This window comes from Schistocerca gregaria, chromosome 4, assembly GCF_023897955.1.
Source record: "Schistocerca gregaria isolate iqSchGreg1 chromosome 4, iqSchGreg1.2, whole genome shotgun sequence".
NCBI lineage: Eukaryota > Metazoa > Arthropoda > Insecta > Orthoptera > Acrididae > Schistocerca > Schistocerca gregaria.
Genome location: NC_064923.1, coordinates 211,107,229 through 211,179,317, shown reverse-complemented (window position 1 = coordinate 211,179,317; position 72,089 = coordinate 211,107,229).

Sequence of the window (72,089 nt, the reverse complement as noted above, 5' to 3'; positions counted from 1 at the left end):
GATTTCAAAGTTATCGTAAGGAGGGCTATGCGTGAAGCGTTCAGTGAATTCGAAAGTTCCGACTTGATAGAAAATCCTAGGAAGTTCTGGTCTTACGTTAAATCAGTAAGTGGCTCGAAACAGCATACAGACTTTCCGGGATGATGATGGCATTGAAACAGAGGATGGCATGCGTAAATTTGAAATACTAAACACCTTTTTCCAAAGCTGTTTCACAGGGGAAGACCGCACTGCAGTTCCTTCTCTAAATCGTCGCACAAACGAAAAAATGGCTGACATCGAAATAAGTGTCGAAGGAATAGAAATGCAACTGGAATCAATCAACAAAGGAAAGTCCACTGGACCTAACGGGATACCAATTCGATTCTACACAGAGTACGCGAAAGAACTTGCCCCCTTCTAACAGCCGTGTACCGCAAGTCTCTAGAGGAACGAAAGGTTCCAAATTTTAGAACATGTTTTTTGTTCGCATATCATGTCGTTTTGGGAAACCCAGAATCTACTCTGTAGGAATCAACAATGATTCCGGAAACAGCGATCGTGTGAGATCCAACTCGCTTTATTTGTTCATGAGACCCAGAAAATATTAGATACAGGCTCCCAGGTAGATACTATTTTCCTTGACTTCCGGAAGGCGTTCGATACAGTTCCGCACTGTCGCCTGGTAAACAAAGTAAGGGCCTACGGAATATCAGACCAGCTGTGTCGCTGGATTGAAGAGTTTTTAGCACACGGAACACAGCATGTTGTTATCAATGGACAGACGTCTACAGACGTTAGAGTAACCTCTGGCGTGCCACAGGGGAGTGTTATGGGACCATTGCTTTTCGCAATATATATATAAATGACCTAGTAGATAGTGTCGGAAGTTCCATGCTGCTTTTCGCGGATTTACTGTAGTATACAGAGAAGTTGCAGCATTAGAAAATTGTAGCGAAATGCAGGAAGAACTGCAGCGGATAGGCACTTGGCGCATGGAGTGGCAACTGACCCTTAACATAGACAAATGTAATATATTGCAAATACATAGAAAGAAGGATCTTTTATTGTATGATTATATGATAGCGGAACGAACACTCGTAGCAGTTACTTCTGTAAAATATCTGGGAGTATGCGTGCAGAACGATTTCAAGTGGAATGATCATATAAAATTAATTGTTGATAAGGCTGGTACCAGGTTGAGATTCATTGGGAGAGTCCTTAGAAAATGTAGTCCATCAACAATGAGGTGGCTTACGAAACACTTGTTCGACCTATTCTTGAGTATTGCTCATCAGTGTGGGATCCGTACCAGATCGGGTTGTCGGAGGAGATAGAGAAGGTCCAAAGAAGAGAGGCGCGTTTTGTCACAGGGTTATTTGGTAGCCGTGATAGCGATACGGACGTGTTTAGCAAACTCAAGTGGCAGCCTCTGCAAGAGAGGTGCTGTGCATCGCGGTGTAGCTTGCTCGCCAGGTTTCGAGAGGGTGCGTTTCTGGATGAGAGATCACGAATGTAAAATTAGAGAGATTTTAGCGCGCACGGAGGCTGTCAGACAGTCGTTCTTCCCGCGAACCGTACGTGACTGAACAGAAAAGGGAGGTAATGACAGTGGCACGTAAAGTGCGCTCCGACACACACCGTTGGATGGCTTGCGGAGTATAAATGTAGATGTAGATGTAGAAGTAATAGCAGTCGAGCAAATATACTACGAGAGGGGATATATCGATATGCGCTGCTAACGTCGCTCACGGTCATGCAAGGCAGTAACTCAGTGACAGTGGTAATTTAAACTAACGTAGTGATGTGAAAGTACGTTAAAAACAGAGTGTAAGATACACGATGGCGGGAACACGAGCCACACACGGCTCAACAATAAACAGGAAGTGACCAGGCTTGAAAAACTGCCATGGTCTAACGGAATCTGACAGAATCCGTAAGAGATACTGCGTCCCAATTGGAACGAATATCACTCCTCTCGTTTAGATCAGCCTACAAGGGTCGTACCATCATAAATGCACCTACCAACAATTACAACACAAAAATTCCAGAAAATGGCAAACAGTTTAGGAGGGCTCTAGAAAATGAGACATAAAAAAAACGAAAGCAGCACATAAAATTTCTCGCAGAAACTTCAACGCGATTAGTATAGAAGAGAATTACAAGGCTACAGGAGCAGATTTCCCTGCTCTCAACGCATCAATAAGAATGGGGAAAACCTCATCGCCTTCTGCAGACAATTTGATTTAAAACTGATGTCAACCTTTCCCAAGGAGAAAGAAAACCTGATCTCTTCGTAATACACGTTTCGGTTCATATCAGCTTAAGTTAGTAAAAAGCTAATTAAGTAATAAACAGAGGAGGCTATGTACTTTCTAAATACATAAATAAACAGAAGGCGATAAAGCACTCCATTAAATCTGTGTATATTTGTTCGTAAGATTTTACTTAATGATTGTTCATAATGAGCAACGATTTGATTGTGAATTGCGTTATTGAGAGCCCGTGCAGTGTCAGCTTCTAGTCAGTTTGCGGATGTACAAGAAGGGCTTCTGGAAAAAATTCTGCGGGCTTCCCATTCACCATAGAGAGTGTGGAGAAATTCGCGGCTGTCACGGTGGCAAAGCTCCAGGTGGTAGCATTTAGGTGCGGTGTTTAAGAAAGACAGGAAGGCACACCTCAAGGGCAGTGATTTGTCGTGGAGAAATCGAGAGGTTTTCGGCCCAACTTAGCTCTCCCTCCACCACTTTCTATACGTAAGTGTCGTATTAGCGCTTGCGCTGCTTTTGCTCTGTGCAGCTCACGATTTCCGATTATTCTACATCGTGAGTTAGCTCTTTGTAGCAAATTTCTTCTTGTAGTAGGATCATGAGTGGATCTTCTCCATTATATCTGCAGCTGCGTGGTGCTCAGAGTTTCAAAAGTCATTTGCTTCTTGAGTTGCAGTGTACCACATAGCATTCAGGGGCCTTCAGCATTTATGCACGGCTTTCTAAATAGACACAAATTTTGTCTCTCTACTGATTAATGTAAATCTGTAATTCCATGCTCAGTTGTTGTTTTAATCATTTACGTGGTAAAGTACTACTGTATTTTACCTTCATCTGTGAGTCACTTCTCAATGATCCATACACTAATGGTAACTTTAACGAATATTTCCTTTTGGCCTACAACTACGTGACGAGCCGACCCTTCTTCTTATAATGAGTGTCATCAGTCGGTTCTGTATGACTACATTTTACACTTGCTGTGCCGGTGTTCAGGTGTGAACCGTGTGCCGTTAAATGAACATTTTTGATTAACCACGGAAGTTAATTGTTTCATTCACTTTTATGAATTTTTAGTTGATTGTTGTTAATTAAATCTCACCTGCACCTGAATTGAGCAGCGTGATTTTCTATAATTGCCAGCGTCACTCTGTGCTGGTGTAAATTTATGAGACGTGGAAGAGCTTGTAGATTTTATCGTGTTTTGAGTTCGAGAGAGTGGCAGTCAGCTTGCGCTGACTACTGGCCGAACCCCATCACACGAAACATAACAAACTATTCACATAAGCTGCAGATTATAAATGATTTATTAAACGCGAGGTTTAAAACTTCGGCTTCCGCTTTTGCTGTCTTCCATTGCTTTACAAATCTGGTCGACGAGTTATTCGATAGAAAACTTCTACGTGCTTAGTCATTTTACGTAGGGGCAGAATTTTCTCAACTTCTCCGAAAGATATTTCGCTAAAGTATAACGGTAGAAGTAATTTTCTGCTTCGCGAATCGACCTTTATACATATAAAATGGCACAGATTTCTATAAGTTTTGCCTGTCGGAAATTCTACGTTCTTTTTTTGAACCGAGAGGATAACAATCTCGGTTTTTTCGGCATTTCTTAATGCGTTATTAAACCACGTTGGACTTTTCCGTTCTTAGGTATCTTACTATGCTCACACTTCTAAAGAGCGTGATTTACAATCAGTTTAAAATTTGCTTAGAAATGAAGAACTTTCATTGCCTAAATAAGATTGTAACAGCTATGTATCTGCTGTTTCCAGCATTAGGAAACTCCTAGTTTTCTTCACGAATTTTTTACTGTACACCGTGAAGACATGATCATTAATCCCTGTCTTTATACTAAAACCTGTTTGAAGCTACAAGTTGTAAAATATTACAAGCCGTATGGGACGCTGAGCTAGCTGCTCCTGACAGGTTTCGGAAAAAGGTTCCGATCTAATTCGGAAGGCTCGTCCGTTTGACCTGCGATGAATCCACAAACGTTCCAGTGTATCCTCTTCACGTTGAAGTCAAGTCCAGTTAATATTTCATTTTACAGTGGCATTTGGTGACCGTTATAAGCATCCAATGATTAAGTTGAATTCACCAAGACCTGTTAATAGTGCCTAGATAATTTCACAGTTTGACTTCAATCTCGAATTCAAATGGTTCAGATGGCTCTAAGCACTATGGGACTTACCATCTAAGGTCATCAGTCCTCTAGACTTAGAACTACATAAACCTAACTAACCTAAGGACATCACCCACATCCACGCCCGAGGCTGGATTCGAACCTGCGACCGTAGCAGCAGCGTGGTGCCGGACTGAAGCGCCTAGAACAGCTCGGTCACAGCGGCCGGCTCTCAGTCTCTAACTCGTCGCCTGAAATGAATGTTGTCCCTCCTGTGGCGTGTAATGTCTTATTTCGATGTACGTTTCGAATTTCGTCAAATATTTCGGAACTTTCTACTTCGGGTTTCACCCAGCTGTCAATTTAGAAACTAATTTCCTAGCGACAACTTTCCTGGAGCGCAGTAAATTCAAGACATTTCCAATCTTCTTCTTCACCTCAGTGAGTAGGCTTGCTGTAGCCAGCTCCGTCTTCACAACAGCTACCTATTCCTGGTGCCCCCTTCCTTCCCCCACGTGTTGCTATGGATGCATTTATGCTGCAGAAGTTTTGTTGGAGAGCCATTACACATTCTCCATACAGTCCCGATCTCTCCTCTAAGCGATTCCCATATTTTTGGAGCCATGGAGAAAGACAATTGTAGCCACCCCTTTGCTTCGGACGAAGAGGTGCACGCATGGGTACCATCATGTTTCCGTATGGAACTGCAAAAATATTTCCACTAACGCAAGGGGCTCCTTGTCTCATAGTGGGATACATGTATTAACAGTTATGGCGATTACTTTTGATATAATATACAGTTTACTTACATTTTTCCCTCTCTCTCTTATTTACTTGACTGCCCATTTTTTTGCTCCTGTTTGTAAAAATATATACTCTCTTCAGCATGTGCAACACATCCACTGGTGAAACTTTTACAATCAGATTCCATAGATGGATCAGTTTCTATCATTTTTCTGTACTTATCTGGAAGTCCGATCAGCTTGATAACAACTGTAAAGCTTTCCAGAGATTTTATTTCCCTATAGTCTTCGTAATATGGAAGAAATCTGTCTAGGAGCACAATTGTGTATACCGTCAATGAAATATTTACTGTCGGTTTAGATGACATCGACAGTAAGTTGTTGCGGTCGCCCTCAAATGTAAGAATATTTTTCGCTATCACTTTTCGCGCTAGCACTCCTAGGCAACAGCAAGCCCTATTTTGAACTGGAATATGAATGTACCTAGTATGCGGCCAGGGTGGCCGAGCGGTTCTAGGTGCTGCAGTCTAGAACCACGCGACCGCTACGGTCGCAGGTTCGAATCGTGCCTCGGGCATGGATGTGTGTGATGTCCTTAGATTAGTTAGGTTTAGGTAGTTCTAAGTTCTAGAGGAGTGTTAACCTCAGACGTTAAGTCCCATAGGGCTCAGAGTCATTTGAACAATTTTCCGTACCTAGTGGTTAGAGCTGGTTAGTTCCTACTACGACTGAATAACCGGTTCGCCTTGGCGATTCTTTTTACTTTATGGAATGTCTTGTACAGCAACCGTAGGTAATATTTCGATAGAAAAAGAGTTGCAGGGTAACCATTACTTCATTGACGTTTTCGGTGTTCTGGGTCATCATCAGAAACACTGCGAGAGAAAAGAAGTACTGTTCGTCAGGATATGGCCCTGTGCTGCAGAGCTATACAGGATATTAAAATATTTTCTAGAGAATGGTGGTGACCGTTTTGCGTACTTGCAGGACAAAGAACGGTACAACTCAGCAACTAGAGGCTGTGGTGCAGGGAAAACCACAAAAAAATCTTATACAAAAATGGTTCAACTGGTTCTGAGCACTGTGGGATTAACTTCTTAGGTCATCAGTCCCCTAGAACATAGATGTACTTAAACCTAACTAACCTAAGGACTTCACACACACCCATGCCGAGGCAGGAATCGAACCTGCGGCCGTAGCGGTGGCGCGGTTTCAGACTGTACCGCCTAGAACCGCTCGGCCACACGGCCGTCAATCTTATGCACGCTGCGAACCTTACCTTGGACTCTGTGGAATCAGCTGAAAACCAGTGGTGGCATAAGAGGACATTTACATGCTTGCAGGAGATATGGCATAATGTGTGCACTGAGCCACAGCTTCATCCAAAGAGACGTTAAGATGCCTCATGCAAAACACATACTGCATGTGCTGTTAGTTGACGAGATAACCTACCCACAGGGGACGCACCTGCACACGTCACTAACATTACTTTATATATGATTTAAAAATAGGATTATATACACTTTCTTAAAAAAGGTTACATTTAAAAAGGAAGCCTAAATCTAGATTTAAGTAATGAGACTTATGTTGTATTTGGGAGTAGCAGTGTCGCAGTTCTTTGCTGGTGAAGCAGCTACCACATATACCAGTGAAGAATATGTGTGTTAAGTACCACGCAGCATTAACTAAATAACAGAGTATACCCACAGATATCAGTAGAGTGGTTAAAGCAATATTATAGGTATCATGAAATTAAATTTAAGAACCTACTTCATCTTGTACAATATTCTTGTAAGGTACAACTGATGTGGAGAATTATTACCTGGTAGCAAAATATTGTTAAAAACATGGATAATTTTGGATATGAATGGTTTTTATGTTAGGTATACAGTCCTTAGTACAATCACTTGAGACCTGATGCTACTCAAATGAACATCTACATCTACATCCATACTCCGCAAGCCACCTGACGGTGTGTGGCGGAGGGTACCCTGATTACCTCTATCGGTTCTCCCTTCTATTCCAGTCTCGTATTGTTCGTGGAAAGAAGGATTGTCGGTATGCTTCTGTGTGGGCTCTAATCTCTGATTTTATCCTCATGGTCTCTTCGCGAGATATACGTAGGAGGGAGCAATATACTGCTTGACTCTTCGGTGAAGGTATGTTCTCGAAACTTTAACAAAAGCCCGTACCGAGCTACTGAGCGTCTCTCCTGCAGAGTTTTCCACTGGAGTTTATCTATCATCTCCGTAACGCTTTCGCGATTACTAAATGATCCTGTAATGAAGCGCGCTGCTCTCCGTTGGATCTTCTCTATATCTTCTATCAACCCTATCTGGCACGGATCCCACACTGCTGAGCAGTATTCAAGCAGTGGGCGAACAAGAGTACTGTAACCTACTTCCTTTGTTTTCGGATTGCATTTACTTAGGATTCTTCCAATGAATCTCAGTCTGGCATCTGCTTTACCGACGATCAACTTTATTTGATCATTCCATTTCAAATCAGTCCTAACGCGTACTCCCAGATAATTTATGGAATTTTACTCCTTCCAGTTGCTGACCTGCTATTTTGTAGCGAAATGATAAGGGATCTCTCTTTCTATGTAGTCGCAGCACATTACACATGTCTACATTGAGATTCAATTGCCATTCCCTGCACCAGGCGTCAATTCGTTGCAGATACTCCTGCATTTCAGTACAATTTTCCATTGTTACAACCTCTCGATACACCACAGCATCATCTGCAAAAAGCCTCAGTGAACTTCCGATGACATCCACCAGGTCATTTATGTATATTGTGAATAGCAACGGCCCTATGACACACACCTGCGGCACACCTCAAATCACTCTTACTTCGGAAGACTTCTGTCCATTCAGAATCACAAAATTGGTCTGATACTCCATTTGCTCTTACTTTGTTCATTAAACGACTGTGGGGAACTGTATCGAACACCTTGCGGAAGTCAAGAAACACCGCATCTACCTGTGAACCCGTGTCTATGGCCCTTTGAGTCTCGTGGACGAATAGCGCTACCTGGGTTTCACACGATCGTCTTTTTCGAAACCGATGCTGATTCCTACAGAGTAGATTTCTAGTCTCCAGAAAAGTCATTATACTCGAATATAATACGTGTTCCAAAATTCTACAACTGATCGACGTTAGAGATATAGGTCTATAGTTCTGCACATCTGTTCGACGTCCCTCCTTGAAAACGGGGATGACCTGTGCCGTTTTCCAATTCTTTGGAACGCAACGCTCTTCTAGAGACCTACGGTACACCGCTGCAAGAGGGGGGGCAAGTTCCTTCGCGTACTCTGTGTAAAATCGAACTGGTATCCCATCAGGTCCAGCGGCCTTTCACCTTTTGAGCGGTTTTAATTGTTTCTCTATCCCTCTGTCGTCTATGCCAAAACCTGATGTGGATTATGGTAAACAACCGATTTTTAAGGTCTAGGTCTCCATGTGTGTGCGAGTGCTTCGCCATTTCCTCAAGGAGATTAAGCTCTTTGCCTTTAGAAGCTTGCTCCGAGAATGGAAGCAATTGTAACGTGTGTGGCTCGTGCCCGCTTCCTTTTAATGTTCAGCAATCTCTGAATCCTGCTTGGCTTCACACCTGTTAGTAAGCATATGTCCTTGCATCCAAGTTATAAACATTCTGCCTATGTGTGCAACGTGAACACCCTGGTTGTTCTCTGAGCCAACAACGGCACATGATAGACGCAGCGCGTGCAGGAGCGGCAGCTCAGAGCAGCGTAGTGAGAATTAGCCTGCGGCGACGGGCAGCCCGCCGTCCGGCTATCGATCACAGGGGCCGGCAGTGTGGAACAGCCCCGCTGGGTTCCCACGTCACGGCCACGGCCGCCGGAGGTAACACATGTTTATGAAGCCTCCGGGACTGCGAGGCGCGCCGAAATTCGATCAAGCAAGGTGTGAATAGCTTCAGGCTCTGGAACGCACAAAGGGACAACAACACGCAGAAACAGTAGCATACGGCACACAACGAGTAGAGCAGTTTATTTCTTATTTTCTGTGCTGTAAGGCATATAAGAAGTAATACTCATAAGTCCACTCAAGGCGTTGCAGAAAAAATACCGAGGTATAAAATGACGACGCGTGAACAATCTTCTCCAACGGAGTTAGTTCGGAACGTGATAACTCTTGAACCATGAAGCAGCAAAAATAGTACACTACATACCATTAAAATTGCTACACCAAGAAGAAATGCAGATGATAAACTGGTATTCATTGAACAAATATAGAAGATTTGTCATGTCATTACATTTTAATGCAGTTTGTGTGCATAGATCCTGAGAAATCAGCACCCAGAACAGTCACGTTTGACGGTAATAACGGCCATGATACGCCTGGGCATTGAGTCAAATAGAGCTTGGATGGCGTGTACAGGGACAGGTGCCGATGCAGCTTCAACACGATACCACAGTTCAGAAGAGTAGTGATTGGCGTATTGTGCCGAGCCGGTTGCTCAGCCACCATTGACCACACGTTTTCAATTGGCGAGAGATCTGGAGAATGTGCTGGCCCGGACAACCGTTGAACATTTTCTGTATCCAGAAAGGCCCGTACAGGACCTGCAACATGCGGTCGCGCATTATCCTGCTGAAATGGAGGCTTTCGCAGGGATCGAATGAAGGATAGAGCCACGGGTCGTAACACATCTTAAATATAACGTCTACTGTTCAAAGTGCCGTCAACGCGAACAACAGATGACCGAGACGTGTAACCAATGGCACCCCATACCATCACGCCGGGTGATAGGCCAGCATGGCGATGGCGAATACACGCTTCCAATGTGCGTTCACCGCGATGTCGCCAAACACGGATGCGACCATCATGATGCTGTAAACAGAACCTGGATTTATCCGAGAAACTGACGTTTTGCCATTCGTGCACCCAGGTTTGTCATTGCGTACACGATCGCATCCGCTCCTATCTGTGATGCAGCGTCAAGGGTAACCGCAGCCATTGTCTCCCAGCTGATAGTCCATACTGCTGCAAACGTTGTCGAACTGTTGACTCAGGGGTCGAGACGTGGCTGCACGATCCGCTTCAGTCATGCGGATAAGATGCCTGCCATCTCGACTGCTAGTGATACGAGGCCTTTGGTATCCAGCACGGCGTTCCGTATTACTCTCCTGAACCCACCGATTCCATATTCTGCTAACAGTCATTGGATCTAGACCAACGCGAGCAGCAGTGTCGCGATACGATAAACTGCAATAGCGATAAGCTACAATCCGACCCTATCAAATTCGGAAACGTGATGGTACGCATTTCTCCTCCTTACACGAGGCACCACAACAACGTTTCACCAGGCAACCCGGTCAACTGCTGTTTGTGTATGAGAAATCTGTTGGAAACTTTCCTCATGTCAGCATGTTGAGCGAATGCTCTGAAGAGCTAATCACTTGCATATCACAGCATATTCTCCCTGTGCCCCGTCTGTAGCACGTCATCTTGGTGGTGTAGCAATTTTAATGGCGAGTAGTGTATCTGAAGGCTGAAGGCCTGAAAAGGTCACAGAAATTTGGAAGTTCTGAAATCCAGTGTTCATACACTGAGAGTGCCACAATCAAATTTCAGAAGAAATACGCAAATTTTTAGATCTGTCGTATTGACAATTAAAAACGAAGGCAAGTGTTACAAAGTGCAACTGCTGGTCATGGCGTCGATTGTCACACCCCCTAGGTGTAGATCCGGAAAGGGTGTGGGTCGGAAGATGGCAGACCTAGGAGTTGTATGTCGACAAGGTCGACGTCTTCGTACCGACGGCCCCAGAGTGAGATACCCATTACGGCCACGCTTTCGCAATCGGCTCCGGGTCCAGGAAATTCACTTGGAGCACAGTGTCAAGCACAGACCAAGAGCCACCCTAAGTGCTGCCCAAGTGCCTGGAAACCGAACGTGCTACTTTTAGTGATGTGGCTTGCAGAGGAAAAAAAGGTGGTGGGAGCCAGTGACCTCTGGCAGCACTTGGGTTGCTGCATGGTGGCTGGGCGCAGCTATCCCTTATCTGTCCTGTGAAGAGCTGTCTCCAGATAGGTCCGTGTCCGCGCTGCCCTTCTGTGTCGTTGGTTGCTGGCTGAGCAGGCGTACGACTTCTACACAGCACATACTCCACGATGCTGCCAAAATGATACTCCAGTATGTCCATACCAGAAAGATATCTTGATTAACCTTTCATCCTTATATAAACATGCCAGAAATATTTTTGGTACACCTTAAAGTCATTTCCACCGATGCCGGTCGGTTGCGTGTTACTGGAATTTTGCTGGTGGACACCACAACACAGCAAACTGAGTAGTGAGTAGATGTGATTCTCCATATTATTGCTATCTGTTAGGTTTCGATGAAGTGCACATCATTGGCGTGAGGGCCATGTCTCTATCACACCAACAGGCTGCAAAGATAGTTGACTGTAGTGTCATGACTGCAGAATGAATGGTGACAGCCTTAGGACAAAGCTGCAGGAAGAAGAGCAGCTGTGGGTCCTTCCAGAAGGGCTGCACCATGATGAGATCATAGGTTTGTTCTAATAGCTCTGAGGACTAGACAGATGAGAAAAACTGAATGCCAAGCTCAGATTAAAAGTACATCATCGATCACTGGTAACTAATTGGGGATATATGTGTCAAGGCCTCGTGTTGTCATGTGTCGTATACAGCTTACACATATCACTGACCACAGACTTTTGTGTTAAAGAAGTACAGCCAACTGAAACATTTAGTGACGTTCCGGGTTATTCAGCGATGAGTCCCGCTTCTGTTTGTTTTGGTTAGATCGATGGTAAGGTATCAGTAGATGGCCTATTGAAATTGAAGAGGGGGCTGATATTCCTGGAACCCACGCTTCTCCAACACCTACAGTCACGACGTTGGGTTACTTCTGTATAATAACAGGACTCATTGGTAATTGTTATTGGGTCTAGAGTACCAAACGGCTTGTTTACGAACACGTCAGTTGGCACCACAAACGCTAAGGGATCATTGTCTGCTCCATTGGTTTGTCCCAGTGACGTATGCTAAAAAGAATACTATACCTTCACATTAGCCGCCAACTACATATCTTCATGCGCTTTGGGCAGAGCAATATATTCCTCAAGATGGTACTCGGATAATGTTTTCTTCTCCACTATAACGAATTTGAGACTGCATTAGTGCCAATGTGGACCAGGCCTTAAACTGTTGTAACTAATAGATATCAGTTCCAAATGGAAGTAAATACTAGATACTTATTACTGCTTCTGAGATGTACAGAATTTGATTTTTATCGGGCTGGTGTTTCAAAATGTAACACACGTTTTTCCTTCATTGTATCTGTCTTTAAGTCCTAAGCCCTCAAGCAACTTACAGTCTCATGTGATGTATATATTACAATAACATAATTTCGCCCCTTCCTGTTTCATTTGCAGATTGAATATGCAAAAAAGGACTGTCAACATATTTCCATAGCAGCCCGCATTTCTTTAATGTTACTGTAAATATTATTCCATGAGATCATTGCGACTGGAAGTAATAGGTTCCAAGAACAGTCAGGTATGTATATTTGCAGATATTAAACTGTACGCCAAAATCTTAACCTTTGATGAGTAATGTAGAGATAATACACTATGTGATCGAAAGTATCCAGAGACCTGGGTGAAAACGGCTTACAAGTTCGTGGCGCGCTCAATTGGTAGCGCTGGAATTCAATATGGTGTTGGCCCACCCTTAGCCTACATGACAGCTTCCACTCTCGCAGGCATACGTTCCATCAGATGATGGAAGGTTTCTTGGGGAATGGCAGCCCATTCTTCACGTAATGTTGCGCTGAGAAGAGTATCGATGTCGGTCGGTGAGGCCTGGCACGGCACGAATTCAGCGTTCGGAAACACCCCGAAGGTGTTCTGTAGGATTCAGATCAGGACTCTGTGCAGGCAAGTACATTGCAGGGATGTTATTGTCGTGTAACAACTCCACCACAGGCCGTGCATTAAGAACAGGTGCTCGATCGTGTTGACAGATGCGATCGCCATCCCCGAATTGCTCATCTACAGTGGGAAGCAAGAAGGTGCTTAAAACATCAATGTTTGCCTGTATTGTGATAATGCCACGCAAAACAAGGTGTGCAAGCCCTCTCCGTAATACCACCGCCTCCGTATTTTATTGTCGGCACTACGTACGGGGCATTCACCATACCCAAACCTGTCATCTGATCGCCACATCGTGTACCCTGATTCGTCACCCCACCCAACGTTTTTCCACTGTTCAGTCGTCCACTGCTTACGCTCCTTACACCAAGCGAGGCGCCGTGATGTGTTGCTAATGAGCAGCCGTTCGATCATGAAATCAAAGTTTTCTCATCTCCGCCTAACTGTCATAGTACTTGAAGTGGATCCTCATCACAATGTACCTAATGTGAAAAACGTACCGGTATGTTTTTGGGGCTGTCCGGATACTTTTGATCACATATTGTAGCTTGAGTAAAAACCGAAATTTTAATTCATAGTTGAAATACTATGAAGGTACAACTGCTGCAGCTGATGACTGCCTTAAATACCTGTCACAGTTCCTACATATACAAATTTAACGGTTGATGTCTTGAAATATTTATATTATAAGCGTGCACACAAGATGAAAATAAACATATCTGATAATTAAATACTTATAGATACAAAAATTAAAACGTAGTTGTATGTAGATTCCTGAATACTCAGTGTCAAATTTCTTTGATATTGTAATTTAATTTGCTACTTCATCAAAGTGCTAAAGCACTGTTCAAAATACCGAATAGTTATTTTGGAGTGATTATTAAATACAGTCATTCCACTTATGGATGTTATCTAATATTTTAACCATCGTAACGGTAATTAATACATTTGCCATCCAGTTTTTGGTAATGAGCACCTTACTCGTGAAAAAGTTAAATGGTTTGCAAAACTGTTCCGAAACCAGTTAAAAACCTCTGCTGTTAAATATGTACTAATTAAAGTTTTTCATGTTATCAATTTATTAACACCGTTATTGGTTCACTGAACATTCAAGTAGTGGAGAGCACAAACTGTAAAGAACCAACACCTTCTTCAGGAAAAATCGTAAACATAGTTGGACTTGACGCTCGCAAATTTAAACAGGAACTACAGAAGCAACTACAACAAGCAAATATCAATACAAAACAAAGCACTCAAGAAATGTATAAAGCACTACAAAAATGCATTTAACAAGCTCACAAAGACACAAGCAAAGAAGAACAAAGAAAGAAAACCCGAAGCGAATTAAGTCGGGGTACCATATAGCTAAGCGACAACAGATCTATAATGTTAAAAACTAGAGATATTTCAGACGGGAATAAAGAAGAACACTTAAAACTGGACAAAACAACGAAAAGGGAAATACAGAAAGCTATCCGCGAACACAGATCAACAACAACGAGACAAATACTAGACAAAATCAGTTAGAAAAGCGAAGATAAGCGGCCAAGGTGGGGAAACAATGGAGACTAGAAACGACGAATCAGGCGGGAGAGCATTTAAACACAAGAGAGGATAAAATCAAATCAGAAACGGAATTTAGCAAAGCAAAATACAGAAGTTCTCTGCCAAACGAAACCACATGCCACAACACTGTCGATCCAGACCCAGACACCACGGAAACACTACCAGCTATAATACACAGCGATGTTAGAACAATCATCACTGAACTGAAAAGTGAAAAGTCACCTGTGCAATACAACATATACAGTGAGCTCTTAAAAGAAGCCCAAGATCTCCTAACACCACCTATTACAGAAGTGTTCAACAAAATGATACAAACTGAAGACATTCCCGACCACTGGAAAACAAGTACGATTGTACTTTTGCACAAGCAAGGTACGGAAGATGACATGAACAATTATAGTCCCATAAGCCTGATTTCTAACCTACACAAACCGTTCACGAAAATACTAAAAACGCGACTCAGAACAAGAAGGATTCCGTCAAGGATTTAGCACAGTGGACCATACTCGACCGTTAATCAGATAATAGAGAAATCGGAATATTGCCACCTTAAAATATACCTTGCCTTTGTTGATTGCAGTGAAACATTTGATACCATCGAGCACCCAAATGTACTTCAAGTACTAAGAAATCAAAAAGTAGAAGTAAAATACATCGAAATACTAACGGAAATTCAAAACCACAGCTTCGCTACAGTTAAAACTGAATAGCCAGCCCAACCTTTCCTCGTGGAAAGCGGAGATAGACAAGGAGATCCCATCTCCCTTACCTGCATACTGGAGGACATATTTTGGAAACTAAAATACAAATTTGAGGTTCGCTGACGACATAGTCCTCTTCGTCGAAACTGCTAGGAAATTGCATTTAATGCTCCAGGAGCTTAACGCACAAAGCAAGATGGCAGAACTCACAAGGAACAGATCTGTAAAGCAAGTAATGGTAAATTGATTAGGTACCCCAATATACACTCCTGGAAATTGAAATAAGAACACCGTGAATTCATTGTCCCAGGAAGGGGAAACGTTATTGACACATTCCTGGGGTCAGATACATCACATGATCACACTGACAGAACCACAGGAACATAGACACAGGCAACAAAGCATGCACAATGTCGGCACTAGTACAGTGTATATCCACCTTTCGCAGCAATGCAGGCTGCTATTCACCCATGGAGACGATCGTAGAGATGCTGGATGTAGTCCTGTGGAACGGCTTGCCATGCTATTTCCACCTGGCGCCTCAGTTGGACCAGCGTTCGTGCTGGACGTGCAGACCGCGAGAGACGACGCTTCATCCAGTCCCAAACATGCTCAGTGGGGGACATATCCGGAGATCTTGCTGGCCAGGGTAGTTGACTTACACCTTCTAGAGCACGTTGGGTGCCACGGGATAGATGCGGACGTGCATTGTCCTGTTGGAACAGCAAGTTCCCTTGCTGGTCTAGGAATGGTAGAACGATGGGTTCGATGACGGTTTGGATGTACCGTGCACTATTCAGTGTCCCCTCGCCGATCACCAGAGGTGTACGGCCAGTTTAGGAGATCGCTCCCCACACCATGATGCCGGGTGTTGGCCCTGTGTGCCTCGGTCGTATGCAGTCCTGATTGTGGCGCTCACCTGCACGGCGCCAAACACGCATACGACCATCATTGGCACCAAGGCAGAAGCGACTCTCATCGCTGAAGACGACACGTCTCCATTCGTCCCTCCATTCACGCCTGTCGCGACACCACTGGAGGCGGGCTGCACGATGTTGGGGCGTGAGCGGAAGACGGCCTAACGGTGTGCGGGACCGTAGCCCAGCTTCATGGAGACGGTTGCGAATGGTCCTCGCCGATACCCCAGGAGCAATAGTGTCCCTAATTTGCTGGGAAGTGGCGGTGCGGTTCCCTACGGCACTGCGTAGGATCCTACGGTCTTGGCGTGCATCCGTGCGTCGCTGCGGTCCGGTCCCAGGTCGACGGGCACGTGCACCTTCCGCCGACAACTGGCGACAATATCGATGTACTGTGGAGACCTCACGCCCCACGTGTTGAGCAATTCGGCGGTACGTCCACCCGGCCTCCCGCATGCCCACTATACGCCCTCGCTCAAAGTCCGTCAACTGCACATACGGTTCACGTCCACGCTGTCGCGGCATGCTACGAGTGTTAAAGACTGCGATGGAGCTCCGTATGCCACGGCAAACTGGCTGACACTGACGGCGGCGGTGCACAAATGCTGCGCAGCTAGCGCCATTCGACGGCCAACACCGCGGTTCCTGGTGTGTCCGCTGTGCCGTGCGTGTGATCATTGCTTGTACAGCGCTCTCGCAGTGTCCGGAACAAGTATGGTGGGTCAATGTGTTCTTTTTTCCATTTCCAGGAGTGTATCTTGAAGGAACGGAACTAATGTATGCATCAAAATATATTTATACCAGGGCCAAATAACTTCCTTTACTATCAAAATGGAAAAAGAAATAAAATGAAGAGTTTCCTTAGCTTGGAAAGCTTTCTGAGCCTTAGAGTTCATATTGCTAGACATAGCTCTGACTAGGAAGCTCAAAATGGACGCACTCGAAAGCCATGTTTTTCCAGTGTTGTTATATGGATGTCAGACATGGGCTCTCAAAGGCAAAGAGAGAAGCACTGTACAGGTACGCCAAAGGAAAATGCATAGTAAGACCCTTGGCATCTCTCTGGAAGACAGAGTATCAAACACCTCGATACACAAGAGGTCAGCAACAATAGACATAGCATAACAGGCTACGAAGACCAGTCGAAATGTGCGACCACGTGGCAAGGCTGCAAGATGACAGACGAACGGCACGAGCTACAACATGGGACCCCTACGTCGGCAAGAGATTTCCACGAAGACAAAGACGAAAATGGTCGGACTTATTCAGAAAACAAGCAAGAAGAGAGTAGACCAGCATAACCAGAAAGAGAAAGGAGTTGAAAGAACTAGAACTACAACTAAGTGAGGAAGTGTAATTCAATATGTGTTGTGTATTACTTGCGGTACCCCTCTTACGCGGACTCGTTCACCGAGTGAGTCTTCAGACAGCTACCCCTACTTGTAGAAGGTCTTAGCCCTCAATGGGACAAAACAGGCTATTTTCATTCATTCATACGTTAGGTATCGCATACTCCACGGTTAATGACTTTCTTCTGTTTCAAGAATGAAGTTGGTGAAACCACCGTTCATCTAATTGTTCGTATGTTATATAAACTAGTTCTAAAAATATATAGCACTCCAGTAAATGTAGAATTAACAATTCGTTCCAAATAAATTCAAGTATAGATCACCAGTTAAATGTGTAGAAAGTGAAATATTTAAAATATTGTGCAAAGCACAACTTTTTGTGTAACAAGAACAAAAATTGTTGAAATGGCGATTCTAGGTGCTTCAGTCTGGAACCGCGCTGCTGCTACGGTCGCAGATTGGAATCCAGTCCCGGGCATGCTTGTGTGATGTCCTTAGGTTAGTTAGGTTTAAGTAGTTCTAAGTTCTAGGTGACTGATGACCTCAGATGTTAAGTCCCATAGTGCTTAGAGCCACTTGAACCATTTTGAAAATGGTGGTCACTGATTACGTTGGTTTCTAGTGTGCAGTCCTTCATGTGATTCTCAAATCAGTCGCTACATTGAAGACCGACAAATAAACATCGAGGGTTCCTAGGCACAGAATTGTTTAGGTACAAGACTCTCCCTAACTTAATGTCTTTGTCTTGAAACAATGGAAGACAGCCAGCCTGAACGCTTTTCATTAAATTTCTTTTAGAGAGTACCACAAACGGCCCTGGATTCAATCTCTTGGGACTGATACGTCTTTTTATAATTTTCTTTTTCGATTCATCTGTTGGTTAATTAGAAAACGCAGTAAATATAAATACTGACATAAATAGCTGTAGAAATAGACTAACACAATTAATCGCATACAAATTTCAGAGTAATTTCTGAGAAGGTGTTTCTTAGGTCAGTTAGCTTTTTTCCAATATTTTTCAGTTATTATAATTATGTCTTCTTCCTCAGGTTTTTTAAGTAAATCAAAAACATTTACCTGCATTGTGATATGTCATTTTCTTTTTTTATTCCGCAATAAGTAATACGAACGTCCCACATTACTTGCACGATTATTGCATTTGCCTGTTTGTGCTACGCAGTTTCTCTCTGTTTCCAGGAAGCAGCGGCTTACGTACTATCATCTCTCTCTCCTACATTTTCTTTTTCTTTATTCTGCAATAAGTAATATGAACGCCACAAATAACTTGCCACGATTATTGCAATTGCCTCTTTGAGCGACGCAGTTTTCCTCTGTTTCCAGGAAGCAGCGGCTTACATGCTACCATCTATCTCCTCTATTTGTAAAGAAATGAGGTTACCGCTGCCTTTGAGCTCTCGGCCTATTCACTGTTCTCCGAACACAATGTTACTATTTGCCTCTGGTGTAAGCTATTAAGTACCGCCTCCGCACTTTGGCTACCCTTAATTTAGACAGATGCATGTCCGATGAGGTCATTTTGTACTGCCACCTACGCAGTACTATTGTCCAGCTACTGAACCGTTCAGACCCTTAAAATATTTAGCCTTTCTTTGGTTGATAACATTATATTATTATTACAATACTCTTATACTCTCATCTAATTATTTTTAGTGTGGTGATGATCTGCGAGTAAAAACGTTGTGTTGGTTGCCTGACAAAACAAAACGGAAAGTATTTCCATAGACTAAATTACAACATTTGTAGACATTCTTCACTATTTGGGTAGTAAATGGCTTCAGCTGACACTGTGGATGAATTCAACGAAAAATCTGTGAATAATATTCCCTGGCTATTTTGTCGGGATTAGAAGCTTCATGTACGTTACTAAAAAGGAAATTTTTCACAATATATTTTAATCGTCAGTATCGCAAATAGGTAAGTTTAGTGAGAACTAGTTTCGACAGATTATCCAGACATCTTCAGATATAACATGCGTAGTATCTGTTGGTGACATAAGAAAGACTACACTGAACAGACATTACACGTGCGCGATCTGACGATGTGTGGATAATCTGGTTAAACTAGTTGCCGCTTCATTTATGTAACTGCGATCTTTTCTACAAGGAGATTTGTTAAAAATATTTTATGTTGCATAAAAACTTTGTGATAGCTCTTCTCCTCCCTAACTACATCAGGAATTATAACGTACGTTAATGTACTAACAACCAAAATTACTGCGATGAAAATCACTAACACTATTACACTCACGCTAAGGATGCCACTTCAAATATTCTCTTTTGTTTAAAGTAAATGTTATTCACATATATCATGTTTAGTTTCACGTGGATATTCGATTAAAATAGCACGATTTTCCGACTGTCAGGGCTACTAATTTACCAGGAGTGGAAAACCTGGCCGACAAACTATTTTCACCGTATAGAACAACATACGAAAGGCGATATCTGGACTTGTTTTTTATTCCTAGCATAGGGACTCAGCCAGCAGATTATGCAACTGTAATAGAGAAATCCTTGAATCAGACTTTTTATTTAACATTGTTCTTAAATGAAATTTGCTGGCAGGTTAAAACTATGTGCCGATCCCAGGCATGAACAAGGAGCCTTGCCTTTAATGGGCAAATGTTCCATCATCTAAGCTGTCTACATACAACTCATGACCAGCCTTCCCGACACGGCATACTGCTATAGTCGGCCATAAAGTTCTAAAACAGACCACAATCCGCTACAGAGTGAAACATTCATTCTGTGAACAATCGATAGGCTTTAGCTAAGCTGTTTCTCAGCAACATCTTCTCCACCGGTTTGCTGCTTTCGCAAGTCATGCGAGGCAGCTTCTGTCAAGTTTGCAAAGTAGAAGAGAGACATTTGGCATAACTAAACCCTTAGAGGACGTCTCATTTGGTAAGAGCATTTTCGGGAACAGGGAAGGTTTCGAATTCGAGTCCCGGTATTTCACTCGCCCTTGCCCCGTCGGGGAATTTCAGAATTAATATTTTCTTAGAGCAGCCAATGTGTGGTGTCTATATTCTTGCCATAAGGCTAGGCATAATCGCCGTATGGATGTGGAAGGAAGGACTGTATGTGGGAAAGTGATAGGCAGATACGTCTTTCTACATTCTTCATTCTTACAGTCATTACTTTCCGGCCGGTGTGGCCGAGCGGGTCTAGGTGCTACAGTCTGGAACCACGCGACCGCTGTGGTCGCAGGTTCGAATCTTGCCTCGGGCATGGATGTGTGTGATGCCCTTAGGTTAGTTAGGTTTAAGTAGGGGACTGATGGCCTCAGATCTTAAGTTCCATAGTGCTCAGAGCCATTTGAACCATTTAGCCATTACTTTCCCTCTTACAAGGAAAGTATTTGCGTTCGCATGTGTATAAAATTTTGCTTTCAGGACCGTTAAGTACCACTAAATGCGCTGGTGGATGCCATTTTTCTGTAAGGCATTGCAAATGTGCTTTAAATGTCCCTGTAGATGCCCTTGTAGCAGTCAAACGCAATGAAAATATCTTAACTATAAATGAATTGATAAATTCAGAAACAACTTATGTCCAATACCACAAATTTTTCACAAGCAACAACATGATAATCAGAAGTACCAATAACTGCAAGTTGTTAAGAAAAATCCTACATTTACTAATACGGGGTAAGTTATTCTAGACCCGAAAAGTTGCATATACCTAGTATAGGAACCGAAATATTGAAGTTTATAAGTATTGAACATGTGGGATTTCTGCTCGAAAGTGTAGACTTCAGAGGGTACAATAAATAAATTCCTTTAAATGGTGTTTTAGTGTGAATTATTAATGTAGCAATAAAAAAAATGGTATACAATATATGCAATAACGGAATCCATGAACTTAAGACAAAACGTTCTTCCCTTTCTAGTTTGTCTAATTTTTGTTCTTCAGCCTCGCTTCCTTTATAATGCCACAGTTACGTTTGCTGCGAATGCCTTTCCTTCTCTTTCTTGGTGATTCTAAGTTAACTCATATCAGAAATACTTTAACAAAGTGAAAGTAATAGTTAAGCAATGTAATAATGCGATTCACTACAGTTGCTCTACTGTCATAAAACGTTTATTTAGGTATGTTACTGACTGTCAGCCATTTAGCAGTCAGCTACAACAGCCTTACAAACAAAGTAAACGTGTAAGTCAAAGGACAGGAGGCGTTTCTGAACCAAACAGTAAAATTTACCATCTCATAACACGGAAACCATTACGTAGAGATGAGGTATTTTCTGTCACAATCAGAGTCGCTACCTTCAAAGATACCAGCATTACCTCATTTTGCAAAAAATGTTGACATGAATCGTTTCTGATTTTATCGATTCAAATACAAATGAGAACTTCGAAGAAAACGCTGAAAGTAATGTGAGTGATTACAAAAGATACAGTAAAGAAAGAAAGCTGATCAGAGGTCGTAAGTAAACGTTCTGTAATAACACTGCTGAACAACTCGTCAATGAAATTTTGTAAGTTGTCCACGATAATAGTAGCCAGTTTTCAACTACGCGTACCGAAACACTGGTCTATATACTTCTGCAGATAACTAACTGTAAACGACAGAATGCATTTTCATTATACAGAACGTGCATCAAGTTTCGGTTGCATATTGCAGTAACGTTGTTTGAGGAAATCTGTTAATCTCTTGGCATATATTTATATTGCCTGTAGGAATACACCTCCAAACGTTGCGCACATTTTGTAGATTTAGGTGGACTGACTTCCAAAACTACGTATTTTTTCCTCCAGAGGCTTCCAGTACTACTCATTCGTTCTTATGCCCAAACTGAAAGTCACAAATTAATAGTAACTTTGTCGGCAAATGTGATTCAAAACTGATAGAAAAAAAATTCTGCAGATATTCTTTCGTCGTAGTCCCGTTCATACTTGCACCTACAAATACTTTTCAAGGGCACAGATTTCCTGTTTCCGTTGACACGCGGGATCTAAGCTTTCCATTTGGTATGTGGAAGTATATAAAGTTTGTCTGCCAGTCATCCGTCCACTGATACAGCAATATCGATCATGTAGCAGTCTGTTAGACTGTTAACACATGGCAACGTAGAGACAGATTCTCTCCCGCTTCATGGATAGCGTTCCTTCGGAAGATACCTCATATTTGAATTGGCTCTGGTTACAATTCCATACACAAGTCATCTGAACGTTTTATGTCGTGATATTCGCATTGCCTTCAGCAACAAATATTTGAGTCCTTTGATTCATCTCTTCATCGTTCTCCGTATTTTTCGTACTTGGAGCATAGCTGTACGGCGTGATGTTATCGCAAACCCCTTTTTCCAGTTAGCAATAAATCACTGTGAAACTGTGAAGTTTGTCCACGTGAGTTGTATGGGTATGACCATTCTCCAGAAGTTTGTCCACGTGAGTTGTACGGGTACGCCAATTGTCCATTGTTTTATATACTTGTAATGAATGTGAGAACAGCAGTCTCGCTTTTCCTCAAACTTGACCTTTACAAAAAATGGCTCTGAGCACTATGGGACTTAACATCTATGGTCATCAGTCCCCTAGAACTTAGAACTACTTAAACCTAACTAACCTAAGGACATCACACAACACCCAGTCATCATGACCTTTACACCATCCTTACGATATTGATACGATTTCCCTTGTAAACTGTATGGCCTTTTCTTTTCTTTGTCACACAGTCCAGTACGCTATTAATATTCCTTTTAGTGTTAAATTTATGGTTTCTTTTCAGGAGCGTGTCGCATATACTGAAACCTCTGATCTGATAATCAGTTACGCATGTTCTCTCGTGTGTTGTGATCAAAGACGATGAAGATACTTTCGACCTTAAAGTTCTTATTAGGAGATGACTGTAATTCACTTTCACTGCTTCAATCTCCTCTTCTTGAACTTGCCGTATTCCTCCTGCTTGCAGTGATATGTTCGTGATTGGCATCCGTTGCATCATAATTATGTGTTTGTGTTAAAACACTATTCATATCTAACCGGTAACAATATTTTTACTATATTACATACCGGAAAACATGTGAAAGATTCAGCTTCTTCTCCAAAATCGTCTTCACGGATAAAGGTTCATCATAGCTTCATGTCAAGCAGTCTCATTGCACTATGAGGGTCGATTACCAAACGTCGACACGCCTATCGCTTCACTACACACATAACGTTACGAAATGCAACTTCATATACACACCGTCTCTACTACTGCCGATGGGCGTGGCGGCAGGTAAATGTCGAATTCGGTGTGGAATACTCAGCTGTGTATAACAGACGATCGTAGAGGTCACAGATGAACGAGTCACCGATGCAGTAAGGGACCTTTGAATGAGGTGTTTGTTCGAGGCCAGTTACTTCTCTCCTTAGCCTAGTCCGTTTGGAAAGAAGGTCTATAATCTGTCATGTGTGTACGTCAGTAGGTATACTGACTGGAAAGATAAGTGTTATGTAGCTTCTCTGATGTGGGCTGTGGGACACCACTGCGTTTGTCGCCTTCTTTACCTATTGTTTGCATAAACTATGATCTTAATGAAGCTTTAAACAAAGGCAGAGTAATATATTCAGTATTATAATTTATTTGCTCGCACAGTATGTCATAAAACGTTGTTCAGCTGCTATTGTCATGTGATTCGCACACCCAGCAACAACAGACGCAGCGGAATGAAGTTAACTGGAGCGCGATTGAGTCTGCCACTCTGCCATTTAAACTCCGTGCGCCGTGAATGACTGAGCAACGTCCAACAAAATTATTTGTAAACAGTGTTTTCAATTTAATTGTCATACCGTCCGCTATGTTACTCTCGTGAATGAGAAGCTCTAAACCACACTTCACCATTAATGGAAAAATTGTAAGGTAAAACTGGTAGCTGTACTGTGCTGTCAGTATAAATAAAAGTGATAAAATATTATTGCTAGATGCAGTGCACATAATTGTTTTAGGATTGCTTACCGTCAGCCCATTCTGCTCAAGAAATCCATCTTCAGTATTAAATCGCAGTTTCGCAATATAGTATTTAGCTTGTACACGTTGATGAAATCACGAATCTCAGGACTTCGTAAAAATTTTATTAAACTGTATACAATGCTGCATTCCGCATTTGATAATCGCGTTCATTTTACTAAACCACTGTTTTCTTTCACAACTGTACATTATTCACCGAGATATGAGGAGATTTACGAATGATTATCATGAAGTAGCTACCTCAACTACATTGTAGTATTATTTTGCAGCCCATAGACTTTTCGTGGAAACCCAATGCACGTAGGGAAGTCACCTAGGCTGTCTTTTGCTGTCTAGAAAACAATGCGTGAAATAAAATGAATCCAGAAAATCCGATAACAGACTCATAATGCTGACGAGATGAGTTTGTTGGTACCGACCGCATACCCATTCGCTATGTAATTAAAAAGCTTGTAAGCTCCCAACAAATAAAATAAAGTGTAAGCTCCCAACAGATAAATTAAAGTGTAACATCCCAACGTTTTAAAAAGTATGTATATAATCCACATTCAGTGTAATCTCCCAACAATTTATTATTCCGTAACCTCGCGGTAAGAACGTGACTAACCTCCCAATAAAAAATGTGGCTCATATATAACCTTTAAATAATTAACTGACTGTGATTCTAAACTGGTAAATTAGGACGTCAGTAGTGCTGAGTCATGGCCCTAAAAGATCATTCTGAATAAACTGAGAATCCTTACCTCAATGAAGTCGCCGGATAACGCGTGTATATCTGCTCCTGTAAGAAATTTTTCTGGCACAGCCCAGTGCAATGCTGGCCTCTAGATCTGTCATTTTTCTTTACGTTAATCGGGATGACCATGGTTGCAGAAGTTAGTAAATTCTTTAAATTCAGATGAATGATTGTCAAAGCGTTAATTTTATAAAAAAAGGTTATTATTAAAAGATTTTTTTAACATTTACATGGCACTTAATATAACAATAGCACAAATTTAGTTGTAACAAGCTCATATACGCGCGGCTGCTTTTACCTTACACTACATCGCTCAGGCACCGCCGTCGCTCCCCACGAACGGTCCCGCCAACTCCATACACCCGACTGCTGGCTACTACTCACTCCTACTGCCGGAGCTGCTGCTACTACTGCTGCCGGCTCTGGTCTCTGGTCTACGATTCTCTTATAGATTACGTATCACAGGCAGCGCATGAGCAATCCATCGAAATTACATCTGCTCGTGCGCTAGCCATAAATTCCTTAGTCATGGACCTCTTTCAAGCTTAATAATTAAGGTGTCTATTTGAGTATCGAAACTAATTTTCTCCTGCCAGTAGACACCGCCGATGTCATACCCCCATGGCACAGCATCGGTTGTAGGCGGCCAAACATTTTTCCCTTCATCATTGAATTAACTTTAAAATCGCTCAAAATGCAGAGTGTTCTTCGTGATGAAGCTGTTATTCTCAAACCTCACCAAACGACACTTGTGCATACAAGATTACCAATTGTCTTCGAGTTTGAATAAACTCACCAGACGACACTCCTGCAGACAAGAGTACCAATTGTCTTCGAGTTTGAATAAACTCACCAGACGACACTCCTGCATACAAGAGTACCAATTGTCTTCGAGTTTAAATAAACTCACCAGACGACATTCCTGCATACAAGAGTACCAATTGTCTTCGAGTTTGAATAACAGGCACGTAAGCAGGTTCCGAGACGCTCCATTGGTCAGGGACCTCCAGCTCAAGCTACGCTGGCATCGGGCACATCTTCGTCTCCCGCAGAAGCGTACTGGTTGGTGGCGTCTGCAGTAACAAAAGTGCACTTGAGAAGGAAGCAAGAAGAAGCCAAGATACGTTCGTAAGAACTTTTGACCTATAAAAACATTTCGACAGTGTAAAATGGAGCAAGATGTTCGAAATTCTGACAAAAAGAGACGTACACGACAGGGAAGAAAATATAAGTTCAGGGGCGGAATTAAGATTTATAAATAACGGATATCAGTGATAAGATTCGCTGATGACATTGGTGTACACAATGAAGGTGAAGAAGAGTTACAAGATTTTTGAGTGGACTGAACAGTGCAGGATACGGATTAAGAGTAAATCGAAAATAGGCGAAAGTGACGAGGAGTAGATGAATTATCAGAAAAATTATCACGGAGCAAAATGAAAGTATTCTGCTACACAGGAAGAAAAGTGAGACGACGGGAAACCAAGGAAGGCGTAAAATAATTGGAGTACTGCACAATTGCTGTATTTCTCGCTAAATAAGAGGCCACCAGCTGATAAAGCATTGACTGTTTCACGGGTTTGGATGGAACCCTTCTTCAGGTTGTCACCCAAAACATGTCAAATGATGTCATTGGTTTATCAGCTGGTGGCTTCTGATTTAGTCACCAACACGGGGGTTGAGCAGTACTACTATTACATTACGGTCGCATTTTTCGTGTGTGACTTCGAGTCAAAGTTACGAGGACGTTAAACTTTAAATTATCACAGGTAGAGAGGGCATTGTGGGGATAAGAAGTCTACTTGTAAGAAATATTTGGCTTAATAAGAGGAAGAAATTTCTCGGAATCTACGTTTGGAGATAGCAGAGTATGTACGTGAATCATGGATTGTTGCAAAACCTGAAAAGAGAATCTGAGCATTTGCTACATGATGCTATACGATGGCGTTCAAATTGACGCCAACTAGTAAGGTTAGAATTAAGAAGGTTCTCTGCAGAATGGAAGAGGAGAGGTAGAGGTGCAAACGATTTTCATGAAGAAGAGACAGTGTGACAGGATGTATATTTTGAGACATAAATGGATCATTTTCGTGGTACTTGAAGTGCCATGGAAGACATAACAGCAGAGGTAGACGGTATATGTCGAACCAATAATAGTGGAAGTAGGGAATCACTGCAACTCCGAGATGAAGAGGCTAGCGCGGGAATCGAAGCACTGGAAAGCGGAACGAAATCAGTCTGAAGACTGATACCTCCTAAAAATACGCATCTCTTCATACAATATCGACCATACGTTTCACTTGCAGCTCTCAGTATTGAACCGTACACGTCTTACCATTTCTCTCTTTTTGTAGTCAGTCTTATGACTAAATTGATGCGCCCTGTCAGGAATTCCTCCCCTGTGCCAAACTCTTAGAGCACCACTTGCAACCTACCTCCTCAGTTATTTGCTGGATGTATTCAAACCTCTGTGTTCATCTACTATTTTTACGCCTACAACTCCCTCTAGAATCATGGAGGTGGTTCTCTGATGCCTTAACACACGTCCTACCACCCTGCCCCTCCTTCTTGTCAGTGTTTTCCATTTGTTCCTTTCTTTGCCGACTCTGCAGAGACCCTCCGTATTCCTTACCTTATCTATCCACCTAATTTTCAACATTCTTCTATAGCACCATATCTAAAATGCTTTGATTCTCTTCTTTTCCCGTTTTCACACAGTCCACGATTCGTGTTTGATATTTCTTTTGGCCAGGAATGACCTTTTTCCATTGCTAGTCTGGTTTTTATGTTCCTCTTGCTCCATTCATCATGTGTTATTTTTCTTCGTGGGTAGCAAAATTCCTTAACTTTATCTACTTCTTGATCACCAATTCTGATGTTAGGAAGAACTGTTCTGTTTTCTGCTACTTCCCTCTACTTTCGTCTTTCTTTAATTTACTCTCCTTCTATGTGCCGTACTCATTAGAATGTTCATGCCATTCAACATACCATGTACTTCGTCCTCAATTTCAACCAGGATAGCCAATTTTAACATTGATATCCTTTCATTCTCAATTTCAATCTGATTCTTGAACCTTTGTTTTTGTACATATTTAATAGTAGGGGCGAAAGACTAGCCAGATGTGGTGGCCTAGGTGTTCTAAGCGCTTCAGTCTGGAACCGCGCGTCGCTACGGTCGCAGGTTCGAATCCTGCCTATAGCATGGATATGTGTGATGTCATTCGGTTAGTTAGGTTTAAGTAGTTCTGCGGTCTAGGGTAATGATGACCTCAGATGTATCCCTATCTCAGTCCCTTTTTTATCTGAGCACTACGTACTTGGTTTTCCACTCATATAATGCACACTTAGTCTTTGTACGAAGTGCGTATTACCCGCATTTCGCTATAGCTTACTACTATTTTTCTCAGCATTTCGATTAGCTTCCACCAGTCTGGTACTATGTAAAATCGCTAAGCGGGTCTCAGATTCCCATTCAGTCCCTTGTTGACCAATCGGGGATGGCAGCTGCAGACAGTAAAATTAAAGAAGAGGTTTTAAATTTCGCCCTCAATAAATCTTTCCCGTAGGTGAATCATGCAAATTAATATACCGTTATTTGATTATCGGACAGACTCCACTATGGACGGTGTAGTAATAAGAATCCCTGGCGTAGAGAAACAACTGGAAGATTGGAAAGCATATAAGTCACCAGGTCCGCATGGAATCCCAGTTCGGTTTTGCAAAGTGTACTCCACGGCATTGGTCCCTTACCTAGCTTTGTCAGGTATTTTCTCTGGCTCGTGATGACTGGGTGTTGTGTGCTGTCCTTAGATTAGTTAGGTTTAAATAGTTCTAAGTTCTAGAGGATTTATGACCATAGATGTTAAGTCCCATAGTGCTCAGAGCCATTTGAACAATTTTTTTGTTGGTGTCTTTCTCTTTCCTAAGCCATATGACCGTCACCTAACATATCCTCAATTTTCTTTTCTATTCTTCTACATAACTGACGGTAGAACAAACTATGTTAAAGACGTATGTAGCATATTATGCTGGTTACTGACGGAGTTAGCATGTCATGCAGTTCGGAAACGCTCGGCTGCCTCTGTGCGCTGTAAATGTAGTGTAGTGGAGAAAGTTTCGCAGAGTCCGGAGAAATAGGCCCTCTCCAGTGGTAAAGCTACGGCCTCGAGCACAACGGGAGTTTCGAGCGGTGGCCAATTAAGTGCCCACGCGATGTGTTTCAATTAAGGAGCACTCCAGTCCGACTTGGGGAGAATCAGCTTCCTAAGTCGCAAATCCCAGTCCCGCATCTGCCGGCCGACGGCGCGGCCGATTCACTTGAGGGCCAATCCCGCCACCGGGGCCGACACGCAAGCCACAGCTTCCTGCAGCTGCGGCCAGCTGCGCACGTGCACCCAGCGTAAGACTGGGGCTGCGGTGCACGTGCCCAGATACTCCAAGGAAAATGTCTGTTCTTAAGAATGAAGGAGTTACTGTATAAATATGAAAACTGAAACAAAACCTTCGTTTATGAAGTGCATATTTAATTTTTAACACAGCTATAACAGTTTTTTGTGGTCTTTAGTGCTAAGACTCGTTTGTGGCAACTCTTATCGCTAGTATGTCCTCTTTATTTCTTAATACTTGCTGCAACCTAATTGATTTGAACCTGCTTACTATATTCGTCCCTTCGTCTCCGTCTACAAGTTTTACCCCACACATTTCCTTCCAGTACCATTTTTTTCTTATTTCCTGATGCTTTAATATCTGCCCTACAGACCAATCTCTTCTTTTACTCAAGTTGTGCCACAAATTTCGTTTTTTGCCAGTTCGATTATCTCTTCATTCTGCTTTCTTGTGTTTTAGTGTTCGCCGGCCTTAGTGGCCGTGCGATTCTAGGCGCTACAGTCTGGAACCGAGCGACCGCTACGGTCGCTTGTTCGAATCCTGCCTCGGGCATGAATGTGTGTGATGTCCTTAGGTTAGTTAGGTTTAATTAGTTCTACGTTCTAGACGAATGATGACCTCAGAAGTTAAGTCGCATAGTGCTCAGAGCCATTTCTTTCAGTGTTCAACTCTGAACTTGGTTTGCAGCCGAGCGCCACTCTCTTCTGTCTGCCTTCCTCTTCATTCCCACGTATGTGTTACATTCAACGTCAAACATGATCTGTTGCATGATATCCTTGGTCACCCCAGCCTCTTTCTTCCTTCAATAGCTCCTTCTGTAGTTAATTTAGCGCTGTGATTCTCATCATACAGTGTTTCACTTCAATACAAGGCAAATATCTCACAAACCCCAGGCTAATACTTTGATAAGGATTTTATTTTTTCTACCTAAACTTTAACAACTTTTTCAGTTTGTTTGATTTGGTTGCGACACAGACTTGGTAATGAAACGTGAGAGTAAAATCTGCCAGCTGGAAAGCGTAAACCTTTCACCACCGTTACTGAGTCCGGAAGACAGCGACCTCAACATCATTAAGAGAGACTGCAAAAAACAGAGCAGAAAATGGTTAGGACAGTGCAGATCGAACTGCCTTCGTTACTCCCATAACATTACATAAGACACATTAGCTGGGAAGCAACAAAGGCTATTAGGAGTTTGACTTACAGTTAAAAAGCTTAACAAATTCGTTAAGTAGGTGTAGCGGAAATGAAAACCACTGACGAGCCGGAAAGCTCAGAATTAACTCGCTCATTAAAAGTGACGTCATAGAGCAGAACCTCTCCTCGGCGTCGTAGGTACTCCCGCCCCACTAGCTTTTGGTTCTTGATCAATGCAGCCGATTCTCTGCTTATGGTACGGTAACATCGTGTGTGTGACATTGTCGAAGTGTTGGTCTCAGACAATCAGCTCTATGAGACGATTAGCGATTCGAAGCCACGGATAATGGCGTCCAGCAATCATTACTGACGCCAACACAGCAGCCAGCGCTGTTGGGTGGTCCGAGGGTCTACCAACATCACTACGTTCCAGGTCAGAAACAGCACTAAACTCCAGCGTCGTGTGGATCTGAAGCCCTGACGGTAGAGGGCGGCCCCTTCACTTTTCTTCACTGCTTGCACAATGTGCAGGTGGACCAATATCGGACAGAGTCTACAAAGCTCTCTCACACCCTTCTAAACTACTGTTCCTCTTTTATGGTTTTTGACTCCTTACAATTGAAATTTTCTCCTGTGAAAACTGTAGATTTCCAGAAAGCTTTCGGTACCGTCCCCCACAAGTGTCTTCTAACACAACTGCGTGCCTGTGGAATATCGCCTCAGTTGTGATCCTGGATTCGTTGTTTCCTGTCAAAAAGGTCACCGCTCGTAGTAATAGACGGAAAGTCATCGAGTAAAGCACTCCCCAAAGAAGTGTTATAGGCCCTCTGTTGTTGCTGATCTATATTAACGACATAGGTTCAAACGCCTCAGTTGTGAACATGGATTCGTGGTTTCCTGTCAGAAAGGTCACAGCTCGTAGTAATAGACGGAAAGTCATCGAGTAAAGCACTCCCCAAAGAAGTGTTATAGGCCCTCTGTTGTTGCTGATCTATATTAACGAGATAGGTTCAAACGCCTCAGTTGTGAACCTGGATTCGTGGTTTCCTGTCAGAAAGGTCACAGCTCGTAGTAATAGACGGAAAGTCATCGAGTAAAGCACTCCCTAAGGACATCACACATAACAACATAGGAGACAGTCTCAGTAGCGCTATTAGATTCTTTGCAGAAGATGCTGTCATTTACCGTCCTGTAAAGTCATTAGGTGACCAACACGAATTGCGAAATGATTTAGATAAGATATCTGTATTGTGCGAAAAGCGGAAATTGACCCTGAATAAAGAAATGTGTGAAATTATTCACCTGAGTACTAAAAGAAATCCGCTAACTTTCGGTTACGCGATAAGTCACACTAATATTAAGGCTGTAAAATCAACTGTATACGTAGGGATTAGAGTTGCAAATAACCTAAATTGGAACGATCACACAGGTAATGTTGTGGCAGAGCAAACCAAAGACTGCGATTCATTTACAGAACACTTAGAAAGTGAACAACTCTACTAAAGAGACTGTTTACCCCACGTTTGTCCACCCTGTTCTGGAGTATCGCTGTGAGGTGTGGGATCCGCATCTGGTGGGACTGACGGATGACATAAAAAACCTCAAGGAAGGGCGGCTCGTTTTGTACTATCGCGCAACAGGGGAGATAGTGCCACAAACATGGTACATGAATTGGAGTATCAATCATTAAAACAAAGCCGTTTACGTTGCGACGGGTTCTTCTCATGAGATTTCAGTCACGAATTTTCTATTCCGATGTCGAATACATTTCGTTGGCACTCATCTACTTAGGAAGAAGTGGCCATCACGATAAAATAAGAGAAATCAGGGATCGAACAGAGAAATTTAAGTGCTCGTTTTCCCCGTACGCCGTTCGAGAGTGGAACTGTAGAGAGACAGCTCGAAGGTGGTTCAAAAAATGGTTCAAATGGCTCGGAGCACTATGGGACTCAACTGCTGAGGTCATAAGTCCCCTAGAACTTAGAACTACTTAAACGTAACTAACCTAAGGACAACACACACATCCATGCCCGAGGCCGGATTCGAACCTGCGACCGTATCCGTCACGCGGTTCCACACTGAAGCGCCTAGAGCCGCACGGCCACTCCGGTCGGCTGAAGGTGGTTCATTGAACACTCTGCCAGGCAATTTATTGGGAATAACACAGTAATCACGTAGATGTAGATAAGTTTTCGCTCCTTGTGTATTAGGTCCTCATAATTTCGAATTCTTGTGCACACCGCTGAAAACGTTCTCTAAATATATAATTATTATAAAATAGTGAGAAGTTCAGCACAGTCTATTATCGCAAGCATATGTTTAATTTAGTGAGAGGTTTCAATGTTTATGGTCAGCATCAGACTTATCTGTCTCATTGCAGTTAAATAAAGAAGCAAGTAAAATTTGTTTTCATACCATTGTTGTTACTTTCATGTAGACAGGTCACTCCGAAGAACACCATAGATATCGTAACGCGTCAGTGAGTAAGTAAAATCTCTGCGACCTTAAAAAATTGATTTCCACATATTGTCCAGCACTGGATCACTTCTGTCTTCAAGCTAACCATGACACCCCTCGTAATTACAAATGTAGGTCGTCGGCTTTCTTTAACGTATCTTCTAAGAGAAGTCGTGGGGTCAATATGTCCCCTCGTGTCCCTAGATTTTTCCCTGAGTGCAATGTGTTATTTCCCGGGGTTGGTGTCTACCAATTTTTCCATTTTTCTGTAATCAATTCGTGGAAATAGTGTTTTTCAACCTTGACTAAACTAATAGTTCTGTAATATTCGCACCAATCGTCACCTACATTCTTCTAAATACTATTAGTACTTTTACATAGCTTTCAACTTCCATTTGTGTTTCTCATCCATACGTTACTTTCCAGTGCGTTTTCTTCTAAGGCCTCCTTTTCAAGTCCCTCCAGACAGGCGCACATGCTGTAGCCATCAACGACTGATGTCATGTAGACTGACGAGTGTGTAAACAGCCCATCCACACACCCCTGAGAGCACTTAACTGGCCTTGGCGACGGAAGAGCAGCCGCCTGCCTGAATCCTCTAAGACGGTTAGCTTACCTTGGTGATGCCCGTCGCAGTAACTCTTTCCCTTATGTGTACTCTGCTACGGATCACGACGTATAACCACCGAACAGTCGACTAAAATCACAAGTGGTAGCAGATACAAAATGCTTCACTGGTGTTCAGATTCACATGGACGACAGAAATCATGGGGTAGCGATACGCACATATACAGATGGCGTTAGTATCTCATTGACAAGGTACAAAATCGCGGTACATTGTCGGAGTTGCCTTTTACAGTCAGGTGATTCATGTGGAGAGGTCTCTGACGGGATAATGGATTTGGAACGCAGGGTTGTTTTTGTAGCTAGACACATGAAACATTCCATTTCGGAAATCGTTAGGAAATTCAGTATTCCGAGATCCATAGTGTCAAGAGTTTATCAAATTTCAGTCATTACGTCTCATCACGGACAAAGCACTGGCCGACGACCTTCGCTCAACGACCTAGAGCAATGGCGTTTGCGTAAAGTTTTCGGTGGCAACAGACAAGCAACACTGCGCCAAATAACCGCAGAACGTATTGTAAGTAGGCTGTTTAGTTTTTTTTTTATTGGTAACGCCGCCGCTACGTAGCGCTCTGTATGAAAATCACTGGCTGTGCCATGTGCAGTCTGTGGCTGGTTGGCATTGTTGTAATACTCGCCATTGTAGTGTCGGGCAGAGGCAGCTGGATGCTAAGAGCGCGTAGCGTTGCGCAGTTGGAGGTGAGCCGCCAGCAGTGGTGGATTTGAGGAGAGAAATGACGGAGTTTTGTAATTTGTAAGACTGGATGTCATGAACTACCATATATATTTTGACTATTAAGGTAAATACACTGTTTGTTCTCTATCAAAATCTTTCATTTGCTAACTATGCCTGTCATTAGTTAGTGCCTTCCGTAGTTAGAATCTTTTATGTAGCTGGCAGTAGTGGTGCTCGCTGTATTGCAGTAGTTCGAGTAACGAAGATTTTTTGTGAGGTAAGTGATTTGTGAAAGGTATAGGTTAATGTTAGTCAGGGCCATTCTTTTGTAGGGATTATTGAAAGTCAGATTGCGTTGCGCTAAAAAACTGTTGTCTCAGTTTAAGCACAGTCATGTATAATTCTTCTAAGAGGACGTTTCAGTATCCGTTAGGACAGTGCCGTGAAATTTGACGTTAATGGGCTGTGGCAGCAGACAACGGATGCCAGTGACCTTGCTGCCAACACATCTCCTGCAGCGCCTCTCCTGGGCTCAAGACCATATCGGTTGGACTATAAACGACTGGAAAACCGTGGCCTGGTCAGCAGAATCACGATTTCATTCGGTAAGAGCTGACGACACTATTCGAGTGTGTCGCAGACCCAATAAAACAATGGACCCAAGTTGTCAATGACGCACCACGCAAGCTGGTGGTGGCTGCATAAAGGTATGGACTGTGTTTACATAGAATGAATAGGGTTCTCTGGTCCAACTGAACCGATCATTGACTGAAAACGGTTACGTTCGGCAACTTGGAGACCATTTGCAGCCATTCATGGTCTTCTTGTTCCCTCAAACACTGGAATTTTTTTGCATGACAATGCAACGTGTCAACGGCAGCAGTTGTTCAGGACTAATTTGAAGAGCATTCTGGACAGTTAGAACGAATGATATTGCCACCCAGATCGTCAGACATGTAAAATAATCGATAGCTCACTTCGTGCTCAAAATTATTGACGGGCAACACTTTCACAGTTGTAAACAGATATAGAGACAATATGGTTTAGTATTTCTTCAGGGTACTTCAGACAACTTGTTGTATCTATGTCTAGTCAAGGGTCCGACTGATATTAGGACGTATCCCATGATTTTTGTCGCTTGAGTGTATAGTCCACTTAAAGGTATCCTTTTCAGACTAAATAACGTAATTTTATTTTAGTTCCACTTATATCATGAATATTTTCCGACATTCCCTATCTGATTCAGTGAAATCTTTCACTGCAGTTGTGAGATGACCTTCTCCAACAGAGAATCAGTCTCATTTATCTTTCGATCTTCTTCATTCATTGCTTATTTAAAACCCGGATCATTATCATGTAATCGTGGTTTACCTCAGATTTATCACGTCAAATTTGAATAATTTAATAACTGTCACTGTCTACATCTACATCTACATCCATACTCCGCAAGCCACCTGACGGTGTGTGGCGGAGGGTACCCTGAGTACCTCTATCGGTTCTCCCTTCTATTCCAGTCTCGTATTGTTCGTGGAAAGAAGGATTGTCGGTATGCTTCTGTATGGGCTCTAATCTCTCTGATTTTATCCTCATGGTCTCTTTGCGAGATATACGTAGGAGGGAGCAATATACTGCTTGAGTCCTAGGTGAAGATATGTTCTCGAAACTTTAACAAAAGCCCGTACCGAGCTACTGAGCGTCTCTCCTACAGAGTCTTCCACTGGAGTTTATCTATCATCTCCGTAACGCTTTCGCGATTACTACATTATCCCGTAACGAAGCGCGCTGCTCTCCGTTGGATCTTCTCTATCTCTTCTATCAACCCTATCTGGTACGGATCCCACACTGCTGAGCAGTATTCAAGCAGTGGGCGAACAAGCGTACTTTAACTTATTTCCTTTGTTTTCGGATTGCATTTCCTTAGGATTCTTCCAATGAATCTCAGTCTGGCATCTGCTTTACCGACGATCAACTTTATATGATCATTCCATTTTAAATCACTCCTAATGCGTACTCGCAAATAATTTATGGAATTAACTGCTTCCAGTTGCTGACCTGATATTTTGTAGCTAAATGATAAGGGATCTATCTTTCTATGTATTTGCAACACATTACACTTGTCTACATTGAGATTCAATTGCCATTCCTTGCACCACGCGTCAATTCGCTGCAGATCCTCCTGCATTTCAGTACAATTTTCCATTGTTACAACCTCTCGATACACCAAAGCATCATCTGCAAAAAGCCTCAGTGGTTTTCCGATGTCATCTACCAGGTCATTTATGTATATTGTGAATAGCAACGGTCCTATGACACTCCCCTGCGGCACAGCTGAAATCACCCTTACTTCGGAAGACTTCTCTCCATTGAGAATGACATGCTGCGTTCTGTTATCTAGAAACTCTTCAATCCAATCACACAATTGGTCTGATAGTCCATATGCTCTTACTCTGTTAATTAAACGACTGTGGGGAACTGTATAGAAGGCCTTGCAGAAGTCAAGAAACACGGCATCTACCTTTGAACCCGTGTCTATGGCTTTTGAGTCTCGTGGACGAATAGCGCGAGCTGGGTTTTTCACGACCGTCTTTTTCGAAACCCATGCTGATTCCTACAGAGTAGATTTCTACTCCCTAGAAAAGTCATTATACTCGAACATAATACGTGTTAAAAAATTCTACAATTGATTGACGTTAGAGATATAGGTCTATAGTTCTGTACGTCTGTTCGACGTCCCTTCTTGAAAATGAGGAGGACCTGTGCCCTTTTTCCAATCCTTTGGAACGCTACGCTCTTCTGCAGACCTACGGTACACCGCTGCAAGAAGGGGGGGGGGGGGCAAGTTCCTCCGCGTATTCTTTGTAAAATCGAACTGGTATCCCGTCAGGTCCTGCAGACTTTCCTCGTTTGAGCGATTTTAATTGTTTCTCTATCCCTCTGTCGTCTATTTCGAAATCTACCATTTTGTCATCTGTGCGACAATCTAGAGAAGGAACTACAGTGCAGTCTTCCTCTGTGAAACAGCTTTGCAAAAAGACATTTAGTATATCGGCCTTTAGTCTGTCATCCTCTGTTTCAGTACCATTTTGGCCACACAGTGTCTGGACATTTTGTTTTGATCCACCTACCGCTTTGACATCAGACCAAAATTTCTTAGCATTTTCTGCCAAGTCAGTGCATAGAACTTTACATCGTCATGGGTATACAGTTTCATTTGTGTGAATGGAAGCATGAGACAGCACAGACCTATGGGCACGAGGAGTTCAGAGCATAAAAATATTCTGTGATGTTCCGGAACACTGAAATACACGTCAATTAGGAGTTAAATAAGTAGAAAGTGGAGGAAGGGTAAGGGGAAATGGCTGCATTAAAACTATGAATAAACCGAAAAAAATATGGTTTCTTATGGACTGACACACCATACAGAACCGTCACAACAGCCTTCGGGGAAACTGAAAGCAACATTGCTCGCTATGGGAACTCCACTGTTAAATGCTGAGGTGGAAGCGGATAGGTGGAAAGAGTACACTGAGGGTTCTTTGAGGGAGAAGACTTGGCTGATAATTTGACAGACGAAGAACCAGAAGTCGATCCAGAAGAGGTATGTGATCGGGCACCAGAATCAGAATTTAAAAGACCTCTGGAAGACTTGAGATCGAATAAGCCAGAATGGAAAGATATTCTGTCACAATTTTTAAAACCATTGCGGGAAGTGGCAACTAATCGACTACTCACGTTGGTTTTTAGAGACAGGTGATATACCATCTGACTTTCGAAAAACGTTGTCCACACAATTCCGAAGACAGAAAGAGCTGACACGTGTGTGAATTATCGCACAGTCAGCTTAACACCTCATACATCCAAGTTGTTAAAAAGCATAATATACAGAATAAGGGAAAAGAATAATCAGGATGAGGTAGGTGACGATAACTTTGGCTTTAGGAAATGTACAGGCACCAGAGAGGCAATTCTGACGATGCGGTTGATAATGGAAGCAAGATTAATAAAAAAATTACGTTTATTACATAGCAATTGTCGACCTGGAAAAGGTGTTCGAACAATGTAAAATGGTGCAAGATGTTCGAACTTCTGGAAAAAATATTGGTAAGTTATAGGAAAAGACGGGGAACGTACAATATGTACAAGAGCCAAGAGGGAATATGAAGGGGGGATGATCAAGAACGAAGTGCTCAGATTAAAAAGGGTGTAATACGGGAATGTGGTCTTTCACCCTGACTGTTCAATTTGTATATTGGAGAATCAATGAAGGAAATAAAAGAAAGGTTCACGAGTGAGAAAAAAATTCAAGGTGAAAAGCTATCAAAGACACGATTCGCCGACGACATCGCTGTCTTGAGTGAAAGTGAACAAGGATTATACACTCAGTCGATTGAAATGAACAGTCTAATGAACACTGAATATATATTGAGAGTAAATAGAAGAAAGTCGAAAGTAATGAGAAGTAGCACAGATTAGAACAGTGAGAAACACAACATCAGGACTGATGGTCAGGAAATAGATGATGCTAAGGAATTCTGTTACTTCGGCAGCAAAATAACTAATCACGGATGGAGCAAGGAAGACATCAAAAGCAGATTATCACTGGGAAAAAATGGCATTCCTGGCCAAAAGGTGACTTAGATGAAACATAGCCCTTCATTTGAGGAAGAAGTTTTTGTGAAAAGTCTGGAGCGCATCGCCGTATGATAGTGAAACTTGGACTGTGGGGAACATCGGGGAAGAAGAGAATCGAAGCAATTCAGATGTGGTGCTAAAGAAGAATTCTGAAAATTAGGTGGACTGATAAGGTAAGAAATGACGAGGTTCTCCGGGAAATCGGAGATGAAAGAAATTCATGGGAATCAGTGACTAGAAAGGCCAGGGTTGTGGGATACCTGTTACGTTATCACGGAATAACTTCCTTGGTACTGGAGGGAGCTGTAGAGGGTAGAAACTGTGGACGAAATTAGGGATTGGAATACATCCACTAAATAATTGAGGACGTAGGTTGCAAGTGCTACTCTGAAATCAAGAGGTTGGTACAGGAGAGACGTTCTTGGCGGGCTACATCAGACCAGTCATAAGACTGATGAGACACAAAGAAAAAACTAATAGAAGATCCAGGCGGTGCAGCAACTAAGACCTCATGACCAGTAGCAGCGTTTTGAATTTACTCTTCATTTTCTGGCAGGTGTCGAAGTTGACAATACGTGGACGAACAACATCCTGATTGACGATACAACTGTTACACTGTAGTGAGCAGTGAATACACAGAACTGCCAAATTCGGAGTATTGTGCACGAAGCATTGCTTTTGCCGTGTGTAGGGGTTCACAAGCAACTTTATTCTCAGTCCGTGCCTCTTTGGAGAGAATACATGCAGAGGACCTCTCAGGTGTACCGTGACGTCTGCATCTTACCGAGACCTCTTTGAACAGCATGTGATTCCTCCTTCGGAAGATTGCATCGTGTAGAAACCACTGTTTTCGTGGAAGGTGGGGCAACACCTCGTGCCAATCGCCCACTCGCCCGGAGAAGAATCTGATTAATGCAGTCTACCACTTACGTGTTATCTGAAGAGGTTTTCCAGATACATGGTCTGCAAAATCACCTGACTTTTGGCACGGGGGACACCTACGTGAATGCATTTACAAGGGAGAAGTTCGGTCTCTACTTGATCTAAAGATCAGTATATAAGAAAACAATGCTTAGATTCACTGGAACTGCTTCGATCAACTTTTGATCATGTCGTTTTACGGGTACAGCATCTCATCGACGTCTCCGGTGTTCATATTGAACAAATTATGTAAGTGGCGGTCAATAATGAAGTCAATATTATGCCTTTCTCACTTATTTGACCTTGTGTGCCCTCTTCCCATTCCTATTCGATTACGTGGGGAAATATTTCTGTACGTCGTTCTTGCATCGACAGCTTCATATTTGCACCTGACGGCATAATTGGAACTAATTAATTTTTTCTTCGTAAATCGGTTCCGCATTCACGCATTAGAACATATGCAAAGTTTCGCTGTTGTACGCTAATTACTGCCAACTCTAGAACTCTGTGAATAGGAGCATTTCAATTATAATCAACCAATATGTCACGCTAACACAGGAAGTAGCTGAACACAGAAACATTAGGCAGCCGTCCTCATTGAGCTCCTCTCTAACCGGAAGTGGAGTGTTACCAGAAAATAGGCATAGAAAGTACTAATTAAGTGCAGGACACCCAGACACGAACCTACTGGGCATTATTGAGCTTTAGGTAGTCCGCAGTTTCTAGCCAACAAGGTAATTTGCAGTTAGTCAACCGTGAGGAGATATCGCAACAGAATTGAAGACGAGGAGCGTACCAATAAGCTGGAATAGTCGACAAGAAATAATATGCCTTATGAACACCGATTTGACACTGTTGAATAATACATAAATTAGTGATATTTAAAACAGTGTTTCAAATTTAAGGAGTTTTATGAAACTTATTCAAGTAAACTCGAAGAAGGTCCTGAGGAATCAACAAAGATTTCTTTAACTCAACTCCATTCAAATGATGAGCGGTTGTCACAGGAAGTTGCTATGGCACTTAAATCATACGTAGAATTCAGTACGCCAAAATGTGCGTTATTACATGAATGCACTGAATTCAATGTGTAAGTAATAGATGGTTCCCCAATGTATTCCAAAACTAAGAAAGGATCATGTGTGTCACGTGGAAAAAAGAAAATTCCGACTTCACGATCAACACTTCACGGCAACTTACAGAGTGTGCACAACTATCTGAATACTCTTTTCTCGGGGGACCATCAGCAGCTACCAGCCCTGTGAGTCCTCAGGTAAACACAAAAGTCGAACGAGAAGAAAAAAAATCACAAAGAATGTATGTTGTTTGCTACTGAAAAAGCAAAAGAAGTGAACGCGCTGGCAGTATAAAGAGTGCTGTGTTAATCTACATTTATATAACTGTTTTGATATGTACGATACCGGTAGTTACACTAGGTGATATATTAAGTAGCCACATTACTTTAAATGTCTATTAAATCTGATTTCACATAAACTGTTAGGGGTATTTAAATACTATCACATTGCGTTAAATACCGATCATTAATGTTACAACTGAGGATCTTATACCTATCACATGAATGCTGGAATATGTGTGTGGAGCCTGAATCGTGGAAGACAGTGGAGGTAATATAGCTCTACAAAAAGATGTAAGAAATGTCTTTTGGAGCAGCCTTTTCAATTCGTTGTGCGAATTCTGTGTCCGAATCTTTAACAGCAGAATAAGGAAGTCAGTTGGCATTCTCCTAACCGAGGAACAAAGTGGTTTCACAAAGGGAGGATCTTCTGTTGACAATGCCATTGTTGTACGATAACTAATTGAAAGGCAACAAAAATACAACCCAGGGACTCACAGCGCATACACATATTGTTAAAAATGCTTAAAATAAAGTGAACAGATGTAAGACGTCAGACATCATGGGAAAACGAGAGTATCAGAGGCATTTAATACAACTAACAAGTTTGTATCAGCGCACAGCAATTTAATACATACAGAGAGAGAGAAGACAGAACCATTAATACTAGGCAGAGGAAAGTAACAAGAACATAGAATTATACCTGCTATACTATTCCCATAAAAACGAAAAGTTAGTTGTCAGCTGCACAAGAAACAAATTGCTTGGCTCTCTTAACTGGTTTCGATAGTTTAAACTGTCTGCACATACATCTACATGATCACTCTGCTATTCATAATAAAGTGCCTGGCAGAGGGGACATTGAACCACCTTCAAGCTGTCTAATCTACCGTTCCACTCTCGAACGGCACGCGGGAAAAACGAGCACTTAAATTTTTCTGATCGAGCCCATATTTCCCTTATTTTATCGTGATGATCATTTCTCCCTATGTAGATGGGTGCTAACAGAATGTTTTCGTAATCGGAGGAGAAAACTGGTGATAGAAATTTTATGAGAAAAATCCCGTCGCAACGGAAATCTTCCTTGTTTTAATGATTGCCACTCCAATTCACGTATCATATATGTGACTCCAACTCACCTACTTCGCGATAATACAAAACGAGCTGCCCTTCTTTGGTCTTTCTCGATCTCATCCGTCAGGCCCACCTAATGCGGATTCCACACCGCACAGCAATACTCGGGAATAGGGTGGATAAGCGTGGTGTAAGCAGTCTCTTTACTAGACCTGTTGCACCTTATAAGCGTTTTGCCAATGAAACGCCGTCTTTAGTTTTCTGTACCCACAATATTATATATGTGATCGTTCCAATTTAGGTTATTTGTAATTGTATTTAGTTGAATTTACAGCCTTTAGATTTGTGTGACTTATTGCGTAATAGAAATTTAGCTGATTTCTTTTTGTACTCATGTGAGTAACTTCACACTTTTTCTTATTCAGAGTCAATTAACACTTCTCGCAACATACATATATCTTATCTAAATTATTTTTCAAGTCGTTTTAATCATCTGATTACTTTACAAGACGATAAATGACAGCGTCATCAGCAAACAATCTAAGACGGCTACTCAGATTGTCTCCTATGTCGTGAATGTAGATCAGGAACAACAGAGGTCCTATAACACTCTCTTGGGGAACTCCGTATATTACTTCTGGTTGACTCGATGACTTTTCGTCTATTACTACGAACTGTGGCCTTTCTGACAGGAAATCAAGAATCCAGTCGCACAACTGAGGCCATATTCCGTAGGCATGCAGTTTGGTTAAAAGACGCTTGTGAGGAACGCTGTCGAAAGCCTTCTGGAAATCTAAAAATATGGAATCAATTTGACGTCCCCTGTTGATAGCACTTACTACTTTATAAGTATAAAAGGCTAGTTGGGTTTCACAAGAACGATATTTTCTAAAACGTGCTGACTATGTGTGAATACCTCGTTTTCTTCGAGGTACTTCATAATGTTCGAATACAGTATATATTCAGAAGTGAAATATGCTCAAATCATTTGTAAGTCAACGTGAAGATAATAATCAGATGGTACTGTTCTTTAATACAGAATCAATAAAATGGAGTGACATTTCTAAAAATGTATAATGTGCAGGATGAGTAGAAAACAATTAACTGTCAAATCTCACATCGTACGCAGTATGTGAGATTCGATACATAACGGTTTGCTACTCCTCATACATATCATATCTTTTCAGCAATGTCATTTAGTGTTATTGATTTTGCAGCAAAGGACACTACCGTCCGATTCTTATCTTGACACTGGCTTACCAATGATTTGAGATTAGTTCACTTCTGAAGGAACAGTTTAAACTGTCGAAACCGGTGAAGTGGACCAAAAAAGGTATTCTTGTGCTGCTGACGACTGTTTTTTTTTTATCTTTGTTAAAATATTTTGAATCTGCTGAACTACAGCTGTGAACAAAATAATACTATACTCTTATTTAGGGGACATTGGTAGACAGTGGTGCGGAAAGTCAAATTTGGTATCAGAAAATACAAATGCACACACACATAAATAAACTCTTCGTTACCGATGGCCAAATAATTATACAGGAATGGAAATTAACCTTAGGTTGCTGTATGTATTCTAAATCTATTTTTTTGAACTATAATTTAAAACTGTCAATCAAAGAATTTAAAATAATGGCCTTTAAAGGTAAAGATGCAGTAGGTTCCAAAACTGTATTAGGTAATGGATCAATAGAGGTCACATTTCCAACCGTTAGTCTGTGATATTAACTGTTAACATCAAAACGACGTCACTAATAAATTAAATGGATTTGTGTATGGTACATGGCACAATACGCAGAACACACGATTACAAAACAAGGAAGGATATAAAGCAAAATATTTAGAAGGTAATGAATAACCGTGTTGTGAAATGCAGAAGGGAATCTTGGGTATTACCTATGAAGGGCGAAATAACGATACAGTCGGCTGAAATAAAATATTCAGGGGAAGAAAGCTCAATTATAAAACAGTATTGTAAAATAATATCTAGTAATATTCCAAATCTTTGCAGTATTTTGTAACTTCAGCGATTTTTGGTTTACACAAGCATATGTAGTAACAGTCTAAATAGTAGTTTCTTCCATTTATAAAGATGGTAAACAACGTAGGTTATCATAATCATCATCTGACTACTGCAACATAGCTCTCACCAACAGTACTCGCTACATTGCTTACCACATCAAGTTTTGGCCTATTTTCCAATTACATATAACTTTGACTTCAGCGATGACGGTGATGTTGATTTTTGCCCGCATCTTGTGGTCTTGCGGTAACGTTCTCGCTTCCCACGCCTGGGTTCCCGGGTTCGATTCCCGGCGGGGTCAGGGATTTTCTCTGCCTCGTGATGGCTGGGTGTTGTGTGATGTCCTTAGGTTAGTTAGGTTTAAGTAGTTCTAAGTTCTAGGGGACTGATACCCATAGATGTTAAGTCCCATTGTGCTCAGAGCCATTTGAACCATTTCATGTTGATTTAATTTTTTTATATATATTTGTGTATGGAGCTCAACAAACAACTAGCAACATAAACTATCTGAGTGCTTGCTGCCATCGCAATGTTTTTACGCTACGAGAGGTCTTACATCGGTTATCAAGTACTAAATCGCCTTGTAGACTTTCCAGCCAAGTAGGAAGTTTATTTATAACATAAAGCAGGCAGATACAGATCTTGATGCATAATCTCGTATGTACAAAGTTACCTGCAACTAATGCAACAAAATATTATATGGGCCAAACTGGCAAACATTTCAGAATTTTATACTTATATGGGGCAAACAGACAGAAATTTTAGATTTCGATCGAAAGAACATTTAGACTGCTATAGAGTATATAATTGCAACAATTGTAAGTAGCAACTCACATTACAGACACAACAGGTTACCGTTTACAAATCGAAGACAGTCTAGAAATTTTGCACGAAATCGGAAAAAGCAAAAGAATGGATATCATGGAAAAAATTGAATTTATCATTCATGATGCAAAATGTGGAGATAATATGTTAATGAGCTAACCGAATTCAAGAAATCGAAATTCTTCAGTAGTCTTAAGCCTGTACTGAATCAGATTTAATGTGTGCCAATATGAAAGAAACGACTACCAGACAGTCAGCACCGTAAATATCGATGCATAATGCGCCATTTGGTACTCATTCACACGCTGCAAGGTCGCCATATTGTATTAAGTGTATAGCGTTTACATGTACGTAGACTGATTTGTGCACTGAGTAACATCGGAATACAGTGCCAAAATAAATAGTGCAATAATTTAAAGTCTCACAAACGCTCTGGTAACATACCAATGTTGCAAACGGAGCGTTGAGGCGTCAAAACCGTACGTAAACAATTGCCAGGTACAGAAGTGTACCACACGATTTTTGTACCATAACAGCGGATGCTAAACTATTAGCGTTTATGCAGGCTCTGGTGTCACTGTAAGTAGGGTGTTTAGGTATTTATGTTGGAAACGCCACGTAGCGCTCTGTATGAAAATCGCTGACTGTGTTGTGTGGAGTCTGTGGCTGATTTGCATTGCTGGAATATTTGCTATTGTAGCGTTGCGCAGTTGGAGGTAAGCCGCCAGCAGAGGTGGATGTGGGGAGAGAAATGGCATAATTTTGAGAGCGGACGATCTGGACGTGTGTTCCTAACAAAAACGAAATTTATAAGATTTGATGTCATGAACTAATATAAATATATATTATGACTTTTGAACGCTATAAGGTAAATACATTGTTTGTTGTCTACCAAAATCTTCCATTTACCAACTATGCCTATCAGTAGTTAGTGCCTTCAGTAGTTAAGATCTTTTATTTAGCTGGCAGTTCTAAGAACCCTACGATAACAAGGGTCAAAAACTAATTATCATTGTAGTGTTGCTCACGCTCCTAAATATTACATTTTAGGGCAACAACAAAGTTATATTGTGTGGCAGGTGTCATTAGAGTATAGTTAATAAAGTTATTTCTTGAAATAATGGATAAATTAGGCACTCACCTTTTCGTGTTTCCCACGCTGGACTCGTTGTGAACTCATGGCTCAATCGTCGAAAATCTAGGTAGTGATGATTCCAAGCCCGGGTCCAAAAAGGCCTAGGTGTTATTCTGCTATATTCAAAAGTTTTATAAATGTGTTTCATAAACCATTCTTGAAGATTAAACTTTTGCACGTTAGGACAATGGTGATGTAAAAAAGCAATCAGCACTGTGAATTTAAGTTAGACTTATTTTTTATTAGTTTTGTTGCAATATCACGTAACTCGTTCCGAAACATCACTTCACAATATGAAACATGCTTGAAAATATCTTCCTCACTGTTAAAATTCACATTTCATAAACTGACTACAATTTGCAACTTTTTAAATTGACGACCAAAGTTTAACTCTCTAATAACCTCTTATGCTCCCAAAAATCTGAGTTAAAAGTACGTCAAAGATCATAGTGACAAAAGAAAGAATACACATAAGAATAATATCATTGCAATATACACATATCGATGTATCGAAGTTCGCCTACATTAATGAAATCAAATCTGAATGTTGTCACAGAAATATGTTAACTATTTTACATAAACACAGTAGAATATTGCTGGTATCGAGAGGTTGAGGTGAGGTGCCGTAATGGTTACGTAATTCAAGTACCATTACACAGTATAGGCGCTCGCTGTATTGCAGTAGTTCGAGTAACGAAGATTTTTGTGAGGTAAGTGATTCATGAAAGGTATAGATTATTTTTAGTCAGGGCCACCCTTTTGTCGTGATTGTTGAAAGTGAGATTGCGTTGCGCTAAAAATATTGCGTGTCAGTTTAGTGATGATCGGAATAAGTAAAGAGAGAAATGTCTGAGTACGTTCAGTTTTGCTGAGCTGTTTGAAAATCAAATAACGTAGAGGATTTCCTACACTGTCATTTATAAATTTCTTTCCAAGGGGACGTTAGATCACGTACAACAAACAACGAGATGTAGCTACACAAAAGCAGAAGATACCACTGGACATGAGTTTCTCGCCAACCACTGTCTTCGCTCCCTCCAAACACCCCATCAGCCATATTAGCAGCGAACAATAAACATGTCTTATGTTAATTTAGTTTAAGATTTTTTATTTTTCAGTAAAAATTTTCTGTATGTATAAACGCCTGAAGATGAGCGGATTATGCTCGAAACGCGTTGCAGTATGTTAAACTGTTAGCTGGAAATGCAGATATCTAATTCTTGAGCTTGACAGCGGAATTTGTCAGCCTTCCTACTATTAATGAAGAGTCGTGATTGGGTATTACAATAGATTTGAAGGCTTATCGTACTTTACAAGCCACTGGCAGGATTTTGCATTTATGAGGTTCGAAGTTAGAATGAGAGCGAGAGCTAGTTCCGCCGCGGCGGAGCTATATCTGTCGAATGCGGCACGTAACTTGGGACGGCGCGCCAGCTTGATCCCTGTGGAGAGGCTGCAGAGCGAAGTCAAACAGGCGCAGCCTGCACTCCACTTCCGCTACTCCGGCGGACTCGCTTTCAGCTGCCACCCGATACTTTAAGAGCCTACAGGAAAGCGGATGACGTGCCTGCGCTCTGCTTCCTCCAGTTCCGCTGCCAAGTTTTATGTGAGAGACACCTGCCTCTCCGCGGATTAACTCAAAGAAACCTTCATTATGTGTGTCTGAAATCACTCGCCTCTCTGTAACTCTAGCAGTTTCCATAAAAAAAAAACGACAAAAACGAAAAGAAGTCATCACTGACTGAGTCGTAGTAACTGGTCTGTGGTTAAAGTTCATCACTAGTACGGAATATGACACACGTGAAAGTCCGGTTTCAGCCGGAAATACTCATTTATGAACTCGGGGCGTGTTGGAATTTTTTGTGCTCAGTAACTTAATACCTATATCGTCCACTCAACAAAGAATCATAGAACGCCAGGTGTAATTTTAAAATAACTGCAACATCAATTACCCTTCTTCATCGAAGAACTTATTCCCATACCATTCATTTGAACATAATTATGCAAAATGTTCTTCGTCGTGACCGATACAAAAACAACGAATATCACTTTACAAAAATTGTCTTCGTATTAATATACTTGGCAAGACATAAACCTACAGAAACAGTGCTTCTGTTATAGTTTACTGTTTATATTTAAGATATCTAAGAGTAATCACGAGCATTTTCTCTGCTGTTTCGGCAGATTTTTGCAATTTTTTTTTAGCATTGTGTAGGTGGGGTCAGCCTAAACACATGCTGCTCATCACGTCTGTCATACGACGTCCATTGTAGCCCGAAAGCGCCGGTTTGTTTCCCGTTACGAACAAAATGGCTTTTGAAGTGCAATTTTAAGTGTCCATTCAATAGACGAGTCCCGGTTACTCTTGTACGACGTTTTCTTCTTCTTATTCTTCGTCACTTAATCTTTTATTCAAATTTCCTGCTACTATACCTACCTCTTCCATTTGTTTCTCACATTTCTTCTGCCAGAACATTTTTAATTTAGAGCCTTCACTGGGAATATTTCTATAACCATAGGGCCTACTTGTTCCTTCAGTTTTCTCTTATTTTCCTTTATTTTCTCGTTTGGGTCATATATTACCAAATTATCCTTTATATCTTCATTTCTTTTTCGATCTTTCCTTGTACATCCTTCCACCCTCCTTAGAAAGCTTATTTCCTGAGCATGTATTTTACTTTCTTGGTGTCTTGTTCTTGCTCATACTTCACTTCCAGAAGCAAGGGTTGTCACTGCTGTTGTTTTATAAAACTTGTGTATATCTTCATTTCTTTTTCGATCATTCCTTGTACATCCTCACACCCTCCTTCGAAAGATTATTTCCTGATCCTGCATTTTACTTTCTTAGTGTCTTGTTCTTGCCCATACTTCACTTCCAGAAGCAAGGGTTGTCACTGCTGTTGTTTTATAAAACTTGGGTTTATTTCCTCACTTTGTTCCGCGAACTCTTAATGATGTTTTCACATACTGAATTAAATTTATTTAATTTTTGGACCTCATTGTGCTTATATTAGTAAGTGATGTCTCATCCTAGATATTTAAAATGTTTGGCGCTCTCCAAGATTTTATTATTCAAGACTACTTTAAAACTTACTGATTGTTTGCCCTGTAATGTCATCACTTTCATCTAACGACAATTGTAATTTTAGGCTATCTGCTGCTTACTGACACCCATTGGAAGGGCATCTCCATTCTCTGTAATCGGAGAATAAAGTTACACTTACCGTAGTGTCACGATGTAAAAGATCTCCATTTATGTTCAACATTTTCCGTTTTGCTGATAACGGCATCGACATATATGCTGAAGAATATTGGAGAAATCAGCATCCGTGTTGTACGCCTTTGTTTGTGTTCATTGGCTTTGTTATTACATTTCCCATACAAAAATGTTCAAATGTGTGTGAAATCGTGTGGGACTTAACTGCTAAGGTCATCAGTCCCTAAGCTTACACACTACTTAACCTAAATTATCCTAGGGACAAATACACACACCCATGCCTGAGGGAGAATCCGAACCTCCCCCAGGACCAACTGCACAGTCCATGACTGGAGCTCCCCAGACCGCTCGGCTAATCCGGCGCGGCTTTCCCATACATATAGCAATTTTGGTTAGTAACATTAAGAAGTGAGATGGATAGCCTCGTTCAGCCATGATATTCCACAGTATTTCTCTACTCACATTGTTGAAGCTTCAGTACTTTGGTACCTTCTTATTTCTCCAACATTGATTAAATAAGTGAAGAAGTCTTAGAAGCAGGAATAACCCTCCATTCTTCCTCAGTTCCGTGTCAATTCCATCTAAACCATTGGTTTTCCTATTTATTATAGCTTTTACACCTTCCGTCAGATCTATGATAACAGTACCATCCAGACCTTTTGTTTCATTTCGTCCAGGTATTGTCTGAATTAAAGTATTATCAACCACATTCTCTCCTATATTATTAACACTTGTACGAATATTTTCTTGTCTGTTGAGTGATTTCGTCACTTTACGCGCTATTGTTTTTCTGGGGTGTAAATCATGTTCTATACAGAGTGTGTCACTAACTATTGCCGCCTAGAATAACTCCGAAAGTATGATAGTAACTCAAAACTTTGTGGCACAAAAGTTGCAAGGGGCAACAGGGGCCAAAATATGACGTTGATATTTTGTTGCTAGGTGGGGTCGCTTCAGAGATATGGACAACTTTGTTTTCTTAAATATTCTATACTTATTTTCGGACAGCGGCTACCGAGACGAATCCAAAAATATGTAACACTAAGGTCTTTGAAACTTAACGAACGTCACAGAGACGCGCGAAATTTGGCACGTACTTCGATGCGAGATGACTTTAATAGGATCCACAACGAAACATTGTCTCGAAATTTGGTAGAAAATCCGAAGAAATTCTGGTCGTATGTAAAGTACACAAGCGGCAAGAGGCAATCAATACCTTCGTTGCGCAGTGCCGATGGTATTGTTATCGACGACTGTGCCGCTAAAGCGGAGTTATTGAACGCAGTTTTCCGAAATTCCTTCACCAGGGAAGACGAATGGAATATTCCAGAATTTGAAACACGAACATCTGCTAGCATGAGTTTCTTAGAAGTAGATACCTTAGGGGTTGCGAAGCAACTCAAATCGCTTAATACGGGCAAGTCTTCAGGTCCAGATTGTATACCGATTAGGTTCCTTTCAGATTACGCTGATACTATAGCTCCCTACTTAGCACTCATATACAACCGCTCGCTCACCGATAGATCTGTACCTACAGATTGGAAAATTGCGCAGGTCGCACCAGTGTTCAAGAAGGGTAGTAGGAGTAATCCATTTAACTACAGACCTATATCATTGACGTCGGTTTGCAGTAGGGTTTTGGAGCATATACTGTATTCAAACATTATGAATCACCTCGAAGGGAACGATCTATTGACACGTAATCAGCATGGCTTCAGAAAACATCGCTCTTGTGCAACGCAGCTAGCTCTTTATTCGCACGAAGTAATGGCCGCTATCGACCGGGGATCTCAAGTTGATTCCGTATTTCTAGATCTCCGGAAAGCTTTTGACACCGTTCCTCACAAGCGACTTCTAATCAAGCTGCGGAGCTATGGGGTATCGTCTCAGTTGTGCGACTGGATTCGTGATTTCCTGTCAGGAAGGTCGCAGTTCGTAGTAATAGACGGCAAATCATCGAGTAAAACTGAAGTGATATCAGGTGTTCCCCAGGGAAGCGTCCTGGGACCTCGGCTGTTCCTGATCTATATAAAAGACCTGGGTGACAATCTGAGCAGTTCTCTTAGATTGTTCGCAGATGATGCTGTAATTTACCGTCTAGTAAGGTCATCCGAAGACCAGTATCAGCTGCAAAGCGATTTAGAAAAGATTGCTGTATGGTGTGTCAGGTGGCAGTTGACGCTAAATAACGAAAAGTGTGAGATGATCCACATGAGTTCCAAAAGAAATCCGTTGGAATTCGATTACTCGATAAATAGTACAATTCTCAAGGCTGTCAATTCAACTAAGTACCTGGGTGTTAAAATTACGAACAACTTCAGTTGGAAGGACCACATAGATAATATTGTCGGGAAGGCGAGCCAAAGGTTGCGTTTCATTGGCAGGACACTTAGAAGGTGCAACAAGTCCACTAAAGAGACAGCTTACACTACACTCGTTCGTCCTCTGTTAGAATATTGCTGCGCGGTGTGGGATCCTTAGCAGGTGGGATTGACGGAGGACATCGAAAGGGTGCAAAAAAGGGCAGCTCGTTTTGTATTATCACGTTATAGGGGAGAGAGTGTGGCAGATATGATACACGAGTTGGGATGGAAGTCATTACAGCAAAGATGTTTTTCGTCGCAGCGAGACCTTTTTACGAAATTTCAGTCACCAACTTTCTCTTCCGAATGCGAAAATATGTTGTTGAGCCCAACATACATAGGTAGGAATGATCATCAATATAAAATAAGAGAAATCAGAGCTCGAACAGAAAGGTTTCGGTGTTCGTTTTTCCCGCTCGCTGTTCGGGAGTGGAATAGTAGAGAGATAGTATGATTGTGGTTCGATGAACCCTCTGCCAAGAACTTAAATGTGAATTGCAGAGTAGTCATGTAGATGTAGATGTCTTGTCCTCGGTGTGGGAAACTGCTCCTGAAGGCAGAAGAATCAGCATTGAGCAATGGCATATTATGGCCGCCGTTGCTTTATGGAACATTCCCACAAGTTTTTCAGCTCCTATGATACTTTCATTCTTGGTGGCAATAGTTAACTGACTCACCCTGTATTTCTAATAAAGGGTTACAATGATCCTGTGTGCACTTTTGCAGGTAAGCATTTCGTATTATTACCTTTATCTTTCTATTCCTTTCACTTTTCGTTAGTGGGACTGTTTATGTAGGTTTTGAATGCTACTTGTGTTCCTATAATTTTTTTTTTCATTTCTGGCGCCAAAATCTTTACTCGTCTACGTTACCTATACTCGTATTTACTTCTCTTCCCCAGAACCTCATTAGCTATATTCGATACGGCTGATTTTCCATTCTTCTTCCAAGTCTTCTAGTGTTTATAAAGATGCTAATGTGTTTTGCATACGTTTTTGGTAGAGATCTCATCTTATAAAATGCAAGGTTTCAGAATTTTTTCTTGTTTTTGATCTTCAATAGTTTTGATAGATACTAACTACTGACTACAATAAGAATTGGTCTGAACCAATATTCACTCCTCGACAACTCTGATATTTTTAACATGTCCAAGAAATCCCTTATTTGTTGTTATACAACCTACAATAGATGTATATCCTCTTGCTGGCCAGGTGGATTTTTATATATCCTTTTCCCTAAAGATACTATTGGTAGTTTTTGAAAGATTAAAAGTAGCAGAATGTCAAAGTGTTTTCCGTTTTCGTTACATACATTTTCTATGTACGTGCCTACTATTTTTGGTATTGGTATTTTTCCAATTCTAGAACAAAGATAGTGCGTAAGTAAAATATGATTGTTATTGCATCAGTGTAAAATAACATAACTGTTTGTAGAAGGCCTTGGAATCGTCAAATTTTCCTTTTTCTGGTGCATAATTTGCTGTCATCCTTAGGATCCCTCTTGGACTCTTAATTCCTACTAGCACAGTGACTTCATTAACATATTCATAGCCCAGTATTTTATCATCTGATTTTTTTATGAATGCAGATGACAACACACTTACTTGTTCTTTTTTCCTGCTTTACTCCGCAGTATATCACAGTCGTTTTTCTTTTAAATGTTTACCTAAGTCGACTTCCTTAAGAGCAAATCTCCTAACGTTGCAGGTGGCAACATTCCGAACTCTATTAAACCATTTTCCCTTACTCGTATTTCTTGCTCATTCTCACATCGCGGTAATTCATCCTGTTTCCCAGGCTACATTGAGTTCTGCAAATACGTTTATTCAGTCCCTGAATGGGGTACTGGTCTGTTGCAGGTAAGACTGATGACGGGTCTGTCATCTCTTTTACCAGCCATAGCAGCAGTACTGAATCGCTGCTGGTTTGCTGTTTGCTCTTCAAGATTTACTGTCCCTAAATATTCATACCAATAACACGAATATCGGGTTGGACAAATTTGGGAGCACTCTATCGAATGTTTTACTGTGAAACAGACCTATGCTTCCTGTTTTCACTAGGCGTCGCATGGAAGACGTGACGAGCAGTGGGCTGTCTCCAGCAATACACTGCCAAAACCAAATTGCAAATATTTGCCGAAACATCAGTGAAAACTCGCCTCACGTCATTTGGGAGAGGCATCCGGTATGTAGGGTTCTAACAAAGAACTTCTAGCTTTAAGAACTAAATAAGATGAAAACAACAGTAGAACAATGGAATAAGCGGCATGTTTATAGTGTAGCCTCCAAGAATTTTATATATACGTTTCTAAAGAGTTGTTACAAAAGCTGATAATTCATGGCAGTGTACGTTTTACAGGTCGTATAAGTAATAATATGGAAACTCGTTCCCTGCAAGCAGTCATTGCACTCGCATCACAATATTTTCAGAATGTCCACCACTCGGAGTAAAGAGCTCGCCGTAAAGAGGTGGCGCAAATGAACAATGAAATTCGCAGTCAACATTAATGGATTCATTTGCGACGCATATTGACGATGCACGTTGTTCTTTTGTGAGGGGGTAGTTTAGGTGGAAAGAGTCTGCAATGCGCTAACACAAAACTTGTCCCAGTAACACTGTTGTAGTGATTTATGAAATGCATGCTCTACCTATAACCTACACTGCTAGAAGTTATTACACACCGCCACAGGTCGCGTATTTCTTGCTTTATGACTAGTCTCGCTCACCAGACTTCGGCATCCTTAGATATTCATATTTACTGACGGCAACTCGTCGAAAGTTTAAAGCTTATCTCAGCACCGCCTTCAACATAAGAGGTGTGAGTTGGATGTTTGTTGACGGTGGTGTCGACGGAACTTCGAACGAGGCGACCCTCTTTGATGTAGTGTCGTTAATTTGAGTTTGAATCGCTGTTTTATCCAGTGGCGTGCCACTAACTTAGGTCACTACGATTTGTCATAGTGCTTTGGCCTGTTAATTTCATGTAACGTGGGTCACTTATAACATTAATCGTAGTAATGTGGAATGAGTCATTTTACATTTACATTAGACATTCATATGAGGAAACGGCCATTTACAAGCCTTTTTTTTTTAAAAAAAAAGAGAAACATACATGAGTAAAAACGATTCACTGCTGTGTAGAACGAGTTGTCAAGGAGAAACTTTTTCAGTCTGTCTACAAATTTAACATTTCTGTCTCTTAGACATTATTCATCGTTGAGTAAATGATAAAAATGTTGGTAGCAGTACTGCGGAATACTTATGTTCTAAAGGCATCCTTAATGTGGAGTGATAAATATAATTTCCATTGGTATTTTAATTATGTAGACCTTCATCCTTCTAAAATGTAGTGGGTTATTTGCAACAAATTGCAATATGGAATAAATACTCTATTTGAAAGTGTTCAAAATGCCTAAAATCCTTAAACAGATTTATACAAAATGGTCGTTGGCAAGCGCAACATATTATTCTCACCGAATATTTGCGACCTATGAAGACCTTTCTTGGACTAGTTACGCAGAAAATATTGCGTTATGTCAGTACTCAATAAAACGCACAAGGTGTCTCACTTATTTCTTTCTGCTCAAATTGTGAACTGATTCGAAACGCAAACATGGCTGAACCAAATCTTTTTCATCAATATAGCAACATAAAAACTTAATAGTTTCCATGCTAGCTATTATTTCTTACAGTGTGTTACACTTTTCATTCGTGTAGAACCTCTAGATGCAGAACCGAACATGCCTTTTAGAAACTAAAATCACACACAGACAGCTATTTAGTAACACTTTTAAGAACATGATTTATCATTTCCTCTGGTCCTGTATATGTGCTTGAATTGATAACACCAGCAAAAGAATAGATTTTGCGTCCTGTACGCTACGTGGTTGGTTGTTTACACATATGAGAAATAATAGCGGATCTAGGATAGGGTCTTGTGAAGCCCTGAAATTGATTTTTCCCCACTCGAAGGAATAGTCCTGGCTTACATTAGATGGATTATTGAGTATAATTTTCTTCATTCTTTTTGTGCGTGCGACATTATCCTTTCTTTACTGAAACCATCACTAAAAATTTCCGTTTGTGCAGGACAATATTACGATTTACATCGTCAGGTGCCTTCCTTAGGTCACTGAAAACACCTGTGCTGTGTTCTTATTTAATGATTATAAAATATGGTGAATATGTGTAAATAGCGTTCTTAGCTGAGCAAACTCCTGAATTGCAAATTGAGATTTGCTGAAGATATTAGTGTTGATTTCATGAGGTACTGTTCTAGAATATTTTGTAAATTTAAGCGAATAGTGAAGGGGATCGGTGGCTGTTGTCATCTATCAACATTCACATAGAAGGATTTGGCAATAGCATATTTGAAGGTATTACTATTATTAACCATGGAGGAATGGCTATTTTGTTACAGGTGCAAGACTGAATTTAGTCTACATCCAATTTGACAGCTGCAGATTGGAAAATGCCTCCATGTCTTTCGAACAAGCTGAGTATTCATGTTGCCACAGTGTATATATCTCAAGTATAAAACACACAGTAGTCTGCTGTGTGTTGACACCCACATGTAATGAAGTCATGCAGCGTTTTACCATCCCCTTCTTCCTATGTTCTAATTTTGTCCAGAGATTGTAGGCTAACAGTATACTCAAGTATGCTAAAAGCATAAATGCCTGGTTTAGGTTTTTTTAGTAATCGTTGCTTTGAGATTTAATATAAAGGACCAGTTAATCATAGCATGTGAAAACCACTGTAGTCACGAAATTCAATGAAACTTGAGGAAACTAAATTAATTATCTGTAAGAAATATGAATGGGGTGCATATTTGAACGATCAGCTGCTTCTGTTTTTAACCAAAATAACATCTGTTTTCAGTTTTGGACCATCTTCACTTACACTATCCAAAGATACAAATAATTATATCTAGTGTACAGGAAATATCAACAGTTCTTTTACAAATAAAGTGCAAAAAACATTAATACTTACAGGGTTAAACTGGTTTAAGCCACCACATTACATTTATCATCACTTAAGTAATGTGTAACGCCTGCCATAAATATCAATATATGGCACTGAACTTTTAGACGCAAATGTACAGATGCTAAATGTACACAGAACATTACTGAAGAGAAGATGAGGCCTATAAGTATTACTTTGTACAATTATATTGAGAAGTTGGTCAAAGATCTTTAAAAAACATTTTCATCACATGGTATAAAAATTTCTCATTGACAAGTTACTTGTTAATGTAGAGGACTAGACTATCTTTGGTGAACACCTTTGGTGTATTTTGAGATGTAAACAGAAAACAAAGTTGCTATATCCAAGCATAACACAGATGTTACAATATAAGGTAGAAAGCATTACACTGTATCATATTCATTGCATACACCTATTGAAACATTTCTAAGCAAATGTCAATTATATTATAAACGTAACGGAAATCCCATCTGTAATATTAGAACAAACTGAAATATAGTGTTTAAAAGGGGTTGAAATATCACTCAGCATTAATATGCATCTAAGTTATAGTAGTGGACAATTACTGTCACATATTGACTATATTTAAAGAAACCTTTATACGTAGTTTATGTTTAATTACAGTGCTTAATTGGAAACTTAGCAAGTCAGTAATACTAGTATCATGAAGAAAAGGAGGGGAATAAATAACAACCACATAACCAACCATGTATCCAAATTTGGCTTTAAGGAATATTGCCAACATGTATAAAATAGTGGTAAAGATGAGTCATTTTATTTAAATACTAACATTTTAGCTAAAGGCAATAGAGGATCAGCTACTAAGTATGTATTTTGAGAGGTATGTGCAAAAAATCTTCAGATAATTAAGATAAGTGATTGCTAAACAAGCATCTTAAAACAAGAAACTTCAAAACATTAGAGGGAATGTAGACATCAAGCTACAGATGACTTTTCTAATGTATTAGTAAATGATGATTACATATATAATAGCATTTGACAATGAAGAGTTTAGAGTAAAAGGGAAATATTTGACCTGTTGGTTTTCAAAATGAGAATTACATCTTGGGCGTAGGAACATACTTTAGGCGAAGGCAACATATTGACCAGAAGTCCACATCAAATATACAATAACCGTTAAAAATGAAAATAAAGTGTGTTCAGTATACTCAATGTAAAAAAAAAACAGAAGAGAAGTTACAAACGTTTTATAAACGTTTATGATGAACAATGCTAATACACAGGAAAAGGATAGCAAACTATAACATAATTTATCTCTACTGCAGTAGTGTAATGAGGAAATCTAACGAAGGTAAATGAGAAATGTGTGCAATAAAATTGTAAGAAAGTCAGGTGACGACCTTAAAATGCAAGATAAAGCTGGTCATGTTTATGTTAGGCAGTCTCTTCATCTTATAAAACTAATCTATAAAGCTTTCATGAAGACAAGTCTAAGGGCATGTGGGGTAACAGGGAGGAGTAGTGATGGTATTCAAAGAGACTGGTTTTGATTAGAATGAGGTATGTGAAAGACATCAGAAATTCTCAAAGAAAGTCTAATTTTTCATCCTTTTTGTTGACTGAAAACATGATTTCGGTATTTTTAAAAGTTTTCTCCAGAAGGTTCACACTTAATCCCTTTTTCTCTTGATGTACTATTTTCATATTCTCATCTATGTTACCTGTTGTCTGTTTACAAGCTTTAAGATGGAAGCCTAGAGCCAAAGTGTTTGATTGTTATGGGTGTTCGAGAAACCTTGCCTTTCGTTTCCTCCCAGTCTGGCCTATGTAACACTCTTCACATTTGTGACAGTTAATTTAGTAGATTCCTTACCTGTCATCTACTGACTTTTTTGCGCCTAAGTTCTTTTGCAGCATTTTTGAAAAGCTATTATCAGTTTGAAAAGTCAATATCACATTACGTTTTCTAAAAACATTGCTTATTTTGCCTAAGATTGTACCTACATATGGAAAACGTATCTATCTCTTAATTTTTTAAATATTTTTGTCTTCAGTTAGGGTAATTTTTTGATTGGCTCTGTATGTTTGAGCTTTTTCCTTTTTCTGTAAGACATTATCAACTATAAGTTCTTGATGTCCATTGCTTAATTACTTATTTCATTCTTCATGCCTTCAGCTGCCATACTCTTTATTTCATGTACGACTGTCCAATTTCAGATGTAGGTCATTTTCAAGTTTCTACAACGAAATATCATACATTAGATATATCAGTGACACTAGTGATTTTGATATAGGATCAATTCATGTCTCTAAATATAGTAGGCACATTATAACTTACTTTATGGATGATTTTTAGTAGTAAATTATGTCGTGTAGTGGTATTTGCTCCTATGACTCCATGTTATACTCACAAGTTCGCGATGTTCACGCTATTTTACGAGCACGTTACTTTCGAGCAGTTGTTGCGAAGCTCTTCTATATAATGTCCATGTTTTAATTTACTTAATACTAGGAAGATTAGAATTGTTTTAGGGAAATTTGTTAGTTAAGGTTTATGTGCTTTTGTTCTCAGTTATATTTAATTATCGATCATTTTTGGTGTAAATATGACTGTATGTAATTTCTTTAAAATAACGTAAATATTTGTTCTGTTACTGTGGGAGCACGTAATTTTTTGGTAGTTGGTACAAAAGTCTTATACATGAAATCTATCATAGTACTCTAATGAAACATTATTAAGAACTACGAGAGTCGAGTAAAACTGCTTTATGGTGGCGTAATGTTTCGCATTACAATCATACTTGTTAATGAGTGTAGCAATAATTTTACATTCTATGCTTCTCTAATGCTTCACCGTAGAGCTTGTAGAAAGTTGTCTAGTAATTTCCCATTTCGCATCTTTTTGCTCATTTAAAATTCTGTCAGATCGATCTTTTAGACGGATGTAAATTTCAACTTCTTCCATTATATCCACGATTTTTCCTTTCTGTAAGATATGCAATATTTGAAGTGATCATTCTGTATTAGGTATTTCGGGGTTGGTGTCTTTTATTTCATTGTTAAAGTTAACAGCAGACATAAGGGTTCTTAGCAACCTGTCAATAATGTTATGGAAGTAAGCTTGCTTATGTCTTATGGGATGGCAGGATGTTTCATGAGTAATAATACCTGTGTTAACTTGCTTCGTGTATACGTTACAGGCTAATTAGTTATCTGCTTCTGTTTCTAAGATACTCGTACCACAACCGTGAAGTTTATATTGATAAACAAGTACTGTCCGTTAATCGTATGTAATAAGGTCTTCGCAAAGTATCAGTAATTTATTATAGTCCATCGGGGTTCTTTGCGGTACATTTTACATGCACAGTGCAGTATGTAACAGTGACTCCGAAGTTTATTGCTTCGGGTTCTTCATGTTTGACATATGTTGACTGGACCATGAGGATCGTAATGTACCGACTACACTGCTGCTAAGATTTTGTTTATGTTGTGTGTGTGATCTCGCAACTCTAAAGCAGTTTTCAAACGCTGCTGCGTGGATCCATTTAAATTCGCCGTTTAATGATCATATCAAGGATAGCGACAGTTCTTTGCTGCATTTGGTTGTGAATGGTCGTTTCCTGCGTCGAAAAGTAGGGTAACTGCCGTGTGCAAGACAGACCCAGTGTAGTTGGTATTGCAAGAACAGAGCACTGGTGTTCACTTATTACGGAGTAACGTTTCGACTTTGATGTGAACAAAAAACCTCTACTTATTAAATGTTTCAGGGAACGAATTGTTTTCTCCTGTTAATAGTAGAAACTTTTCATATGTCGCAACAACTAACCTGACTTCCATTTTGTACATAAGCTCAATGACATTCCGGCATGGTTGTTTTACTGATGTTCGTATCTGATACTATTTCAAGAGCGTTGCTATTACGAATGAGCACTGCCCAAAACATCAGCGCTTTCGTTTGCCTCCTGCCCTCCCCCCCCCCCCCTTATCACCCTTAAACACACAAATGAGTATACACACTGATTTACTGATTGTGTTCGCAAAAATGGCAACTGCAACCACTTCTAGAATCAACTCCGGTGTCCACAGCCACCTTCCATTTCTGTTTCCGTTACAGAAGGAGAAAATGGGATCGCTATTAGTTTTTACTTCCTGCTGATACCACAATAGTTACAATCGGAGACTTAGCTACATTGAAAAGGAGTAGTGCAGGAAATTCAGCGACCGAGGAAAACATTACAGGAACAGCGGCGCTCAGATGAAACCACTCCTTTCCCTCGTCCGTCCACAGATTTCGCTGTCGAAAACGGCAGTTCGCAGTGTAATGAGCAACAAAGAAGACGGTCTTGACAAACTTTGACACTACTGTCAGCCTCGTTCATCCGAACTCCTCTCTAAGGACATTGTGGGGTTGCATCTCCACTGAAAGTTAACGCACTCCTTTGGAGGTCAGCGCGAGTTCAGTTTTTGCTGTCGTGTACAGGTTGGAACCACTAGAGATCGTTCAAAACCAGTCGGTGAAAGTTGGACTTGATCTGAAACAGGAAATGGTACTTCTCCATTTTCAGCCTCCTGTTTCCCCTACTCCTGCAGAACAATAATAGCAGAGAGGGGGAGAGGGGGAAGGGGAAGTGGGGGGCGCAACATTGACACGTGCCTGAATAAGACGGTGGAGGGTCCCTCTAGGACTCCACAATTCAGCTAATCCCTCGGTGTCAGCCGCTCAGTTTTGTTCTAAATTTTAAAACTTAACTTGTACAGAAGCGACCTGTAAAGTAAACCAAGGCGTGGTCAGACGGGCAGCCCTTGGCGCTCCTAGGAATCCAGTTCCCTGCCTGCCGGCGGTCGGCCTGCACTTGATGACTGGTTTATGTAGCTTCGTCCTGATTAATCTTGGGTGTGATAGCCTTCACTATAATGGCAGGTTTTTTTCCACTGATTATCCCGACTGCTTGAAAAGATCTTCCTTATACAAACAAGCAGATCCAGAAAGTTCCTTGCAGATTAAAACTGTGTGACAGACCAAGACTCGAACTCTGCCTGAGTTCGAATCTCGGTCCGGCACACAGTATCTGCCAGGAATTTCCGTATCAGCGCACACTCCGCTGCAGAGGGAAAACTTCATTCTGGATAGTCCCCCAGGACGTGACAAAGCCATGTCTCGGTAACATCCTTTCTTCCAGGAGTGCTAGCTCTGCATGTTTCGTAGGAGACCTTCTGTGATGTCTGGAGGGTAGGAGAAGAGATACTTGCGGAAGTAAAGCTGTGAGGAGGGGGCGTGAGTCGCGCTTGGGTAGCTCAGATGATGGAGCACTTGCCCACAAAAGACAAAAGTCCCGAGTTCAAATCTCGGTCCAGGGCACAGATTTAATTTGCCAGGAAGTTTCATATCAGCGCACTTTCCGCTGCAGAGTGAATATTTCATTCTGGAACCATATCCAGATTTCTCACTCTTTGTTACGTCAGGAAACGGGGTAGGAAATGGTTTCGAGCGGAACATAGAGAAAATCACAATTAAGTCTCATCAAATAAGATTTGTTTTTGAGATTCACTGTGTGATAAAGGCTCAATGAGAAATTATTTTTAAAAAAAGTTCCAAATTTTAATAAATGCAATTGGATCTTAACTAAAAACGTGAGATCACAACATCGTAAATATACCAGATTAAGAAATATTCACATTTTCACACTTTTAATTTCACTCTAATTTACACACGCGTGAGGCTAGTGCAGAATATCTTTAAATTTATTTTACTTGTAGTCCTGAAACGAGTTTGTAGTCGAAATGCTACAGATTTGTACTAACGGCAGACAGTCGCTTAAATTTCTTAATAATCAAGAAACTTTATATTTTTGCATGAATACCTTCGGATAAACCAAGTAAACAGGACTAGATAACACAAAAGACAATAAGATAACGAATAATAAAACATTGCTCCAGCATCTGAAATTAATACACAGTTACAAATTTTCATTCAAAGAAAATAACTGTTTTGATCTGAGGAAAACATAAACGGTCCTTGTTATTAGGTTAAAACTGTTTAAAAATTCATTATCTTTCGGTTAGCCGTCTCTTGGAGAGAGTAATTACTAATCACGTCTCACTGTCCGTTAGTACACAACCACATATGGCATGAAATGTAGCCTACTCAAAACTAGCAGAGTTGCAGTTTGTAGTCTGAGACAGCTTCACTGACACACAAGACAATACATATAATAAATTGGCTAAGGTAATACATTAAGCAGTTCTGAAAATAGTTGATAAAAGTAAATTTATGACATGTCTTTAAATTTTAATACTGCAAACAGATCAAGTGACTTGATGCTTTAAGTATCGTTGCACAAATATTTTTAATTTTCTTTCTTTCGCACTGGAGTAGGGGCATTAAATTTACTTATGTTTGACATGCGATAGGAGTGCCGAGACCCACGAACAGTCATGCAACTCTTTTATCGTATATTGTCAGTATGGACCAGTTACGTACTAATAAGAGATGTATTTCTTGAACTCAGTAAACTAGGATAATTTCCCAGCAATGACTCGGTAGGTTCCATTAAATTTCATACAACACAGTTACAAAACCAACTGTGTCTTTAACACAGAATGTTATAGTAATTTGCATAGTACACGTCAATTAATTTAAAACAAGTATCACTTCAGCAAATAACATAGAGGCGAACTAAAATACAAATAAGGTAATCGCTCTTGCAGTAGTGCATCTGAATTCCAGAGAGACTGATTACACTCGCAGTTATTAAACCATTAATAATAATAATAATAATAAGCACACAATGTCGGTGCTCATCGCCAGTACAGATCGTGGACAGAATGAGGAAGAAGGCGCTTGTGGCATGCACCACTTAACGCACAACGTCTACACAACTTCAAGCACACATACAGAACGGTGACAATAAATGAATAAACTGCATACCATTACATTCAGCTATTCTGCATAGGAGTCCTTCCCGTGTCGGATTTCTCATGAAGCTGTGCCCGGCACCACATCTCAGAATACAAACTCTAGGGAAGGTCGTGCGGCAGACATCACACACTGCCCCTTCTGTCACGGCTACAGACGCACTGCCGATATCAAGAAGCTGCGGACAGCAAAGGTCCCTACACCACACTCGAGCTTCCTCGTCCCAGTCACTCTCCACTGCACTGCCTACCATTCCTAAAAGGGCATCGACGGCCAGGAACGCGGAAGTTCGTTCCGACAGAAGCGGCTAATGAGTACAAGCTAAGATGGATCGTTACTAGATACGCAGACCCAAAGATTTCTAGGACACGGCACACTCTTCCTTTGTAGATTAGCGACGTTTCCCTTCCATATTATTTTAATACCATTCAACGGCTCTGAAGGCAGAGAAGGAACTATCCACTACAGTTGATGAACCACAACCGCGTAAGGAGAGAGGTGCGTGTTAGTTTGGTACCATAAATTATAAACTAACTGATGCTTGTTTGACATCAACGGGGCATTTCAAATGATACGAATTTCTCAGAAGTTAAGTAACGTATGAACGCTAACAGCGTTTCATTTCTAAATGCAGATGTGAACCAATTTTAGGAAATATTTATCGTTCGTTTCTTAGCTATATATTTTTGATTGTACTTGTATTTGAAGCGCTGTGGTCGGACGAATACATTTTCGAGCCACCGTATGCATCCGTGTACAATGGTTGTACGTCCAGTGCTATTGACGTTTGTGTACTACAGGAGCAGAGCGTGCCAGAAGTGCTGATGTATGACATACATGTTGTCCCAGAAATGTGACAAATATCTAGGGGGAGGTGAGGCACATCGCAAGGATTGTGGATTGCACAGCATCCCACGGCGTCAAACGTACTTTTACGCCGATACGTGCCCGCATCTCGTGGTCGTGCGGTAGCGTTCTCGCTTCCCCGCGCCCGTGTTCCCGGGTTCGATTCCCGGCGGGGTCTGGGATTTTCTCTGCCTCGTGATGGCTGGGTGTTGTATGTTGTCCTTAGGTTAGTTAGGTTTAAGTAGTTCTAAGTTCTAGGGGACTGATGACCTCAGATGTTAAAAGTCCCATAGTGCTCAGAGCCATTTGAACCATTTGAACGCCGATACGTGGTGCTGTACACGAGATTACTGGAGGCTACCTTGTGGATTTCCTCATTCTAGCGACAGCCAGCACACGAGGAACATTAAAATGTGGGCATGTGTGTTCGGTGCCTGCTTGCGTTTTATCATCACGCTTGGTTGCTACGAATTATTATATTTGGAACAAGTTTTTTTCCCGACGCTCTTCAAAGCTTTCCAGCAAATGTGGGGCGCAGCATGTGGTTCCTACTTGATTTTGTGACTGTTCATTTGTACTGCTGGATCTTCGTAGGCAACTGATCAAGTCATTCCCGCATCGATTGATTGGCCCCTATGTTCACTGTTATTATCGAGACTGGATTTCATTCTGAGGAATCCTATGAATTCTCTCACGGTTTACGATCCTACGAAGTCTGAAATGTATTTCTTCGCAAGACTTGAATATGCAGCTGCCGTAATAACAGAAGTTCCCGTTGTTCGAGTATGTCCGCCAGTTAACGCTTCGTCGGTGTCAGGCATGAGTTGAGTCTCATGCCTCACAATTCGAACATCTGTTGTAACAGTAGAGCTGTGTTCATCTCGTACATCACATGTAATCATTCTGTCCAAAAATGTATCAAATGCATCGCTTTCTGATCTTTCACCACTACTACAACTTACCCATGACGTTGCGACTAGAGATTGCTATGCTGCTCTCAATGCTTGTGATGAGCCCCATCTCCCATAGAAGCTTGACTGAACATGTCTGGGACAATCTCCATTCGTTTGGAGGTTTTTATAGTAAACGTTAGCATCGTTAAACAACGTCACTTGTAGTTCACCATGCGGTTATTAGGATTACTAGTGGTTCATCGATGGAACTCAGATGGCAGAAGCAGCAGTTTGTCTGCCTTGTGGTTTGTCTTACAGGGTGTTTCAAAAATGACCGGTATATTTGAAACGGCAATAAAACCTAAACGAGCAGCGATAGAAATACACCGTCTGTTGCAATATGCTTGGGACAACAGTACATTTTCAGGCGGACAAACTTTCGAAATTACAGTAGTTACAATTTTCAACAACAGATGGCGCTGCAAGTGATGTGAAAGGTATAGAAGACAACGCAGTCTGTGGGTGCGCCATTCTGTACGTCGTCTTTCTGCTGTAAGCGTGTGCTGTTCACAACGTGCAAGTGTGCTGTGGACAACATGGTTTATTCCTTAGAACAGAGGATTTTTCTGGTGTTGGAATTCCACCGCCTAGAACACAGTGTTGTTGCAACAAGACGAAGTTTTCAACGGAGGTTTAATGTAACCAAAGGACCGAAAAGCGATACAATAAAGGATCTGTTTGAAAAATTTCAACGGACTGGGAACGTGACGGATGAACGTGCTGGAAAGATAGGGCGACCGCGTACGGCAACCACAGAGGGCAACGCGCAGCTAGTGCAGCAGGTGATCCAACAGCGGCCTCGGGTTTTGCGTTCGCCGTGTTGCAGCTGCGGTCCAAATGACGCCAACGTCCACGTATCGCCTCATGCGCCAGAGTTTACACCTCTATTCCTACAACATTCAAATGCGGCAATCCCTCAGCGCCGCTACCATTGCTGCACGAGAGATATTCGCTAACGATATAGTGCACAGGATTGATGACGGCGATATGCATGTGGGCAGCATTTGGTTTACTGACGAAGCTTATTTTTACCTGGACGGCTTCGTCAATAATCAGAACTGGCGCATATGGGGAACCGAAAAGCCCCATGTTGCAGTCCCATCGTCCCTGCATCCTCAAAAAGTACTGGTCTGGGCCGCCATTTCTTCCAAAGGAATCATTGGCCCATTTTTCAGGTCCGAAACGATTACTGCATCACGCTATCTGGACATTCTTCGTGAATTTGTGCCGGTACAAACTGCCTTAGACGACACTGCGAACACCTCGTGGTTTATGCAAGATGGTGCCCGGCCACATCGCACGGCCGACGTCTTTAATTTCCTGAATGAATATTTCGATGATCGTCTGATTGCTTTGGGCTATCCGAAACATACAGGAGGCGGCGTGGATTGGCCTCCCTATTCGCCAGACATGAACCCCTGTGACTTCTTTCTGTGGGGACACTTGAAAGACCAGGTGTACCGCCAGAATCCAGAAACAATTGAACAGGTGAAGCAGTACATCTCATCTGCATGTGTAGCCATTCCGCCAGACACGTTGTCAAAGGTTTCGGGTAATTTCATTCAGAGACTACGCCATATTATTGCTACGCATGGTGGATATGTGGAAAATATCGTACTATAGAGTTTCCCAGACCGCAGCGCCATCTGTTGTTGACAATTGTAACTACTGTAATTTCGAAAGTTTGTCTGCCTGAAAATGTACTGTTGTCCCAAGCATATTGCAACAAACGGTGTATTTCTATCGCTACTCGTTTAGTTTTTATTGCCGTTTCAAATATACCGGTCATTTTTGAAACACCCTGTATATTGTTTCGTTGTGTTCGTAAGTATGTAAGCACTTGCTCTCTGACGAGGAAATGAAACATAATCTGGTGGAAAGTGGTAGTGACAGTGAATTCTCTTATTCTTCGTCTGAAACTGAGGATACTATGCCTCTTGACTTTCGTCCTTCGTTATCTCATGAGCCTGAAAACCGTTTTTTGTCGTTGCATGCGTTCGCGTTTCATAAGTATTGCCAACAGCGGTAATGATGAACAAGTGCCACAGTGAAGAGATATCAGTTTGTGGAACAATTTCCTTGGTACAGCAACGAGCTTAATACCAGGGTTCATGATTTGGATACAGCATATTCAATTGTGACTCTGGCCCTTCCGGAAAACCCAAGTACACTACAAGCTTATCAGACATTGTTCACGGATGATTTAGGAATTACTGTAGACGAGACTAAAAGTTACTGCACTGTTTAGAGTACTACTTTTTAAGACAAGAGCCCTTTGAAGGCCAGTAAAGATACGTGTATAACAGAAATGTTATGTTCCATGGCAGTGCGTTTCATAGCAAGAACTAAAAACCCGACGTTCTCTATATTGGTCAAATGATCCTCTTCTCTAGACTCCTGTTGGTAGTGAAATACGGTTCGACAGATATTTATTGTTACTCCAAATGCTGCATTTTTGCATGACGGTCGTCCTACTCAGAATGATTGGCCGTACAAAATTAGTTTGTTTCGCATGAGTGCTCACTAAGTTCCGGAAAGTCAACTGATGGAAAGTCTTCTATTGTTCAATGGAGACTTCGCTTTCAAGCTCAGCACTCCATCTAAAAGCCATTACTTTGGTATAAAAATGTATGCTCTTTGTTATTATGAAGTGAGATTTATATTTGACCTTTTAGTGTATACCTGTGCAAAGTGTGATATAGTAGTCAGTAAATACTATTTGGGAAGTACCGGCAAGTTTGTATCAACACTTTTGAAACTTTATTTGGGATGAGTGGACACGCTGTATGTGGACCAAATATCTGTCTGACATTCACTCTCTGTGTGAAAGAGGAACAAATAAAATAGTTACCTTATCATCTACAGGAAAGGTAAGCCAAATCGGAAACAAGCTCTATCAAGGTCTAGAGGTGGCAACCTAAAGGAAACGTATATACATACGGGTCCAAAAAAACGTATCCACTGTTTAAAAGTCTGTAACTTGCAAACTAATTGACGTAGTTGACTCATTTTTGGTGAAAGTGTAGCTTAAAATCCAACTTAAAGGTATCACTTTAGGTGTTCGAAATAGGCACCATTACCACCCATACACAAACGATGCCGCCGAACTGCAGCACGAACTACCGACGTTGGGATTTTCGGCGGACGAGTAGATGTAGTTGTGGCGATTTACTGTACCATTGAGCTTCAACTGTGCCTCATCAGACCACACAATCATCTCTGCAAACTCTTCATCGTTGCGCTCCATGTTAGTATACCACTCGCAGTACTGCATTCTACGATCTGGATCGTCCTCGTTCATTGCGTGTAGCAATCGTGGGATGTAGCACTTCCACTTTGCCGTCTTCAAAATTCGCCGAACACTTGAGCGACTCACTCCAGTTTCACGGGCACACTCTCAGCGAGTGAATTGTTGTAACACACGACGGGAGTTAACTGAACTTCTTACTGTTGCAGTCGTCGAAATTGTTGTTTGTGTACATCTTTAACACAGCCTTCGGCTTCATATTTTTTTGAATACGACGAATCGTTAAACGTGTCGGTGGCTCTGTTTGATACTCATTTCGCCGTTGCCGTTGAACCTCATTAATGTTTTCGTACTTAAAAACCACTTCAAAACTGACTTCCTTTCATCGAATGTAAGCCTTGTGCCAGTCATGTTTACTCGAGTAACTAGGTGCAACTAAGAACAAAACACTGACTATAAGGCGACTGTCATCTGACAAAACAAAACAACGCAATACACTTGTGTGGCGATTGCCGGAACTACGAACTACTACACAACCAAAGATGAGACAACTCCGTCATTTAGTTTGCCAGCTGTGTCTTTTAAACAGTGGATACATTTTTTGGACCCCTCTGTATATTAAGGTTTTAGGGACTTACACCCAAGAAAGAAAGTATCAGGTGCTCGTTGATCAAATGAGGAAAATATTTCGACGAAAATCACAAAACCAAGAAGGAGTTGTGCAACATAAAATAAAATTGGTATGCATGTTTCTACATCTGCAAGTTAATGTGAATTCAAATTTCCCGCCAGTCGCATAAGACTGGATATAGGAGTAACAGTATGGGGACGCAAATAAAGTTTGCTCTGAATACACGCTTTAAATGTAGTGAACCTTAATTACCTTTAGAGTGGACGTGGTGAATTAATGTTAGTCAAGAATGCCTTTAAGGTGACAAAGAAAAGATTATCAGCACCTCAGTGAGTCCGGATGAGGATGTATAACAGGGCTGCGAGAAGCTGTACGTCCCTTCTCGGATACTCCCTAAAGACGCGAAAGGAGTGTAGCCATTGGCCATTATCAGCTGGTAACGGTGGTCACAAGAAAGTCGCTAAAAAACAGTGGACCGGATGGCAACGAGGCATCGTGTTCGGTGAATGGCTCTGGCGCATCATACTGCAGCTGCAGCAGCGATTTGAGCAGCTTTTGGCACCACAGTGACACAAAAAACTTTCTCAAATAGGTTACTTCAAGGACAGTTCCGAGTCAGACTCCCGGTAACGTGCATGGCACTAATCCAAAACTACTGCTACTTGCGACTTCAGTGGCATCAAGTGAGAGCCCAGAGGAGGGCAGACTGAGGGTGTGTCGTATTTTATGATGAAAGCGGATTCTGAATCGCTGCCAGTGATAGACGTCTGTCGGATAGAAGGTTGGCAGTTGAGGGCCTGCAACCAACCTGTCTGCGTGCTAGATACACTGGGTCGACGCCTGGAGTTATGGTCTGGGGTGCGATTTCGTGTAACACCAGCAGCCCTCTTGTGCTTATCCCACGTACAATGACTGCTATGTCAGTCGGGTGATTCGACTTGTTGTGCTGTCATTTATGAAGAGAATTCCAGGGCGTATTTTCGAACAGGATAATCCTCGCCTACATACCATTGTTATAACCCAGTATGCTATACGGAAGGTCGACATGTTGCCTGCTCGCTCGTCCCATCTGTCTCCAATGAAGCACCTATGGGACATCATTGGACAACTCCGGCGTCATTCACAAACATCGGTAAACGTCTCTATATCGACCGACGAATTGCAACAGGCATGGAACACCACTCCCCAAACTGACAACAGGCACCCCTACAATGTATGCCCGTTTTTGTGCTTGCATTCAGCATTGTAGTGATTACACAGGTTGTTTATGTTCCAGCATATCAGATTTGCAACTAGTTACCTAGCGCTTACATTAAACTCTGATCTTGCAGTGTTAATCACTTAAATATATTACTTAGAAAAATTTACACCCGAAATTTCGCTACTCCACCTTAGCTACTTTTTGGTGTTGAGACTGTTTTCCGTCAGAGTGCATTGCGACTTCGAGAAATGAACTTTCCTGACACCTTTGAATCTTCCGTAAAAGAAAACGAACAGGTAAAGAGTTGATTTATAAGCAGAAAGAACAAAAATCGAATGCAACCTCGTTACTGCTGTAAACGGTGTCATGTAGGACTGCACACTGTGCCTTGACCCCCATGGACGACGTTCGAAAAAGTTATATAATATCTTCGTTCAGTCTATAATTTTCGACTTTTAACTTTTTGGAAACGGACCAATAAACGCTGAAGGGTACGAACTGAAATCACAAAAATTTCTCCTACCTCTGGAACATAAACATAACAGGGTGTATTGCTTGTCCCCTAAGACGTGGGCCCTGCCGGCGGTCGAGTCGGTTGAAGTCGAAGTTGTCATGGCTGCCAATCTTTGCGAACTAACAGTGAGTGGCGCTGAATTACTATCAGAGTTTTTGACAAAACAGTGTGTGACTACTTTTGAGTATGAATTCTCTACAACGTATTATTAAGGAACACTGTGGCTGCCGCGCATCGTTTTTAACGTCGGAAATATAGGTATTGCGTACGGAACTGCAGGTCATGCGAAGCACTGACCTTTCACCCCGCGTCTGCCAACTTAATGCTCCGCACGGTCCCAGAAGTCTCCACGGCAGTGAGTGCCCGCATCGTAGCGGAGAAGCAGTAATAACGGCATTAAGTGCTGTAACCCAATAGCTAGTGTAGGGAATTTTCCTAAACGATAGATCCTTAATCATAGAAGCCAATAAAGTGTTGTAACCAATTGCACTCAGAATTTCATAAAACAAGAAGAGAAAATGTGGAACTTGGATCGCTTTGTGGATTCTTTTAGTGATCGGCTCGTCAGTGTACCAAATAACAGCTCCCGTGCTGACTTGTGTGGCTGTATCCAACGGATTCAGACATCGAGGGAGTTAAAAGATCATCGGATAAGTTAATGACGGTAACTATTGACGTCAGTGGCTTCACTTTTCTTTCCTGCTCTTTTTCAGCACTGACA